The sequence below is a fragment of the Lepidochelys olivacea genome, assembly GCF_965140295.1.
Source record: "Lepidochelys olivacea isolate rLepOli2 genome assembly, chromosome: 3".
NCBI lineage: Eukaryota > Metazoa > Chordata > Testudines > Cheloniidae > Lepidochelys > Lepidochelys olivacea.
This window is the reverse complement of record NC_140413.1, coordinates 176,869,527-176,940,736: the sequence shown is the minus strand read 5'-3', so window position 1 is coordinate 176,940,736 and position 71,210 is coordinate 176,869,527.

Below are 71,210 nucleotides of genomic sequence, written 5' to 3'. Positions count from 1 at the left end.
AGGTGTCCTATAACTTTTATTCAGATCAGATTATGACACAATAGAATAGCTGAAATATTCTATTTTATTTGTTTTTGATTATTTTGAAATTGTTAAGAGCAGGAACTCCTTAGCTCAGACTGAGGCATCTTGTCTAATTTTCGAGATCAAAGTGTCTCCTCTTTGTGTGTGACGAGACAATTTAACACACTGTGACAAACAGGAGATGCTTTTGTTTTGCAACAAAATATTTTTGCAAAGAATTTTCATCCCACTTGTTATGATTTCAACAAACAAACCGATTTAGTCTGAATGGGATTTTCTGACCAAAACGGTTTCAATGAAATTTCCCCACCATCTCGATTCCTGGGCTCTCTCCCTGCCTCTGGGGGGTTTGTTGTCTGTTAGGAGTCAGGATTGGTGGCATCTTTTTCTGGCTCTGCCACCGCGTTGCTGTGTAGGCCCTTGGGTAGGTCACTTCCCTTTTCTGTACCTCAGACTCCCCTTCTGTCCAGTGGGAACAGGGACAATTTGCGAACTCTGCGCAGTCGTGAGCCTGAATGAGATAAGGGGCGTTAAAGCCCTTTGTGCAGAAGAAAGGGGAGGTTCACGGTGTTGAGCACCAAGGAATTCTAAACTTTGCTAAAATGTCTAGGCTGCGGAAACAAGAAATGGTCGGGGCCAAATTTTAACCATTGTCTTTTTTTAAAGCCCATTCAGGGATGTGAGTCCCACTCTTTTAGGTACGTGGGGTTCTTTGCCAGCAGGAGAGAAGAGGTTCCTGCCTCCATTTTTGTGGCCTTAACAAACCAGGTGCTGTGCCCCAGTTCTCATCTGAGATCCCCGAAAAGAACCTCTCCCCATCCGTTAACAAGACAGTAGCTATCTTTAAAAGGGGAACAAAGAGAACCCCGGGACTTGCAGATTAGCCAGCCTCATTCCATACCTGGGAAGATACTGGAACACATTATTAAACAATCAGTTTGTCAGCACCTACAGGATCATTTGGTTCTTAGTACTAGTGAGCATGGATTTGTCAAGAACAAATCATTCCAAACCAATCCTGTTTCCTTCTTTGACAGGGTTACAGGCCTAGTGGAGGTGGGCAGACAGTAGATGTGATCTATCTTGGTGTTAATCAGGCTTTTGACAGAGTCCCATAGGACATTCTCACAAGCAAACTAGGGAAATGTGGTCCAGATGCAATTAGTATAATGTAGGTGCACAGTTGGTTGAAAACCCATCCTCCAAGAATCGTTCTCCATATTTGGCTGCCTAGCTGAAAGGGTGTACCTAGTGGGTCCAGCACGGATCAGTCCGGGGTGTGGTACTATTCCATATTTTCATTAATGATTTGGAAAATGGAGTGGAGAGTGTGCTTCTGATCTGTGCAGATGACACCAAGCACTTTGGAGCACACGACTGGAATTCAAAACGCCCTTTACAATTTGGAGACATTGGTCTTCTTGAGCCAAAGTCCACGGCTGGGCCCCTCTCTATAGACTGGGTGAAAGTGAAACTCCACAACCAAACACTCCTCCTCCTGAGCAGTGCCTTCCAACCTTTAATGGCAGGGGGACCGGACATGAGGCCCTGGTTGTAATTGCCAGCTGTGGAAGGGAGTGTGTAGCAGTGGTTAGTGAAGGGGCCTGGAAATAAGGACTGCTGCGTCCTATCCATGGCTCTGAGACTTCGTGTGACCTGAGCAAGTAGCTTCCCCTCACTTGGCCTGTTTTTCATCAGTAGGTTTGTGATCGCTTTCCCTACAGCCCAGGGGGGTTGGGAGGCTCCAGGAAGGTGTGTAAAGTGGGAGCTGGGAGGTGCTGTCACCCCCACACTAAGGCAGTGTTTTGCACCCCCTGCTGCTGGATGAGTTTCTCCGTCCCTTGGCAATAATGCAGACCCTTCTTTTCACAATCAGTTGATCGCCCAGTGTCATCACCCTGCCTGCTGGCTGGGCGTGTAACTCCTCAGGTCACCACCCTCTCCAGCCTGCCTTGGGCTTGGCAAATGAGGAGGAGGGCGAGAAACAGCAGGTGACACTGAACATCCACCATCCATCGCTCCATCACCTAGAGCAAGTGAGTGACATTAGGGTTCCTCTGTGGCATCCCCTGTCTGTCTGGGGAGAGGCAGAAAGAGGGGAAGAGAATCTCTCCCAAAGGAGATTGGATTTGCAAACGGCCTCCAGGAGCCCCTTGCTCTCAGACCGGAGAGGGGCTTCTCCAGAGCCTTCTCCAGTGTGTTTGGAAAGGTCCCAGCAATGCAGCTCCCAGCCCTTCCCTTGTGGGAGACTGTTCCCCTGGCTGAGAGTGTCTGAGCTGGGCCAGACCCTGTGAGCTGCTGAGCATGGAAATCAATGAGAAATGAGGGAGCCCTGGGCTTCCTATACATAGGGACTTTGATGTGGGGAACGGTTTCTCCGGAGAAGTCCGGACTCCTGGATATTGTTCTGTTCTCTAGTCTGGGGGGTAGCTAGGGACAGCAGGAGGGAGCTGCTTGTCCGATGGTCTTTGTAACTGACCCCAGTAACTCCCCGGGTGTTGCAGCACCAGGGATGATGAGGGGAATCGTTGGGAACAGACCATGCAATGAAGTCCTGCCAGTGTGTGGAGATTGCACTCCCTGCACCCCTGTGAGGGCAGGAGGAGCTGCTGTGGCTGGGGCAGGGATGGGGAGGGATGAAAAAGGCTGTTTGGTGAGAGGCTGCCCGGACCCCAGACTCATGCTTGCTCCCCGCGCGGTTCCAGGATGGCCGGGCTCCTGAGGATGTTCAGGAAGAAGGCTCAGCAGGTGGCCCCAGAGCCTGAGGGAAGCAGCTGCCATATTCCCCAGGAGCAGAGCGGCCCCTCTGTCCCCGCTGGCAGGGAAGGAGCTCCCGGATGGACCAGGAGGTGGAAGTGCCCAGCCTTCTGGCGGAGGAAACCCACTCCCGGCACAGGCGCTGAGGTTGGAGAGGCACCGGCCAGGCTGAAATGGAGCTGGCCCAGGATGCAGCTCGGCAGGCAGGACCCACCCCAGGAAGGGAGCCGGGAGGGTGGCTCTGGGGCTTGTTGTGTGGGAAGCACCGGCCCCAGGAGCCCAGCCCTGATTCCCAGCAGGAGGCATTGTCCTGCCCAGTCACTGAGGACCCTCCAATCTCCCTGGGGCAGGAGGTGGAGGATCCCTGTCCCAGCACCAGCAGCTCAGCCCGCTCCCCATGGGACAGCAGCAGTGCCTGGGATTAGGTTAGCTGTGAGGTCAACGGGTGCCGCTGCTTTGTTCCAGGTGAGGAGCCAGTCTGGGCTCAGGGAGGGGTGAGGAGGGGGCTGTGAACACTCTGAGCTCAGGCCCTCAAGCAGTGTTGTGGGGGCTGGTCCCCAGCCAAGATGTGTGGCCTGAGTCACATGAACCTCTGACACTAGATGCTGCCACTTTGGTCCCTGGTGCTCTGGTTGGCGGAATGGGTGCAGGAAGGGCGGGCAGGCACCTCCCACGGAGTCCAGGACAGTGTGTGAGGCGGTTCGCTTTGCTATGGACTCCTGAATTACTTGGAGGCTGAAGGTATCACTGAGAGCGGGGGATGTGGGGAGCAATCTGCTCTGGGTCCCGGAGGTGGAGGTGCCCCTGTCCTTCTCCCAAGTGGCAGCAGGTATCATCTGAGATTGGCCACTAGTGGGCAGGAATCGGAGGAGCTGGAGACAGGTGGGGGGATCCTGCTGGTTGTGTGGGGTGCTGGCTGTGTAATCTCCTCACTGGGAAGTTTCAATGAGGCACGAATCTCCCACGCTCCTTTGTCTCTTTTGGGTCTCAGAGGAGCTCATTGAGGAGCTGCCTGATAACTCTCCTCCGGGTGCTGTCCTTGCTAACTCCCTGATTGCTGTGGGCAACCTCGCATACCGAGACCCTCCAGCTCTATTCCCCTAACCCCAGTGCTGCTCAGGCCCAGGGCTGGGAGTCACTGCCCCTCCCACCACCAGGTCACCTCCCAAAGGTGTCTCCTCTGGCAGAAGTGGTGGGAAGGTTCACTCTCTCTGGGTTGAGCTTTTCTCTCCAGTAACATTGCAATGGCTGTGGGGAGAGGCTCACTCCTAGGAACAGATACAGGAGGGTCAGCGGGGTCCAGGGAACAGGCGCTATTCCTGCCCTGCCACTGTTGGTGCCAGTCCCACCCCCGCACTGCACAGTCTAATACCGGCTCCTCTCTCTTGCCAGCACCATGACACCTGGCCTGGAGCCAGAGGTGGAGAGCCACCTCCTTCGACCTGCCCTGCATGTCATCTTCACCCTGGGCACGTAGAAGGACACCACCCAAGTCTAGGTAGATCATACTAAAGTCATGGATTGAAGAGCCAGGTGTCATCCTGCCATGAATCCTTGCTAATTGCCTGCAGTGGGATATGAATGAGCAAGGCCAGGATATGGATTTAGGTGTCTCACAAGTGCTTCCCAGAGACCCCTCTTCCCATGTAGTGGCAGGTGTAGCCCCAGTTTTCCAAACACTGACCCATGGCTCTCCCTTGCTTTGCAGGATCTGCAAAGGGTCCTACCAGACCTCCTGGATGCCATGCTGGGGAGCCTGCTGGCAGAGTCCCCAGACACCAACAGGCTCCAATACATCTTGAAGGTGAGCCCGATGAGAGGGGCGGGGGCAATTTTATCTTTACTCTTAGACCCATTTTCAAGTTTGTCATCCTAGCTGGGCCCCCAGTGGGCCGTCCTTGCTCAGGGCAGTCAGTGCAATGCAGTGTCAGGCCCTTTCTCCTTGAAGGACAGAGGAAGGAGCTGGGACTTCTAGCCTGAGCTCTGCCTGGTTCTGTTGCACAACAATACCCTTCTAAAGGTCTGTGATAAATGAATCAGATGTTCCACCCCGTGCAAAATGTCTCAGCCCCCTGGGGATGAGGAGGGTCTCATTAGCACAACACATGCACCGGCCCATTGATCCTGAGCTGCCTCCTTGTCCCCTAGCACATTAACTATTGGATCGTGCCCAGGGTGTTGCAAGAGAGAGCCAGGGCCACTGAGAGTACCGCCCTGTTCAGATCCACCATCACCCTCCCTGAGTTTGACGTAAGTGACCTGTCAGCCCAGCTTCCTGACTCCAGGCGTCGGTGGGCTGGCTCGAATGGGCTGTAGGATGTGCTGCTGCAGGGGCTGGGGGTTAGGCGTGTTCCTCTTGGGGAGGCAGAGTCAGAGCAGAAAATGAACTTGGCTTGAGTCAAGTTCTTCTTGTCCTGGTTAAGTGGTGACTCTGGACTTTTAAGGGGACCATGCTCCAGATTTATGCCTTCCTATCATCCTGGAGCAGCTGGGGAAGTAAGTCCTCATGGAGGGCCCTGCCCACATCCCTGTGCTCCAGGCTCCTTTTGGGGGCAGAGGAAATTAAGGGTCTAAGCTCTACCTCCTATCCTCTAGCATCTCCTGCTCAGGGGAAGGAGAGTCCTGGGCCCAGGGGAGGACTGGAAACTGACAAGAAAATGCTGATGGAGTCCCCTCTCCCTTCCATTAGAACTCAGCAGAATTCCCCAGGATGAGTCACTTTGTGGCACAGCTGGCTCTGTCCATCAGTGACCCAGCCAAGGACCTGAGCCGGCAGGCCAGGGAGGGAGTGTACTGGCTCTACCAGCTGCTGCTGCACCAGAGGGGTAAGGAACCCAGCTGGGAAATGGCCCCCGATAGGAGACTGAGAATGGGAGTGGGGAAATTGGAATCATGTTTTGCTAAAGGGGGAAATGGGAACAGGGAATGGGGCTGGGGAAGTTGGAATCATGTTTGGCTAAGGGCAGGAATGGGAACAGGGACACAGGTGTAAGGCTCTGTGGTGTCAGAGCTGGGAAGGAGGATACTAAGGAAGGAAACTGGAATCATGCTTGCTGGAAGTTCACCCCAATAAACATCGAATTGTTTGCACCTTTGGACTTCGGGTATTGTTGCTCTCTGTTCATGCGAGAAGGGCCAGGGAAGGAAGTGGGTGAAGGAATAAGCCCCCTAACAACAGGTTCTCGTTCCCTTGCAGCAGGAGGACGTCCCAGCCAATGTGATGTGCAAGCTCCCCATCATCCAGCACTTGCACGAGGTGCCTGAGGCACTGCAGGGCTGTGGCTCTGAGGCCACCAGCAACTCCCGCTCCCTGCTGCAGGTACTGCTCTGGCTCACTGTAAATGGGGAGCTAGTGGAAGGGGAAATGGAGCCCCCTTGGCACTCACAGAAACTCTCTCCCCTCTCTCTGTGGAGCAGGGTCCTTCCCTCTGCCCCCCAAATTCTGGCACAGTCTCCCAGACGAGCGCAGTCTGCAGCTGAGCCACCTCCGGGAGCAGTGGGAACAGGTCACTTCATCCCATCAAAGCAAACAGTGCTGGCTCTCAAAGAGGCTGAGATGGAAGACCTCACTATCCCTCATGAAGGTAAGAGCCATTTACTCCTTGGGGCGTCTGGGTCTCTTGGGGGAGAAATGGGATCCCCGATGCATAGCCTGGCTGGGAGCTTCCCCTGTCCTTGGCTCCCAGCTCTGGGACAGACATGTTTCCATAATCATACCACCCTGGTTTTGTTCCTAGGAAGGAGCTCCCCAGAGATGTCCTCTAACCTGCACTGCATAGGACTTCGCCAAGCTGATTACAGAATGAGCCCTACCTGAGAGGCACCATGTACTTCTCCCTACAGAGCCAGACTTCAGTGGTGATACGGCCCAGCTGGGGTGTCAACAGGAATGAGAATGAGGTAGGAAGTTCAGAGCAGCAAGGAAAGACTAGAGGGAAATTTGAGAAGAGAGGTAGGAAGTGCCCAGGGAAAACTGCAGCAAAGAGAAAGCAGTAGACCTTGCTGTTGGGTACAGAACCCTGGGCTGCTGCCAATGTCAGGGTGGGACTGGATTCCCCTACTGGCCCCAAAAAAGGGGGCGTACACGCACCTGGAGAGGGTTACCAAGCCCAGCAAGGGGGCTGCAGGATGAGGAAGAGCCCCAGTGATGGCAGAAGATCTTCTTTCTGTGAAAAGACCTGTTTGGACTTTTAGTGTGAGACAAGCTGGGCCCTAGAAGGGTGGACTAAAGGTGGTGACCTGGCCGGAGGGTTGAATTACCAGGCAGAGAAACTGTCATGGTGGTGGAGCGACCACGGATGGTGGAGGCTAGCCCAGCGAGAAGGCTGTGATGTCTTGTCTGGCCACCATGGGGGCATGTAACAATGTGTAAATTTGTTTCTAATTGGCATCGTCAGGAGGATTGAATACCCCCTGTGGTCCGTGAGGGCTGACTGAAGTCTTGGTTGCTGAAGGCAGGTCTGTCCTCCCAAGCGGGTGTCTCGAGGGACCGAGCTGGTCACTGGATTTCTCAGTTCAGTTCCAGGGACTGGTTAAAGCAGGTCTAGGGGTTTCTCACGCAGCTCCTAGAACACCAACAGAGGAAGAAGGAAGTGCAGGCGGAGCTACGGACGCAGCAGCAGAAATACCTGTGAGAGATCCTGCCAAGGGAAATCAACCCAGGGTCTGCTATGCCCATGGACAAAAAGAGCAGACAAGAAGAACAGGCCTGGGCTGTACTGAGAAGGTTAGCCCAGGAGATCAGGGAGGTGCAGTGGGCAGAGATGGGGACCGGCCAGAGGATTAATCCAGTGTCGGGGGAGAATCCTCCCCCTTGTGGGAGATGATGATGTCCCTCTGTGGGGAAGTTCTTACTTGCAGATGCTGTGCTTTTGGTTCCTGGACTCTGCCAGGAAGCCCAGCTCCCATCCCGAGCAGCTTGGCTGTTCCCTACCTTGCTCGGCACCAGACCCTCTGCAGAGAGCTGCACTGGGCCAGGACTGCAGAGCCAGCTGTCATCCTGGCAGGTGTAGCCCCAGGTTCCATAACCCTGACCCATGGTCTCCCTCCCCTGACAGGCTCTGAAGAAGGCCTGTCATCCCAGGGACGTGGATGCCAAGTTAAAGAGCCTGCTGTCAGCAACCCCCAGCACAGATAAACTCCCGCACATCTTGGAGGTGAGCAGAATGGGCAGGGGCAGCAGGAATTTTATCTTAGCCCTGGGGAGGCCTGGAAATGAGAGAGGATGATCCACGTCTCCATTGTGTCCTGCTACCTGAGAGCCATTGGGCCACCCGTGGTCAGGGCAGTCAGTCCAGAGCAGTGGTGGGGCCCTTCCTCCTTCAGGGACAGAGGGAAGGTGCTGGTGCTCAACAACAGGGCTCTGCCTGGTTCTGCTGAGCACTAACTCCAAGACCCCAAGCAGGCTTGCGGAGTGAGAGCATCAGAGCCCTGTGAGGTCCAGGAGAAGTTCCTCCGAGAAGAGCACTGGCTCCTTCCGAGGAAGCTGCTGAGATTGGTCTTCACAACATCTTCTGGCAAGGAGTTCCACGCGTTGACTGTGCATTGTGTAAAAAAAAAAAAAAACTACTTCCTTTTTTTAGTTTTAAAGCTGTTGTCTATTAATTTCATTTGGTGACCCCATATCAGTGTACAACAGAAATGGTTTATCAAAGTCATGTTCAATAACATGATTGAATCCTTTTACAAACTCAATGTAAAAGTTTCTTAGAACAATAGTGGACTGGATTTGCCCTTGCAGCATGATTCCTGTATGTCTCATGTGATCTTGCCAAGAGCTAATGAAAATAGCTACTTTATCCAAAGAAGCTTTGGCATATGTCTGGAACCCAATTAATAGCAAGACAATGAAGATTTTTGTTGTCAAGGTTCCTTCCCCACTCTGAACTCTAGGGTACAGATGTGGGGACCTGCATGAAAACCTCCTAAGTTTACTTTCACCAGCTTAAGTTGTAACTTCCCCAAGGTACAAATTAATTTTACCCTTTGCCGTCGGAATTTCCACTGCCAACACCAACTTTAAGTGGGTTTACTGGGAAACGTAGTTTGGACACATCTTTCCCCCCAAAATCTTCCCAACCCTTGCACCCCCCTTCCCGGGAAAGGTTTGGTAAAAATCCTCACCAATTTGCATAGGTTACCACAGACCCAAACCCTTGGATCTTAGAACAATGAAAAAGCATTCAGTTTTCTTACAAGAAGACTATTAATAGAAGTAAAAGAATCACCTCTGTAAAATCAGGATGGTAGATACCTTACAGTGTAATTAGATTCAAAACATACAGAATCCCTCTTGGCAAAACCTTAAGTTACAAAAAAGACACACAGACAGGAATAGTCATTCTATTCAGCACAGTCCTTCTCAGCCATTTTAAAGAAATGATAATCTAACGCATACCTAGCGAGATTATTTACTAAGTTCTAAGACTCCGTTCCTGTTCTGTCCCCGGCAAAAGCATCATACAGACAGACACAGACCCTTTGTTTTTCTCCCTCCTCCCAGCTTTTGAAAGTAACTTCTCTCCTCATTGGTCATTTTGGTCAGGTGCCAGTGAGGTTACCTTTAGCTTCTTAACCTTTTACAGGTAAGAGGATTTTTCCTCTGGCCAGGAGGGATTTCAAAGGGGTTTACCCTTCCCTTTATATTTATGACATTAGTGTTGTCCATAGTATAGGAATCTTGGCATTTAGCCATGAAAGCAATATGGTCGTGTGCCTTGGTTTCCCTTTTACTACAGCATAACAGGTCGGGAATGTCTTTTCTCCTGAGAAAAGTTTCAAGACTGTTTACAATTATCAGGGAGTTGCCATGTTAGTCTGTATCCACAAAAACAACAAGGAGTCCGGTGACACCTGAAAGACTAACAGATTTATTTGCGCATAAGCTTTTATGGGTAAAAAACACATATTTCGTGGGTGAAACATCTGCATCACATTTTTTTTTTAACATAAAGTATATTCTTCTGTATCACTCTTAACATGTTCAAGGGTTTTCTCCAAAGATTAGGCACATTGTACACTTTTACAGTTTTTGGTAATAGCAAAAAAATAGATTAAAAAAATCACCATTAGCAATAAGAAGAAATCCATTGGAAGTGTCCATCTACAATCATTTTTGTCATGCCACACCTTTGGCTCAATACCATTGGGGTTTGGGCCTTTCAGGGTTACCCTGTGGCTTCCCTTTGCAAAATTCAGTTCTCACTTTCCTCCTTGTCCTGAAGTAAAAGAAAAAGGTTCTCCTGAACCCAAAGGACCAAGCCCCAGACCCAGGTCAATAGACAAGTCAGATCTTACCCACAAATCACGCAAATCCTTTAGGGGCAAGGAGGAACAAGGAGCACCTTGCTTCTAAAAGAGCCAAGGAGGAGAGGGACACGGTCCATGAAGAGAGACTGCTGCAGGGGTTCCTGGGGGAAGAGAGGAAGAGCAGGGAGCAGGACCAATTGCTCAGGGAGGTGTTAGCCGACGGCCAAGGATGTTTGGTGAGGTGCCAGCTATGCCCGTTTATACCATCCGTGACTTTAACCGCTAGGACGCACTGTCCCTTCGCAGCGGGCAGCCCGGGCTAGGCTGACGGATGCCCCAAGGTCCTAACCACCTGTGACTTTAACTGCTAGAGCTCAGAGCTCCTTCGCAGCGGGCAGTCAATACTGACTGACAGGTGCCCCAATGGCAGCACTAAGAGCCTCTCCACACCCGTGACTTTAACTGCTAGAGCTCAGAGGTCCTTCGCAGCGGGCAGCCAGGATTGACTGACAGGTGCCCCAAGAGTTTGCCCCGTGGAGGCGGCACAACTCAACGCTAGGCTCTTAGTACTCTCACCTAATGACCAGGCTTTAGAGCCAAAACGGCTGAGGTTCTTTAATTGTGTTGGCTGCTTTACAGTAAACCAGAGAAAACAAGTCAGGCTTATGCATAAATGGTTACCAAAATTTATTAAGCTAGATTCTAATCATGTGGTTACAAAATTGCTAGTGCCTACTTATTTAAATGTAGAGATGTTACACACACAAACAAGTTACAAAACTGAAGCCACAATCCCAAAGAAAGAAAACAAAGTATAGAGCTCTATTTCAAAATATGTGTACACTAAAGATAGGAGATCAGGTGTGGGTGCTTCTTACCCTCCTTGCATCTCTCGATTCCAGCGGTGCCAAGCCAGGATCGGTCACTCAATTCCGCGGAAAGACGAATAAGGGACAAGGCGTAGGGACCCTCTTAGCTGCAGAAGCCTTGGGAGGCTGTCACTTATCTGACCAGCAGATAGATAGTGAAAAGCACTCAAAAATCATGGTGCTGTAGGTCCCCTACTTATACCTCTGTACTCCTTTATTCTCTTTCTCCTTTCTTATGCCAAATTGAGGCTGGTCTGTCGGGGTGACGCCAGCTTTCGCAAGAGTAGTTTACACTTGCAAAGGAGAGAAACAATAAGTTTCGACTACTGGACATTTCTTTTATCAGGGTAAATATTTTCCCACCTAGGATGTTGGTGTGTGTGCATCACGCTATTTAGTAGGGGCTAAGAGCCATGTCTGTCACAGGGCCTCTGCCTGCTGTGAGCTTAATCCTCGTATCTGTTCCCAGAGGCACATTGTAGCAGCACACCTGTGCTTTCACAGCTTCAAAGGCTGTGCTGGAATATATGTTAAGTGCCCTGTTCCTGCTTCCTCCTGTGTTTCCAACAATGCTGGTCTGAGGGGGGGAGGGGGCTGGCTGTCTGGCTACAGGAGGGAATGCTGGATATGGGGCCAGCAGGGTGGTTCATCCAGCTCATGTCACAGCACCAGCCCCAGGGCGTGTGCCGGCTGCAGTGTCTGCAGGTGCACAGGTCCATGTACCTGTGACAGTGGAATGGTGTTCCGGGGCCTGGCTCACAATGGTTGGAGGGTGGAGTTTGCGGCAGGGCCTGTGAGCAAAATTGCAGCTGGGGTTTCTGTTCCCAACAATGACAGCTGTGTGTCTCGGAGAAAGATCCTCGAACCCCTCTCTCCAAGAGACGTACCCTTGTCTCCAAAACCAGTCAGGTGGCAGAGCGCATACTGGTTTATGCCATAACCGACACGTTTTCTGGCCAGCCTTGAACTCTCCAATTCCCTGATGAATGTTCTTCTGACCCTTAATGGCTTTTATATTTTTGCTCTCGCGATTATTCAGACACTCAGCCCATTCTGCCTGGTCCCACTTCCATGTCGTGCCTCACTTTCCCCCTCTCTGAAGTGGGGATAATCCTAAGTGACAATTAGACAGTATTCGATCCTCAGGCCTTGCTTCCCAAATCCCTGCCCTCCTTGCCCAACACCAGCCTCTCCCCCTTTTCCCCAGACTTCCATGCCTATCTTAGTGCCTGTCTCCTCCCGCAACTGCAAGGTCTCAGACACAGTCTCCTCCGAGCGAGCTGAAGTTGCTCCTTGCTCTGAAGCAGGAATCGCATGTCCAGAGTCCTTCCCTTGCCTGGTGTCTTGACTGTGGGCATTAGAAAGGACAACACCCATATGCAGGTTGAACATCAACCTCCACTTCCGGCCCAGCAGTAGGATGGCCTTGAAACCGGAAACATGTGGAATAACAGTAGCACTCTCAAAAGTGCTGAAGGCACAATGGAAGAGGAAATCCTTTGGTCTGGATTTAAATTATTCCAACTGAAAGTGAATGAGAGAAAATAGGTCCAGAGTTATCTTCCTAGCAGCAGAAAATGTAAAGATTGATACATGTTAAGGACAGAAAGGACCATTATGTGTACCTAGTCACATCTCCTGTATAACTTGAGCCCTAGAATGTCACCAAGTGGTTCCTTCAGCCAAGCATAACGTGGGACTGAGCCAGAGCACGTCTTTTGGAAGGACATCCACATGCATTAGAGCAGGGGTTCTCAAACTGGGGGTCGAGCCCCGTCAGGGGGTCATGAGGTTATTACATGGGGGGTCACGAGCTATCAGCCTCCACCCCCAATCCTGCTTTACTTCCAGCATTTATAATGGTGTTACATATCTAAAAAACTGTTTTTAATTTATAAGGAGGGGTGACACTCAGTGGCTTGCTGTGTGAAAGTGGTCAACAGCGCTAAAGTTTGAGAACCACTGCATTAGAGCCAGTTCGCTAACAGAAAATCTTTCTTCTGCAATGACGTGGGGTTAAGGGACATGGAGGAAAAGATGTGGAGGCCGTGATTAAAGTTAGAGGATCGAGGCCAGGATAACAGGGGCGAGGTCCCAGGACTGGCTATCAGAAGACCTGCCGTTTTCTATTCCTGGCTTTGGGACCATGAGTGAGTCTCTTCAACACTGGATGCCTCAGTTTCCCCACTATCAAATAGAGCTAATCAAGGTTTTGTTTGTTCTCCCCATTTTACAGGGTAGGAAACTGAGACACAGTTGGGACCTGTCTACACTACAGCTCTCTAGAGCATTTCTAAGCTGCTGACCCCCACGTGTTGTTCAGAGCCTATAGACAACACCGCTCCTCAAGGTGTGTTTGTTCTGTTCTTATCCCCTATGTACCAGCAGGGCTGGACGGCCTTTTCTCACTGTGCTGTGGGAAGCAGGTCCTGGGTACTAGGGGTCTGAAGAAGCTCTCAAGGACTAATTTTTAAAAATATTTTTATCAATGAATTGGGAGAAAACCTACAATCCCTGCTGATAAGCTTGGTGGGTGACATAATACTGGCAGAGTGGTAACTACTGATGAGGAGAGGGCAGTGATACAAAGCCATCTGGCTCATTCGGCAAGCTGGGCCCATTCAAAGAAAGCAAGTTTGACCAGAGCCAAATGCAAGGTCCTACACCTAGCAACAAGGCATGCCGGCCACACCTCCAGAATGGGGAATTGTATCCAGGAAAGCAGTGACTCTGAAAAGGATTGAGGGGCCATAGTGGAGAAGTCACTCAACAGAAGCTCCCAGCATGATGCTGTGGTGACCAGGGCTAAAGCCATCCTTAGACATAGGAGCAGAGCCGAGAGGAGGCTAGGGAGGTGACACAGCATCAGTGAGACTGTTATTGGAATACTGCCTCCAGTTTTGGTGTCCTCATTTGAAAAAGATGTTGAGAAATTGGAGCTGGGGCAGCAAGGAGCCACCAAATGTTCTGCGGGCTGGAGAAAAATGCCTTCTAGGGAGCGATTGAAAGAGCTCAACCTGTTTAGCTGATGAAAAGCAAATTGAAAGGTGACTTCACTGAAGGGTTGAAATGCCTTAATGGAGAGAAAATACTGGGGATTAAAAGGCTCGTTAATCTAGCAGAGAAAGCAAAACAAGACCCAATGGCTGGAAGGTGAAAAGAGACCAATTCATATCACAAATAAAGCACAAATATTCAACAGCGAAGAAGATTCACCACAGGAACAAGCTACCAAGGAAAGTGGTGGATTCTCCATCTCTTGATGTCATTTAATGAAGACTAGATGCCTTTCTGGAATGTGTTTGCCAAACGGTAGCGACTGTGGTATACAGGAGGCCTGTGATATGCAGGGAGTCAGATTAGATGCTCTAATGGTCTCTTCTGGCCATCCAGTTGACTCATTTCTGAAAAACTGAGCGTAGCATCGGGCGTAGCCTCTCATGTTTTGCTGTCTAGCCGGCTTGCTTCCTAGAATGAACACTCATTGAGTGAGGTAATCCAGAGAGTAGCTCAAACCTCCAAAGTGTCTGGCCAGCGGCAGGACATTAGCACTGCAGGGGAGGGGTGGGTAGGCTGAAGGGACAGCAAGTGTGAAAAAGGGGAAAGGGAGGGGGGTAATAGGAACCGATATAAGAAAAAGCCCCAGATAGCGGGACTGTCCCTATAAAATCGGGACATCTGGTCACCCCAGGGGTGGGTGTGGCAGTGACAACACAAAGGCCTTTTGCAGGACCTCAGCCTATTGGTCAAAGGTAGTGGGGAGGTGGTGACCTCACAGAGAGATGGTGACATCAGCCAGGCAGGACAGGGGCGCAGGGCAAGGGAAACCTCGCAGACGCCTGTAGCTCTGCTTCAGCAAGTCCCCTTCTCGAGGTCCCTCTTTGAGGACTGAGAGAGTATCAGGGTTTACGTACGTGAGCGCGAGGAGGAACCTCTTTCGAGTTTTCTCCTTTCCTTTTCCTGATTTTACTAGAAAACAGACATCCCTGTGTGGAAGATAAGAGCCTCCGAGAGGTTTGGAACCTGTTCAGTCTGATCCATTTGGTGCCAGGTGAATTCTAGGCCTGGAAAACGCTAGGTTCAGGTGGCAGAATTTTATTCCCCACCTAGGATTTTGTCCCTTAGAATCACTGGGGACATTAGGGTTTGTCCTTTTTGTTTTACCTTTTCCTCCATCCCTCCTTCCCTTCCCTTCTTCTCTCACTTCTTTTGTCCTTTCCCTTGTTCTCCTCCCACCACCAGGAGGAATGTGTGGGGGGAGTCACTAGGGGTGCTCTAAAGCTTCCATTGTGGAAGGTCCACCCAAAAATGTTGGGCTGAAATAGTGCTCGGGCAGTGATCCCCACCGGTGACCTGGGCCATCCTTTGGGCTCTCTGGTGAGAACCCTCAGCCTCCTGCCCCTCTGTCTCTACCCTGATTGGCCGAGCGGGTGGTTATTGACAGGGAGGAGACTCGGGTCCTTGTTCTCTTTTAAAACCAAGTAAATAAGTCATAACCAGTTATATGTCTGACGAATTTTGCTGCTTCTGTGCATTCATTGTCTCTGAGCAGTTCATGATTCTCTCTAACATTCCAGTTCTCCTGAAACGCTTGCTGAATAATCACTATGAACTGTTTTTGGTCTGGAGCTCATTTGACAGCACTTTATTCAGGTTGTTCAACATATGAAACTCAAGATCCAATAGTTAGTTTGCAAGTCAGGGCTCTTGGGTCCTATTCCCAACTCTGCCACGGCCTGGCTGTGTGACCTCAGACAAGTCAATTCTCCTTTCTCAGCCTTAGCTTCTCCCTCTTTCAAGTAGGCATAACAATCCGCTCCTACGTACTTCACGGCGGGTGGAGGATGGGGATCCATTGGAGAGTGTCACTGGGAGCAGTGAATAATATCACTTTTACTCAATCTGATTATGACATAATAGAGTAGCTGAAATATTCTATTTTATTTGTTTTTGATCATTTTGAAATCAAGAGCAGCAACTCCTTCGCTCAGACTATTCCCCAGGTTGAGAGTGACTGAGCTGGGCCAGACCCTGTGAGCTGCTGAGCATGGAAATCAATGAGAAATGAGGGGGCCCTGGGTTTCCTATGCCTAGGGACTTTCATGTGGGGAATGGTTTCCCCGGAGAAGTCCGGACTCCTGGGTTCTGTTCCTGCTCTAGCCTGGGGGGTGAAGGGGGTGGCCAGGGATGGCAGGAGGGAGCTGCTTGTATAAAGTGAGCAATGGTCTTTGTGACTGACCCCAGTGCCTCCCCAGGTATTGCAGCAACAGGGCTGAAGAGGGGGAACGTTGGGAGCAGATCATGCAATGAACTCCTGCCAGTGTGTGGAGATTGCACTCCCTGCACCCCTGTGGGGGGTGGCGGAGCTGCTATGGCTGGGGCAGGGATGGGGAGGGATGAAAAAGGCTGTTTAGTGAGAGGCTGCCTTGACCCCAGACTCACGCCTGCTCCCCGCTTGGTTCCAGGATGGCCGGGCTCCTGAGGATCTTCAGGAAGAATGCCGTGCAAGTGGCCACAGAGCCTGAGGGAAGCAGCTGCCATCTTCCCCAGGAGCAGGGCGGCCCCTCCGTCCCCACTAGCGGGGAAGGCGCTCGCGGATGGACCAGGAGGTGGAAGTGCCCAGCCTTCTGGCAGAGGAAACCCACTCCCGGCGCAGGCGTCGATGTGGGAGAGGCACCGGCCAGGCTGAAATGGAGCTGGCCCAGGATGCAGCTGGGCAGGCAGGACCCAGCCCAGGAAGGGAGCCAGGCAGGGTGGCTTTGGGGCTTGTTGTGTGGGAAGCACCGGCCCCAGGAGCCCAGCCCTGATTCCCAGCAGGAGGCATCACCCTGCCCGGTCACTGAGGACCCTCCAGTCTCCCCGGGGCAGGAGGTGGAGGATCCCTGTCCCAGCACCAGCAGCTTGGCCCACTCCCCATGGGCCAACAGCAGCGCCTGGAACTCGGACAGGAGTGAGGCCAACGGATGCTGCTGCTTTGTTCCAGGTGAGGAGCTCGGCTGGGCTCATGGAGGGGTGAGGAGGGGGCTATGAACACCCTGGGCCCAGGCCCTCGACCAGTGCTAAGGGGGTGGGTCCCCAGCCCAGGTGTCTGGCCTGAGCCACGTGAACCTCTGACACAAGATACTGCCACTTTGGTCCTTGGTACTGTAGCTGGTGCTGTGGCGGGGAGGGGAGGCAGGCACTGCCCTAGGAGTCCAGGACAGTGTGTGTGTGGAGGGTCTCTTTGCTGTGGGCTCCTGAAGGAGTTGGGGGCTGAAGGTATGTCAAGATTCCTTCCCCACTCTGAATTCTAGGGTACAGATGTGGAGACCTGCATGAAAACCTCCTAAGGTTACTTTCACCAGCCTAGGTTAAAACTTCCCCAAGGTACAAATTAATTTTATCCTTTGCCCTTGGAATTTCCACTGCCACCACCAAACTTTAACTGGGTTTACTGGGAAACGTAGCTTGGACACGTCTTTCCCCCCCCCAAAATCCTCCCAACCCTTGCACCCCACTTCCTGGGAAAGGTTTGGAAAAAATCCTCACCAATTTGCATAGGTGACCATAGACCCAAACCCTTGAATCTTAGAACAATGAAAAAGCATTCAGTTTTCTTACAAGAAGACTTTTAATAGAAGTAAAAAAAAAAAGAATAACCTCTGTAAAATCAGGATGGAGATACTTTACAGTGTAATTAGATTCAAAACATACAGAATCCCTCTAGGCAAAACCTTAAGTTACAAAAAAGAAACACAGACAGGAATAGTCATTCTATTCAGCACAGTTCTTTTCTCAGCCATTTGAAGAAATCATAATCTAACACATACCTAGCTAGATTACTTACTAAAAGTTCTAAGAGTCCATTCCTGTTCTGTCCCCGGCAAAAGCAGCGTACAGACAGACCCAGACCCTTTGTTTCTCTCCCTCCTCCCAGCTTTTGAAAGTATCTTGTCTCCTCATTGGTCATATTGGTCAGGTGCCAGTGAGGTTACCTTTAGCTTTTTAACCCTTTACAGGTGAGAGGATTTTTCCTCTGGCCAGGAGGGATTTTAAAGGGGTTTACCCTTACCTTGTCATAAATATAAAGGGATCATTGAGAGGGGGGAATGTGGGGCCCTATCTGCCCTGGTCCCGGAGGTGGGAAGGGGGCACATTGCCCCACCATGCTCCTGTCCTTCTCCTGAGTGTCAGCCAGTGTCTACCTGTCCCCTTCTCTCCCTGGTGCAGGGACCCCCAGGGACTCAGGATGAGGAGGAGGAATGGGTGGGTGTGGCCACAGAGGAGGCTGTTCTCAAGAACATCCAGGAGCAGCTCGAGGGCCGAGAAAAGGTACAAACGTTCCCCAGCTGTGCTGGAACCGAGGGTCTTTTCTCTGATGATCCACCAGCCCTAATGGGGACCTTTCTCCTCCATTATCTGGGACGCCTAAGATGGGGGTGTTTGTCACACACAAGCCGGGGTCTCCTTCCCTCACAGGCACTGTCCCAGATCTGGACCCTGCTTATGTAGGAGTTGTGGGTGATTTGGAAAATGGGCGGCCCCCGCTATACCCATTCAGGCCTGAGTCCTGCAGCTGGTGTGGGTGGGGCAGGGAGGTTCCTAGCTAACTGGCTCTCTCCCCCCCAACCCCACTCCTGGTAGGTGCAGAATGAGGCCCAACACCTCATGTTCCTGCACGCCATCCGCCCAGCGTATCTCGCTGCACAGCAGAGAGGGTAGGACACATTGGAGCCACACTGCTGCAAGGCGGCTGTCCTGGAAAGAATTGTGGTGTGCGAGACACGGCGCCAAGCAGCTGGAGAGAGGACAGAGACATGGGAGGGACAGGGGTCTTCCTGGGCCATTGGATGGGGGATGGCTGGTGCTGGAGGGGCAGCTGAGTCCAAGGATTGCTGGGGCTGAAGATTGGGGACAAGAGACAGGAAAAATTCTGAGATTGGCCACTAGTGGGCAGGAATCGGAGGAGCTGGAGGCAGGTGGGGGGATTCTGCTGGCTTTGTGGGGCGCTGGCTGTGTAATCTCCTCACTGGGAAGTGTCAATGAGGCCCGAATCTCTCTCTCTCTCTCTCCTTTGTCTCCTTTGGGTCTCACAGGAGCTCATGGAGGAGCTGCCTGGTAACTCTCCACTGGGCACCATCCTCGCTAACTCCCTGATTGCTGTGGGCATTCTCAGGTACCAAGACCCTCCTGCCTGGTTCCCCTAACCCCGGTGCTGCTCAGATGCAGGTCTGGGAGTCACTGTCCCTCCCACTACCAGGTCACCTCCCAAAGTGTCTCCTCTGGCAGAGGTGGTGGGAAGGTTCACTCTCTCTGGGTTGGGCTGTTCTTTTCACTCCAGTAACATTGCAATGGCTTTGGGGAGAGGCTCACTCCCAGGATCAGATACAGCAGGGTACAGGGAACAGGCGCTATTCCTGCCCTGCCACTGTCTGTCTGGGAAACCTTGGGCTTGTCATTCCCTGGCTCGGTGCCTCAGTTTCCATTCTCGCCAGCCTCTGCCTATTTCCCTGCAGTTTCATGTCCCTGTTGGTGCCAGTCCCACCCCCACACTGCACAGTCTAATACCAGCTCCTCTCTCTTGCCAGCACCAAGACACCTGGCCTGGAGCCAGAGCTGGAAACCCACCTCCTTAGAGCTGCCCTGCATGCCGGCTTCACCCTGGGCATGGAGAAGGAGACCACCCAAGTCCAGGTAGATCATGCTAAAGTCATGGATTGAAGAGCCAGCTGTCCTCCTGCCATGAATCCTTGCTAATTGCCTGCAGTGGAATGTGAATGAGTGAGTCCAGGATATGTGTTTGGGGGTCTCACAAGTGCTTCCCAGAGACCCCTCTTCCCATCTTATGGCAGGTGTAGTGCCAGTTTCCCTAACTCTGACCTATTGCTCTCCCTTGCTTTGCAGGATCTGCATAGTGTCCTGCCAGACCTCCTGGATGCCATGCTGGGGAACCTGCTGGCAGAGTACCCAGAAACCGACAGACTCCATTACATCTTTGAGGTGAGCCCGATAAGAGGTGTGGGGCAATTTTGCCTTAACTCTTAGATCCATTTTCAAGTCTGTCCTTCTAGCTGGGCCCCCAGTGGATCATCCTTGGTCAGAGCAGTCAGTGCAATGCAGTGTCAGGACTTTCCTCCTTGAAGGACAGAGGAAGGAGCTGGGACTTCAAGCCAGAGCTTTGCCTGGGGACTGGCTTAGGGAGTGAGAGTCTGAACCCCTCCTGTGAGATCCAGAAGATGGTCCTCAGAGAAGAGACACAGGCTCCTTCCAAGAGAAACAGGAGCACCCCAGAGATTCAGCCCTTCTCTCCGATGGGCCCTGAGATTCCTGGGGAGATTGTGCTCACACTCAGTTCCTTCACCCAACCAAGGACTTGAAAGCCAAGGAGGGGTGAGGGGTCTGTCTCCTTCCTGGTAGGCTGTTCAGGAATCAGGAGTTCAGGGAGGATGGGACAAGCCCCAACATTGAACGTTGTCCCAGTCTAGAGAGACAATGACAAGTTGTGACCTGCAGGATACAGGCATTGTCCTGGAGGCAACAATCCCCTTCTAAAGCTCTGCGATCAATGAATCAGATATTTCACCCCGTGCACAATGTCTCAGCCCCCTGGAGATGGGGAGAGTCTCATTAGCACAACACATGCATCGGCCTGTTGATCCTGAGCTGTTTCCTTTCCCCCTAGCACATGAACTATTGGATCGTGCCCAGGGTGTTGCAAGAGAGAGCCAGGGCCATTAAGAGCAGCACCGCCCTGCTCAGATCCACCATCATCCTCCCTGAGTTTGACGTAATTGACCTCTCAGCCCAGCTTCCTGACTCCAGGCGTCGGTGGGCTGACTCGAACGGGCTGTAGGATGTGCTGCTGCAGGGGCTGGGGGTTAGGCGTGTTCCTCTTGGGGAGGCAGAGTCAGAGCAGAAAATGAGCTTGGCTTGAGTCAAGTTCTCCTTGTCCTGGTTAAGTGGTGACTCTGGGCTTTTAAGGGGACCATGCTGCAGGTTCATGCCTTTCTGTCATCCTGGAGCAGCTGGGGAAGTAAGTCCTCATGGAGGGCCCTGCCCACATCCCTGTGCTCCAGGCTCCTTTTGGGGGCAGAGGAAATTAAGAGTCTAGCTCGAGCTCCTATTCTCTAGCATCTCCTGTAGAGAGGCTATGGGGACGGAGAGTCCTGGCCCAGGGAGGGACTGGGAGCTGACAGGAAAATGCTGATGGAGTCCCCTCTCCCTCTTCCTCCCGAAAGAACTCAGCTGAATTCCCCAGGATGGGTCACCATGTGGCACAGCTGGCTCTGTCCATCAGTGACGCAGCCAAGGACCTGAGCCGGCAGGCCAGGGAGGGAGTGTACCGGCTCTACCAGCTGCTGCTGCACCAGAGGGGTAAGGAACCCAGCTGGGAAATGGCACCCAATGGAGTGAGAGTGGGACCCCAACCAATTTCTCTCAGACTGACCCCGGCTGGAGGCTGAGTCTCTGTCGATCTCTTTCTCTGTTCTACAGCAGCCCCTGAAATTCTGTTGGGCCAGGCAAGCAGTGAGGACTCTGCCCACTGTGCAACCACCAATGGGATTGGAAGGACACAAGCACTGCAACCAGAATGACAAGTGTGTGTGTGTGTGTGTCTGTTTCCCAGGGCTGACCATCCATGAGGCCGAAGCCCTGTGGTGTTGGGACTGGCACCAGGACAGCAGGCTCCTGGGCTACAGGAATACAGCCAGGGTTGGGGAGGTAAGGACACTCTGCCAGGGCATGACACAGCTCAGGGAGTGGGGGTGGCTGGGTCCCCTGCAGTGGCTGCCTCCTGGGGCCACTAAACAGGATACCGTTCTAGCCCCAGGATTTGGAGCCTGGTTCTGGTCAATCTGCTAATGCCTCACGTCCTGTTGGTTTTAGGTCTTAGGAAAGTTCTTCTGGGAGGGGCAGAGAAGATCCTTATCTGGACGACAGTGGTGGCCATCCACAACCCTTACTGCGTGTCAGCCAGGTTGGGCTGTTCCTCACCTGCTCCCTCCTAGGGGAAGCCCAGCAGCTGATGGGGGACAAGGTAAGCAGCTGCATTAGAGTCAGGAGATTGGGGTGGGGCCCAGGACTCATTCCCATCCAATGGCCATTCGCTGGCCTGGCAGCAAGAAGCCTGGTGTGGAATGAGAGTGAGAACAGGTGCTACTGGTAAGGGAGGTGAATTCACCTCCATGAGCAGGAGGGAGCCAGCTTGTCCCCAGAGCAGCTCCAACCGATCCTTTTAGCAAGGCTAAGTAATGACAAGCATTACCTCGTCATGGACTTATGTTCTTAGGACACGTTGCTTTCGCTCTTGCGGGTCTCTCCTATCCCACAGGGCTGCACCAGTTTCCAGTGGACTAGAGTCTGTGCCACCTGAGCCACCACCCAGAGTTGCTCCCATCACTGGCAGCCTGGGAAGCCAAGGACTGATGAGTGATGGCGACTCACCAGGCAGGACTGATGCACATGGGCAGGGGAAGCTTGTCCTGCTGCTGGCAGGGCTGGACCCGCTCTAGAGAGAATGGGAGGATTCAGTTAGCAGGGGCTGCTGATCTGCCCCATTCACCAGGGCTGCCATCCTGCATCTTCAGCATTAGTGTCTGGGATGACTTGGGGAAAGGTCTCAACCTCCCGACATCCTACTTCACTGCTGCCAGAATCCGTCCTTCCCCCACACTCCCCTGCTAGAGCCCTGTCCCTGCCCAACTTGGTTGGGGGTGGAGGAGAGGGTTCTGAGAACTTGAGCTGTGGAATAGAGGTGGAACAGCTGTCAGGGACACTGAGGGGGAGGTGGCAGGAGCTGACCCTACAAGGAGGGGGGTTGGCACTGGAGGTCACTAGAAAGGACAAGACTCCATTCTAGGGGTCAGGAGGGTGAATCCAGCCCTCAGAGACAGGCAGGTGGTGGGAGGAAATGCTGCCGGTTCCAGGTGCCCTTAATCCCCCCCAATTCCTTGGGGGCGTCTGAGTCTCTGACAGGTTCTCATTCCCTTGCAGAAGGAGGACGTCACGGCCAATGTGATGCGCCAGGTCCGCATCATCCGGCACTTGCACCAGGTGCCTGAGGCACTGCAGTGCTGTGCCTCTGAGGCCACCAGCAACTCCCGCTCCCTGCTGCAGGTACTGCTCCGGCTCACTGTAAAAGGGGAGATAGTGGAAGGGGAAATGGAGCCCCTTGGCACTCACAGAAACCCTCTCCCCTCTCTGTGGAGCAGGGTCCTTCCTGCTGCACCCCAAATGCCCTCACAGCCTCTGAGATGGGCGCAGCCTTCAGCTGAGCCACCTCCTGGAGCAGTGCAGACAGGTCACCTCGTCCCATCAAACCAAGCAGTGCTGGCTCTCAAAGAGGCTTAGATGGAAGACCCCACTCCCTCATGGAGGTAAGAGTCATTTACTCCTTGGAGTGTGTGGGTCTCCTGGGGGAGAAACGGGATCCCCGATGCATAGCCTGCCTGGGAGCTTCCCCTGTCCCTGGCTCCCAGCTCTGGGACAGAGACGTCTCAATCATTGTACCACCCTGGTTTTGTTCATAGGAAGGGGCTCCCTAGACATGTCCTCTAAACTGGACTCCTGAGAGGGTTTCCGGCAGGAGGCTCCAGCCCCTCAGGCATGAAGAGGACATCAGGTAATCTCGTTCACATGGCATCTCCGGTCTCCAGCTCCACTTCCCGCAGCAGGGCCAACGAACCCATCAGCTCCCAGAATCCCAACTCTTTCGCCTCCTTCCGCTCAGCAGTGGGATTTCTTCAGCCCCCTCACCACACCTGTCAGCCTCTGAATGATGAAGGGCCCGAATGTCAGAGTCACCAGAACAAGCAAACTCCAGTTGCAGGCAGTGGGGCCCGTGTGTACTGAGCCCCACTGGAAACCAGGTCTGAAATGGGAACAAGGACCCCAGCCCAGGAACAGTAGGAGTGGGCACAGCAGGCCTGTAACAGGTTGTTCTCCACTGGGCTGCACAGCCTGGGGCTTAGCCAAGCTGATTACAGAATGAGCCCTACCTGAGAGGCACCATGTACCTCCTCCTACAGAGCCAGACTTCAGTGGTGATACAGCCCAGCTGGGGTATCAACAGGAATGAGAATGAGTTAGGAAGTTCAGAGCAGCAAGGAAAGTCTAGAGGGAAACTTGAGAAGAGAGGTGGGAAGTGCCCAGGGAAAACTGCAGCAAAGAGAAAGGAGTACACCTTCCTGTTGGGTACAGGACCCTGGGCTGCTGCCAATGTCAGGGTGGGACTCGATTCCCCTACTGGCCCCAAAGAAGGGGGCGTCCACCCACCTGGAGAGGGTTACCAAGCCCAGCAAGGGGGCTGCAGGATGAGGAAGAGCCCCAGTGTTGGCAGAAGGGTGGACTAACGGTGGCGACCTGGCCGAAGGGTTGAGTTACCAGGCAGAGAAATTGTCATGGTGCTGGAGCAACCACAGATGGGGGACGCTAGCCTAGCGAGAGGGCTGTGATGCCATGCCTGGCTGCCACGGGGGCACGGAAAGATGAGTAGATTATTTTCTTATTGGTACAGTCAGGAGGATTGAATTCCATCAGCCCTCATGGATCACAGGGGGAAGTCTTGGGTGCTGAAGGACGGTCTGACCTGCCAAGTGGGTGTCTCAAGGGACCAAGCTGGTCAATGGATTTTTCACTTCAGTTCCCAGGACTGGTTAAGCAGCCAAAGCAGGTCTAGGAGTTTCTCATGCAGCTCCTAGAACACCAACAGAGGCAGAAGGAAGTGCAGACGGAGCTACAGACGTGGCAGCAGAAATACCTGTGAGAGATCCTGCCAAGGGAAATCAACCCAGGGTCTGCTATGCCCATGGACAACAAGAGCAGACAAGGAGAGCACGCCTGGGCTGTGCTGTGAAGATTAGCCCAGGAGAGCAGGGCATGAGGAAGTGTACAAGCGTGGCCTAATGCCAAGATGGGGACAAGAGTTCTTTGTTTTGAGTGCAGAGAAGCAAGCCATATCAAAAGACACGGCCTGCTTAGGAAATTGCTGAATGGCAAATCGAGGGGCCAGGGCCCCAAGAAGGTAGAAAGAAAGGAGAAGGTGTCCTCTGACACAAACCCACATGAGGCGGGCAACGTGGAGGTGGAAGGGATGGCCGTGGACCTTGCAGACCCTCCACCAACATGCCCTGTTGGGTGCTGCAGGGAGGTGAAGCACGAAATGGTTGGCCCAGAGATGAAGCAGACTGAAGTAGGGAGAAACACCAGGGTGGAGAAGTCCATGGTGGGTTCTCAGACCCTGACGGAAAAGGTTTTGGTGAATGCAGTGCCAGTAGCAAAAAGGGGTAGAGAAGAAGCTAAAGGCTTCGGAACAGGCTCCGCAAGCAGTTGCGAATGAGAAGGAGTGGCTGCAGGAAGAGCGCTGGGATACTGCGTAAGGGAAGGATTGCCTCTTAATTCTGGTGAGCGGCTGGCAGTGGAGCTGGGGACACTGTGCGCAGGCTGTACAAGCGCGCAGCCGGTGACAGAGATGAGATGATGAGGGATGAAGCTTGGACAAGAATCGAACTTGCCCCCCCAGGTGGGCGATGCTCTAAGGAGGAGGGAATATAACAGAGAGTGGCCTGTGGGCTGTAAAGTCTGGACCTAGGCCAAACTGATTACAGAGTGAGCTTCACCTGAGGGAAAAACCAGGGAAAAACGCAGCAAAGGTACAAGAACAGGCCTAGCTATTCAGTACAGGCCTTGGGGCAGAACCTAGAATTGAGGGTAGGACTGGTTCTCTCATGGTCTCTAAGGAAGGGGACGTAGAAGGCCATAGAAAGGAATAGCAAGGGCAAGCCGAGCCAAAGTCAGGCTGAGGTAGAGCTCCCAAAGGAACGGAAGACCTTGTTTCTATTAGACATTTTTGGACTTTTTGTTTGGGATGAGCACGACCCAGGAAGGAGTGGACTAAAAGACGGTCACCTGGCTGAAGGGCTGAGTTCCCAGCCAAAGAACTCCCAGAGGGCCCTAGCAACTATTGGCTTTGGTGCTAGCCCAGCAAGAAAGCTGTAACACCAGGCCTTGCCAGGAAGGGGCAGCCTGGTTTTGGAGAGCGGTGGGGATGGCCTATGGGAGAGGGTGGCTGGAGGGGTCGTACAGGAGGGGCAACAGGGTCCAGTGATGAGAGCAGGGAACTGGTTGGACTGCAGCCCTGCCCCTGAGTGGTAACGAGATCCTGGCCAGGTCACTCTCCTACCTGATGCCTCACTTTCTGTATCTTTGAAATGGGGATCATCCTGACCCACATTAAGTGAGTGTTTGATCCTCTGTTTTTCCTTCCAAAATCTCTGCCGTCCTTGCCCCGCACAGGCCTCTGCCCTGTTCCTCAAACTTCCGTGCCCATGTTAGTGCCTGTGTAGCCCCCCAATGGCAAGGTCTCATGTACAGCCTCCTGCCAGCAAACTGAAGCCGCCCCTAGATCCAGAACAGGAATCGCAGTTCCTGTGCGCGGCCTGAATGGAGGACAGACCATGGGCATGGGGACGGCCAACACTCACATCCAGGTAGATCATCAACGTACTCCTCTGTCCCAGGAGCAGGAAGGTCTCTGGTTCTTGCTTTCTTCGATGGCTGGAGCTGCTGATCTGGGGGTGCGGTGGACAGAGATGGGAACAGGTATAGGATTAATCCAGTGTCAGGGGGAGACTCCCCCCCTCCCCTCACCCGTGGGAGATGATGTTGCCCCTCTATGGGAAAGTCCTTCCTTGCAGATGCTGTGCTTTGGTTCCTGGACTCTGCCAGGAAGCCCAGCTCCCATCCCTAGCAGCTTGGCTGTTCCCTACCTTACTCGGCACCAGACCCTCTGCAGAGAGCTGCTCTGGGTCAGGAGTGCAGAGCCAGCTCTCATCCTGGAAGGTGTAGCCCCAGTTTCCATAACCCTGACCCATGGTCTCCCTCCCATGACAGGCTCTGAAGAAGGCCTGCCCAGAGACGTGGATGCCATGTTAAAGAGCCTACTGACAGCAACCCCCAACACAGACAAACTCCCGCACATCTTGGAGGTGAGCAGAATGGGCAAAGGCAGCAGGAATTTTACCTTAGCCCTGGGGAGGCCTGGAAATGAGAGACTGGATGATCCATGTTTCCATTGTGTCCTGCTACCTGAGAGCCATTGGGCCACCCATGGTCAGGGCAGTCAATACAGAGCAGTGTTGGGGCCCTTCCTCCTTCAGGGACAGAGGGAAGGCGCTGATGCTCGGCAACCAGGCTCTGCCTGGTTCTGTTGAGCACTAACTCCAAGACCCCAGGCAGGCTTGCGGAGTGAGATCATCAGAGCCCTGTGAAGTCCAGGAGAAGATCCTCTAAGAAGAGCACTGGCTCCTTCCGAGGAAGCTGCTGAGATGGGTCTTCACAACATCCTCTGGCAAGGAGTTCCACACGTTGACTGTGCGTTTGTTTAAAAAAATACTTCCTTTTTTTAGTTTTAAACCTGCTGTCTATTAATTTCATTTGGTGAGCCCATATCAGTGTACAACAGAAATGGTTTCTCAAAGTCATGTTCAATAACATGATTGGATCCTTTTACAAACTCAATGTAAAACTTGCTTAGAACAATGGTGGATTTGGATCTGCTCTTGCAGCATGGTTCCTGTATGTCTCATGTGATCTTCCCAAGAGCTAATGAAAATAGCTACTTTATCCATAGAAGCTTTGGCATGTGTCTGGAACCCAATTAATATCAAGACAATGTAGATATTAGTGTTGTCCATAGTATAGGAATCTTGGTATTTAGCCATGAAAGCAATATGGTAGTGTGCCTCGGTTTCCCTTTTCCTACATCATATCAGGTCTCGAATGTCTTTTCTCCTGTGAAAAGTTTCAAAACTGTTTACAAGTATCAGGGGGTAGCCGTCTTAGTCTATATCCACAGAAACAAGGAGTCCAGTGGTACCTGAAAGACTAACAAATTTATTTGGGCATAAGCTTTCATGGGTGAAACATCTGTATCACAGGGTCTTTTAACATAGTGTGGGTTTTTTTGTATCACTCTTAACATGTTCAAGGGTTTTCCCAAAAGATTTGGCACCGTGATACAGTATGGCCAGAGGGCAGCAGGAGAGTGTTTAAAGGGAGCCTTATCCCCTGTAGAAGGAAGAAAGTTTGCTATAGATTAATTAGAGCACCTGAAGCCAGTCACCTGATAACACCCCCCCCCCCACCCCGCTTCAATCGGACAAGGGAAGGAGTTGAAGCAGAGTGGATTGGTCAATAGACAAGTCAGATCTTACCCAGAAATCACGCTGTTGCCAATCCTTCAGGAGCAAGGAGGAACAAGGAGAAACTTGCTTTCAAAAGAGCCAAGGAGGAGAGGGACACGGTCCATGAAGAGAGCCTGCTCCGGGGTTCCTGAGGGAGAGAGGAAGAGCAGGGAGCAGGACCCATTGCTCAGGGGGGGAATGCTGGATATGGGGCCAGCAGGGTGGTTCATCCAGCTCATGTCACAGCACCAGCCCCAGTGCGTGTGCCGGCTGCAGTGTCTGCAGGTGCACAGGTCCATGTACCTGTGACAGTGGAATGGTGTTCCCGGGCCTGGCTCACAATGGTTGGAGGGTGGAGTTTGCGGCAGGGCCAGTGAGCAAAATTGCAGATGGGGTTTCTGTTCCCAGCAATGACAGCTGTGTGTCTCAGAGAAAGATCCTCTTACCCCTCTCTCCAAGAGACGTACCCTTGTCTCCAAAACCAGTCAGGTGGCAGAGCGCAAACTGGCTTATGCCGTAGCCGACACGTTTTCTGGCCAGCCTTGAATGCTCCAATTCCCTGATGAATGTTCTTCTGACCCTTAATGGCTTTTATATTTTTGCTTTAGCCATTATTCAGACCCTCAGCCCAGTCAGCCTGGTCCCACTTACATGTGGTGCCTCACTTTCCCCCTCTCTGAAGTGGGGATAATCCTAACTGACAATTAGACAGTGTTTGATCCTCAGATCTTGATTCCCAAATCCCTTCCCTCCTTGCCCAACACCAGCCTCCCCCCATTTCCCCAAACTTCCATGCCTATCTTAGTGCCTGTCTCCGCCCCCAAATGCAAGGTCTCAGACACAGTCTCCTTCCAGCAAGCTGAAGCTGCCCCTGGCTCTGGAGCTGGAATCGCATGTCCTGAGAGCTTTCCTTGCCTAGTGTATTCACCGTGGGCATGAGAAAGGACAACACCCGTATGCAGGTCTAACATCAGCCTCCACCTCTGTCCCAGCAGCAGGATGGCTCTGCTTCCTGCTCTGTTAGGGGGCTTATTCCTTCACCCACTTACTTCCCTGGTCCTTCTCGCATGAACGGAGAGCAACAATACCCGAAGTCCAAAGGTGCAAACAATTCAATGTTTATTGGGGTGAACTTCTAGCAATCATGATTCCAGTTTCCTTCCTTAGTGTCCCCCTTCTCAGCTTTGACACCCCAGAGCCTTACCTGTGTCCCTGTTCCCATTTCCCCCCCTTAGCAAAACATGATTCCAATTTCCCCGCCCCCATTCTCTGTTCCCATTCCCCCCGTTAGCAAAACATGATTCCAGTTTCCCCACCTCCATTCCCTGTTCCCATTCCCCCTCCTTACTTCCTGAGCTGCTCTGGGCAAGGACTGCAGAGCCAGCTGTCATCCTGGCAGGTGTAGCCCCAGGTTCCATAACCCTGACCCATGGTCTCTCTCCGCTGGCAGGCTCGGAGCAAAGGCCTGTCCAGAGAACATGGATGACGAGCTCTAGATCCTGCTGACAGCATCCCCCAGCACAGACAAACTCCAGCACATCTCGGAGGTGAGCAGAATGGGAAGGGGAAGCAGGGGTTTTAACTTGGCCCTGGGGACTCCTGGAAAGAAGAGACTGGAAAATCCATGTTTCTTCTCTTGGATCCTTCGAGTATGCATTTGTGATATAAACTCAGTGGGTGACCTTGGGGTTAACTCACTTCCCCCTTCCGGCATCAGTCTTCTCCACTATCAAATCTACCCTGGGGAAGAAGGACATAAGCCCCGACAATCACCTTCACCTGTTGGTGTCTGGCCCTGGGACCCTAAACCAACTGGACTATCTGCCCCATCACCTAAACTGCCCTGACTTTTCCTCCTAGGGCCTTGTCCTAAGTGCTCAGCCTAGCCCCTTCCTGGCTTATCCCTGACCTTTCAAGGACTCTCCAAGCCCCTCCCACACCTGCTCCCCTTGGGGTGTCTCTGGTGGCTGAGCACAGGCTGCCCTTCTGTCTGTCAGCAGGCCTGAGTCCTAGTCACATGCTGCTTCTTGTCACCTGACCCCCACATTTATTCCCTTCACCCTACGGAGCTGCATAACCTGGGCTAAGTACAGTTGAGCTCCAACCCCTGTCCTGGCCATCTCACCCTGGGACAGGTTGAAAGTGGAAACCTGTGGGCTAACAGTAACTGTTTGCTCTCAAAGGTGCTGAAGACACAATGGAAGAGGAAATCCTTTGGTCTGGATTTAAATTATTGCAACTGAAAGTGAATGAGAGAAAATTGGTCCAGAGTTATCTTCCTAGCAGCAGAAAATCTGTAGATTGATAGATGTTAAGGTCAGAAAGGACCATTATGTGTATCTAGTCGCACCTCCTGTACAACTGGAGCCCTTGAATGTCACCAAGTGATTCCTTCAGCCAACCATAACATGGGACTGAGCCAGAGCACGTCTTTTGGAATGACATCCACATGCATTGGAGCCAGCAGGCTAACAGAAAATCCTTCTGTAGTGACATGGGGTTAAGGGACATGAAGGAAAAGACACGGAGGCTGTGATTAAAGTTAGAGCACTGAGACCAGGATAACCGGGGCTAGGTCGCAGGATTGGCTAGCAGAAGACCTGCCATTTTCTATTCCTGGCTTTGAGACCATGAGCAAGTCTCTTCACTGCTGGGTGCCTCGGTTTCCCCAACTATCAAATAGAGCTAATCAAGCTTTTGTTTGTTCTCCCCATTTTACAGGGTGGGAAACCGAGACACAGTTGGGACCTGTCTACACTACAGCTCTCTAGAGCATTTCTAAGCTGCTGACCCCCACATGTTGTTCAGAGCCTATGGACAACACAGCTCCTAAGGGTGTGTTTATTCTGTTCTTATCCCCTATGTACCAGCAGGTCTGGGCGGCCTTTTCTCACTGTGCTGTGGGGAGCAGGTCCTGAGTACAAAGGGTCTGAAGAAGCTCTCAAGGACTAATTTTTAAAAATAATTTTTATCAATGAATTGGGAGAAAACATACAATCCCTGCTGATAAGCTTGGTGGGTGACAAAATACTGGCAGAGTCGTTATTACTGATGAGAAGAGAGCAGTGATACAAAGCGATGTGGCTCATTTGGCAAGCTGGACCCATTCAAAGAAAACAAGTTTGACCAGAGCCAAATGCAAGGTCCTATACCTCCCAACAAGGCATGCCAGCCACACCTCCAGAATGGAGAAGTGTATCCAGGAAAGCAGTGACTCTGAAAAGGATTTAGGGGCTATAGTGGAGAAGCTACTCAACACGAGCTCCCAGTGGGATGCTGTGGTGAACAGAGCTAAAGCCATCATTACATGTAGGAGCAGAGCCGTGAGTAGCATAGGGAGGTGTGACATTATGAGTGTAATATAATATCTCATTGATAGGTCACAGGGCCAGAAAGAGTTAATTAACTCATAGGCTGACCTGATCCATGGCTGAACTTTAAAGACTGGTGAGGAAGATATGTAAAGGAATAGAGCTTTGAAATGCAAGCCTGCATTGTTAGAGATAGAAGGGTAGATGTTTGCTCAGGTCTTGTGATATAAGCAAACGAGTCTTGTCTATTGCTATAGCTTTGATTCAAAGATCAAAAGAGGAATATTAACATTTAGGAAGACACTTGAGTGAAACAGTATTATTGTTCATATGTCTCTTTGAAGGTTGTGGTAACCTGTATCTAAACTGTTTAATGGATAAATTATCCTGTGATAATTGCCAGGATGTTTAGGAGAAGGAAAGTTAAGCCTATTGTTTTCTCAGGCCAAAAGGCTGCTGGAAATGTATAAAAACCCTGGGACACAATCCTTCTTCATCTCAGATCTGCTTTGGGTTTCAAGAAGGGGAAACCCGAAGCCATAAGGACTGAGATCCCCAGTCACTGACTGGAGTCACCCTGAATATGGACATTGGACTATAACCTATGGACTATTTCTAAAAGGACTTTGGGCAACTACAAGCTCATCTCTGCTCTGTACCTGTACCTCAGGAGTTGAACTCAAGTCTGTAACTTTATTGATCTTTTAACCAACATGCTCCTCCTTTTCCTTTTTAATAAATTTTAGTTTTGTTAATAAGGATTGACTGTAAGCGTGTATTTTGGGTAAGATCTGAGTTATCATTTGACCTGGGTCTGGGGCTTGGTCCTTTGGGATCAGGAGAACCTTTTCTTTTATATGATGAAATAAGATTTTCAGAATTTATCATCATATGTTTGACCTGTGTGTCTGGAAGGAGTCCTGAGGCTGGGTACTTTAAGGGAACTGCATTATTTGGACTTCTGAGTAACCAGGGAGGTGAAAAAGAAGCTGTTTTGTGCTGGCTTGGTAAATCTAAGTATTGGAATATCCACCAGCCTTTGGGGTTTGTTTACCCTGTTTGTTTGCAGTCCACCCTGACTGAGTGACCTCAGCTGGCTCCCACGGGCAGCACTGTCACAGGAGGTGACACAGCATCAGTGAGACTGCTATTGGAATACTGCCTCCAGTTTTGGTGTCCTCATTTGAAAAAGATGTTGAGAAATTGGAGCTGGGGCAGCAAAGAGCCACCAAATGTTCTGCGGGCTGGAGAAAAATGCCTTCTAGGGAGCGATTGAAAGAGCTCAACCTGTTTAGCTGATGAAAAGCAGATTGAAAGGTGACTTCACTGAAGGGTTGAAATGCCTTAATGGAGAGAAAATACTGGGGATTAAAAGGCTCGTTAATCTAGCAGAGAAAGTCAAAACAAGACCCAATGGCTGGAAGGTGAAAAGAGACCAATTCATATGACAAATAAAGCACAAATATTCAACAGCGAGGATGATTCACCACAGGAACAAGCTACCAAGGAAAGTGGTGGATTCTCCATCTCTTGATGTGATTTAATGAAGACTAGATGCCTTTCTGGAATGTGCTTGCCAAACGTTAGCGACTGTGGTATACAGGAGGCCTGTGATATGCAGGGGGTCAGATGAGATGCTCTAATGGTCTCTTCTGGCCATCAAGTCGACTCATTTCTGAAAAACTGAGTGTAGCATTGGGAGTAGCCTCTGATGTTTTGCTGTCCAGCCGGCTTGCTAGAATGAACACTCCTTGAGTGGAGTGATCCACAGGGAGTAGCTCAAACCTCCAAAGTGTCTGGCCAGTGGCAGGACATTAGCACTGCAGGGGAGGGGTGGGTAGGTTGACGGGATAGCAAGTGTGAAAAAGGGGACAGGGAGTGGGGGGTAATAGGAACCTATATAAGAAAAAGCCCCAGATAGCGGGACTGTCCCTATAAAATCAGGACATCTGGTCATCCCAGGGGTGTGTGTGGCAGTGACATCACAAAGGCCCTTTGCAGGACCTCATCCTATTGGTCAAAGATAGTGGGGAGGTGGTGACCTCACAGAGAGATGCTGACATCAGCCAGGCAGGACAGGGGTGCAGGGCAAGGGAAACCTCGCAGACCCCTGTAGCTTCGCTTCAGCAACTCTCCCTCTAGAGGTCCCTCTTTCAGGACTGAGAGAGTATTAGGGTTTACGTACGTGAGCGCGAGGAGGAACCTCTTTCGAGTTTTCTCCTTTCCTTTTCCTGATTTTACTAGAAAACACACATCCCTCTTTGGAAGGTAAGAGCCTCTGAGAGGTTTGGAACCTGTTCAGTCTGATCCATTTGGTGCCAGGTGAATTCTAGGCGTGGAAAACGCTAGCTTAATGTGGCAGAATTTTATTCCCCACCTAGGATTTTGTCCCTTAGAATCACTGGGAACATTAGGGTTTGTCCTTTCTGTTTTACCTTTTCCTCCATCCCTCCCTCTTTTCTCTTCTTCTCTTACTTCTTTTGTCCTTTCCCCTGTTCCCCTCCCGCCACGAGAAGGCGTGGGGGGGGGAGTCACTAGGGGTGCTCTGCAGCTCCCATTGTGGAAGGTCCACCCAAAAATGTTGGGCTGAAATAGTGCTCGGACAGTGATCCCCACCGGTGACCTGGGCCATCCTTTGAGCTCTCTGGTGAGAACCCTCAGCCCCCCGCCCCTCAGTCTCTACCCTGATTGCCTGAGCGGGGGGTTACTGACAGGGAGGAGACTCTGGTCCTTGTTGTTCTCTTTTAAGACCAAGTAAATACGTCATAACCAGTTATATGTCTGACGAATTTTGCTGCTTCTCTGCATTCATTGTCTCTGAGCAGTTCATGATTCTCTCTAACATTCCAATTCTCCTGAAACGCTTGCTGAATAATTACTATGAAATGTTTGTTGGTCTGGAGCTCATGTGAGAGGACTTTATTCAGGTCATTCAGTGTATGAAATTCAAGATCTGATGGTTAGTTTGAAAGTCCGGGCTCTTGGGTCCTATTCCCAACTCTACCACTGCCTGGCTGTGTGACCTCAGACAAGTCAGTTCTCCTCCTTTCTCAGCCTTAGCTTCTCCCTCTTTCAAGTAGGCATAACAATCGGCTCCTACCTACCTCACAGTGGGAGGAGGATGGGGATCCATTGGAGAGTGTCTCGAGGAGCAGTGCATAATATGAGGGGTCCTATCTCGTTTACTCAGATCAGATTTTGACATAATAGAGTAGCTGAAATATTCTATTTTATTTGTTTTTGATTATTTTAAAATTGTTAAGAGCAGCAACTCCTTAGCTCAGACTGAAGCATCTTCTCTAGTTTTCGAGATCTAAGTGTCTCCTCTTTGTGCGTGACGAGACAATTTAACACACTGTGACAAACAGGAGATGCTTTTGTTTTGCAACGAAATATTTTTGCAAAGAATTTTCATCCCACTTGATATGATTTCAAGAAACAAACGGGTTTAGTCTGAATGGGATTTTCTGACAGAAATGGTTTCAGTGAAATTTCCCCACCATCTCGATTCCTGGTCTCTCTCTTTGCCTCTGCAGGGTTTCTTGTCTGTTTGGAGTCAGGATTTGTGGCTTCTCTTTCTGGCTCTACCACCGTGTTGCTGTGTAGGCCCTTGGGTAGGTCACTTCCCTTCTCTGTACCTCAGGCTCCCCATCTGCCTCATGGGAACAGGGACAGTTTGTGAACTCTGGGCAGTCATGAGCCTGAGTGAGATAAGGGGCGTAGTTAAAGCCCTTTGTGAAAGAGAAAGGGGAGTTTCACGGTGTTGAGCACCAAGGAATTCTAAACTTGGCTAAAATGTCTAGGCTGCGGAAACAAGAAATGGTCGGGGCCAAATTTTAACCACTGTCTTTTTTAAAGCCCATTCAGGGATTTGAGTCCCACTCTTTTAGGTATCTGGGGTTCTTTGCCAGCAGGAGAGAAGAGGTTCCTGCCTCCATTTTTGTGGCCTTAACAAACCAGGTGCTGTGCCCCAGTTCTCATCTGAGATCCCCGAAAAGAACCTCTCCCCATCCGTTAACAAGACAGTAGCTATCTTTAAAAGGGAAACAAAGAGAACCCCGGGACTTACAGACTAGTGAGCCTCATTCCATACCTGGAAAGATACTGGAACACATTATTAAACAATCAGTTTGTCAGCACCTACAGGATCATTTGGTTCTTAGTACTAGTGAGCATGGATTTGTCAAGAACAAATCATTCCAAACCAATCCTGTTTCCTTCTTTGACAGGGTTACGGGCCTAGTGGAGGTGGGTAGACAGTAGATATGATCTATCTTGGTGTTAATCAGGCTTTTGACACAGTCCCATAGGACATTCTCACAAGCAAACTAGGGAAATGTGGTCTTGATGCAATTAGTATAATGTGGGTACACAGCTGGTTGAAAACCCATCCTCCAAGAGTCGTTCTCCATGTTTTGCTGTCCAGCTAAAAGGGAGTACCTAGTGGGTCCGGCACAGATCAGTCTGGGTGTGGTACTATTCCATATTTTCATTAATGATTTGGAAAATGGAGTGGAGAGTATGCTTCTAAACTGTGCAGATGACACCAAGCACTTTGGAGCACAGGACTGGAATTCAAAACCCCCTTTACAATTTGGAGACTTTGGTCTTCTTGAGCCAAAGTCCACGGCTGGGCCCCTCTCTATAGACTGGGCAGAAGTGAAACCCCAGAGCCAAACACTCCTCCTCCTGGGCAGTGTACGCCGACCTTTAATGGTCAGATGCTGCTTAGCTCTGTCAGAGCAGCTTCTGCTGCGGGATTCTCCCAGCACTTTCCAAGAGTGGGAAAGTATGAAATCCCCATTTGACTGCTGGGGACAGAGCCATAGAGCGGGGAGCAACTTGCCCAAAGTCAAAATAGGAAAACCAGCAATGGAACCCAGGAGTCCTGACTGTCAATCCCCTCTTTTCACAGGCAGTCGATCGCCCAGTGTCATCACCCTGCCTGCTGTCTGGGCAGGGTAACTCCTCAGGTCACCACCCTCTCCAGCCTACCTTGGGCTTGGAGAGTGAGGAGGAGAGCGAGGGACAGCAGATGACCCTGAACATCCACCATCCATCGCTCCTCCATCCGCCATCCATGGAGCCGTCTCCAGTGTGTTTGGAAAGGTCCCAACAATGCGGCTCCCAGCCCTTGCCTTGTGGGCTACTGTTTGACAGGCTGAGAGTTTCTGAGCTGGGCGAGACCCTGTGAGCTGCTGAGCATGGATTGTCATAAATATAAAGGGAAGGGTAAACCCCTTTAAAATCCCTCCTGGCCAGAGGAAAAATCCTCTCACCTGTAAAGGATTAAGAAGCTAAAGGTAACCTTGCTGGCACCTGACCAAAATGACCAATGAGGAGACAAGATACTTTCAAAAGCTGGGAGGAGGGAGAAAACAAAAGGGTCTGTGTCTGTCTGTATGATGCTTTTGCTGGGGTCAGAACAGGAATGGAGTCTTAGAACTTAGTAAGTAATCTAGCTAGGTATGTGTTAGATTATGATTTCTTTAAATGGCTGAGAAAAGAACTGTGCTGAATAGAATGACTATTCCTGTTGTGTGTCTTTTTTATAACTTAAGGTTTTGCCAAGAGGGATTCTCTAGGTTTGAATCTAATTACCCTGTAAGGTATCTACCATCCTGATTTTACAGAGGTGATTCCTTTACTTCTATTAAAGGTCTTCTTGTAAGAAAACGGAATGCTTTTTCATTGTTCTAAGATCCAAGGATTTGGGTCTGTGGTCACCTATGCAAATTGGTGAGGATTTTTACCAAACCTTCCCCAGGAAGTGGGGTGCAAGGGTTGGGAGGATTTTGGGGGGAAAGACGTGTCCAAACTCCGTTTTTTCAGGAACCAAGATAAAGTTTGTTGCTGGCAGTGGAAGTCCTAGGGCAAAGGGTAAAATAGTTTGTACCTTGGGGAAGTTTTAACCTAAGCTGGTAAAAGTAAGCTTAGGAGGTTTTCATGCAGGTCCCCACATCTATACCCTAGGGTTCAGAGTGGGGAAGGAACCTTGACAGAAATCATTGAGAAATGTGGGGGCCCTGGGCTTCCTATGCCTAGGGACTTTGATGTGGGGAATGGTTTCTCTGGAGAAGTCCGGACTCCTGGGTAGTGTTCTGTTTTCTAGCCTGTGAGGTAGCCAGGGATGGCAGGAGGGAGCTGCTTGTCCGATGATCTTTGTAACTGACTCCAGTGCCTCCCTGGGTGTTGCAGATCATGCAATGAACTCCTTCCAGTGTGTGGCGAATGCACTCCCTGCACTCCTGTGAGGGGAGGAGGAGCTGCTGTGGCTGGGGCAGGGATGGAGAAGGATGAAAAAGGCTGTTTGGTGAGAGGCTGCCTTGACCCCAAACTCACGCTTGCTCCCCGCTCGGTTCCAGGATAGCCGGGCTCCTGAGGATGTTCAGGAACAAGGCTCTGCAGGTGGCCCCAGAGCCTGAGGGAAGCAGCTGCCATCTTCCCCAGGAGCAGAGCGGCCCCTCTGTCCCTGCTGGTGGGGAAGGAGCTCTTGGCCAGGCCAGGAGGTGGAAGTGCCCAGACTTCTGGCAGAGGAAACCCACTCCCGGCGCAGGCGTCGAGGTGGGAGAGGCACTGGCCAGGCTGAAATGGAGCTGGCCAGGATGCAGCTGGGCAGGCAGGACCCAGCCCAGGACGGGTCTCCTCCCCCAACAGGCACTGTCCCGGATCTAGACCCTGCTTGTGTAGGAGTCGTGGGTAATTTGGACAATGGGCGGGTCCCCACTGTCCCGCATTCAGTCCTGAGTGCTGCAACCAGTGTAGGTGGGGCAGGGAGGTCCCTGGTTAACTGGCTGTCTCTCTTGTAACCCCACTCCTGGTGGGTGCAGGACGAGAACCAGCAGCTCATGTTCCTGCACGCCATCCACCCCTGTGTCTCGCTGCACATCAGAGAGGGCAGGACACATTGGAGCCACACTGCTGCAAGGTGGCTATGCTGGAGAGGATTGTGGTGACGGAGGACAGAGACATGGGAGGGGCAAGGGTCTTCCCGGGCCAATGGATGCGGGATGGCTGATGCTGGAGGGGCAGCTTAGGCCAGGGATTACTGGGATCGATGACTGGGGAGAAGAGAAAGATGAAATTCTGAGATTGGCCACTAGTGGGCAGGAATCAGAGGAGCTTGAGGCAGGTAGCGGGATCCTGCTGGCTGTGTGGGGCGCTGGCTGTGTAATCGCCTCACTGGGAAGTATCAATGAGGCACGAATCTCTCACGCTCCTTTGTCTCCTTTGGGTCTCACAGGAGCTTATTGAGGAGCTGCCTGATAACTCTCCGCCTGGCGCCATCCTCGCTAACTCCCTGATTGCTGTGGGCAACCTCGGGTACCGAGAGGTGGTGGGAAGGTTCACTCTCTCTGGGTTGGGCTGTTCTTTTCTCTCCAGTAACATTGCAATGGCTTTGGGGAAAGGCTCACTCCCAGGAACAGATAGGAGTGGCAGCGGGGTCCAGGGAACAGGCGCTATTCCTGCCCTGCCACTGTCTGTCTGGGAAACCTTGCACTTGTCATTCCCTGGCACGGTGCCTCTGTTTTCATTCTCGCCAGCCTCTGCCTATTTCCCTGCATTTTCACGTCCCTGTTGGTGCCAGTCCCACCCCCACGGTGCACAGTCTAATACCAGCCATGGTATTACCACCATGACACCTGCCCTGGAGCCAGAGGGGGAGAGCCACCTCCTTCGAGCTGCCCTGCATGCCAGCTTCACCCTGGACACATAGAAAGACACCACCCTAGTCCAGGTAGATCATGTTAAGTCATGGAATGAAGAGCCAGCTGTCATCCTGCCATGAATCCTTGCTAATTGCCTGCAGTGGAATGTGAATGAGTGAGTCCAGGATATGTGTTTGGGGGTCTCACAAGTGCTTCCCAGAGACCCCTCTTCCCATCTACAGGCAGGTGTAGCCCCAGTTTCCCTAACTCTGACCTATGGCTCTCCCTTGCTTTGCAGGAACTGCATAGGGATCTGCCAGACCTCCTGGATGCCTTGCTGGGGAACCTGCTGGCAGAGGCCTCAGACACCAACAGGCTCCACTACATCTTGGAGGTGAGCCCGATAAGAGGGGTGGGGCAATTTTGCCTGAACTGTTAGATCCATTTTCAAGTCTGTCCTCCTAGCTGGGCCCTCAGTGGGGCGTCCTTGGTCAGGGCAGTGAGTGTAATGCAGTGTCAGGCCCTTCCTCCTTGAAGGACAGAGGAAGTAGCTGGGAGTTCAAGCCAGAGCTTTGCCTGGGGACTGGCTTAGGGAGTGAGAGTCTGAACTGCTCCTGTGAGATTCAGAAGATGGTCCTCAGAGAAGAGTCACTGGCTCCTTCCAAGAGAAACAGGAGGATCCCAGAGAATCAGCCCTTCTCTCCGGGCCCTGAGATTCCTGGGCGGATTGTGCTCACACTCAATCCCTTCACCCAACCAAGGACTTGAGAGCCAAGGAGGGGTGAGGGGTCTGTCTCCTCCTTGGTGAGCTGTTCAGGAATCAGGAGTTCAGGGAGTATGGGACCAGCCCCGACATTGGACATTGTCCCAATCTAGAGAGACAATGAGAAGTCGTGACCTGCAGGATACAGGCATTGTCCTGGGGCAACAATCCCCTTCTAAAGCTCTGCGATCAGTGAATCAGATATTCCACCCTGTGGACAATGTCTCAGCCCCCTGGGGATGGGGAGGGTCTCATTAGCACAACACATGCACCTGCCCATTGATCCTGAGCTGCCTCCTCTCCCCCTCGCACATTAACTATTGGATCATGTCCAGGGTGTCGCAAGAGAGAGCCAGGGCCATTAGGAGCAGCACCGCCCTGCTCAGATCCACCATCACCCTCCTTGAGTTTGACGTAAGTGACCTCTCAGCCCAGCTTCCTGACTCCAGGCGTTGGTGGGCTGGCTCAAACGGGCTGCAGGATGTGCTGCTGCAGGAGCTGGGGGTTAGGAGTGTTCCTCTTGGGGAGACAGAGTCAGAGCAGACAATGAGCTTGGCTTGAGTCAAGTTCTTCTTGTCCTGGTTAAGTGGTGACTCTGGGCTTTTAAGGGGACCATGCTGCAGGTTCATGCCTTTTTGTCATCCTGGAGCAGCTGGGGAAGTAAGTCCTCATGGAGGGCCCTGCCCACATCCCTGTGCTCCAGGCTCCTTTTGGGGGCAGAGGAAATTAAGGGTCTAGCTCAAGCTCCTATTCTCTAGCATCTCCTGTAGAGGGGCTACCGGGACGGAGAGTCCTGGCCAGGTGGGGACTGGGAGCTGACAGGAAAATGCTGATGGAGTCCCCTCTCCCTCTCCCTTCCGTAAGAACTCAGCAGAATTCCCCAGGATGGGTCACTGTGTTTAACTTAAATCTGGTTTAACTTGGATTTAAACTTGGAGAGTGGTCAGTTTGGATGAGCTATTACCAGCAGGAGAGTGAGTTTGTGTGTGTGGTTTTCAGGAGGGGGGTGAGGGGGTGAGAGAACCTGGATTTGTGCAGGAAATGGCCCAACTTGATTATCATGCACATAGAATCATAGAATATCAGGGTTGGAAGGGACCCCAGAAGGTCATCTAGTCCAACCCCCTGCTCAAAGCAGGACCAATTCCCAGTTAAATCATCCCAGCCAGGGCTTTGTCAAGCCTGACCTTAAAAACCTCTAAGGAAGGAGATTCTACCACCTCCCTAGGTAACGCATTCCAGTGTTTCACCACCCTCTTAGTGAAAAAGTTTTTCCTAATATCCAATCTAAACCTCCCCCACTGCAACTTGAGACCATTACTCCTCGTTCTGTCATCTGCTACCATTGAGAACAGTCTAGAGCCATCCTCTTTGGAACCCCCTTTCAGGTAGTTGAAAGCAGCTATCCAATCCCCCCTCATTCTTCTCTTCTGCAGGCTAAACAATCCCAGCTCCCTCAGCCTCTCCTCATAAGTCATGTGTTCCAGACCCCTAATCATTTTTGTTGCCCTTCGCTGGACTCTCTCCAATTTATCCACATCCTTCTTGTAGTGTGGGGCCCAAAACTGGACACAGTACTCCAGATGAGGCCTCACCAATGTCGAATAGAGGGGAACGATCACGTCCCTCGATCTGCTCGCTATGCCCCTACTTATACATCCCAAAATGCCATTGGCCTTCTTGGCAACAAGGGCACACTGCTGACTCATATCCAGCTTCTCGTCCACTGTCACCCCTAGGTCCTTTTCCGCAGAACTGCTGCCTAGCCATTCGGTCCCTAGTCTGTAGCGGTGCATTGGGTTCTTCCGTCCTAAGTGCAGGACCCTGCACTTATCCTTATTGAACCTCATCAGATTTCTTTTGGCCCAATCCTCCAATTGTGTAAAGAGTTGTCACTTTGGATGGGCTATCACCAGCAGGAGAGTGAATTTGTGTGGGGGGGTAGAGGGTGAGAAAACCTGGATTTGTGCTGCAAATGGCCCAACCTGATGATCACTTTAGATAAGCTATTACCAGCAGGACAGTGGGGTGGGAGGAGGTATTGTTTCATATTCTCTGTGTGTATATAAAGTCTGCTGCAGTTTCCACGGTATGCATCCGATGAAGTGAGCTGTAGCTCACGAAAGCTCATGCTCAAATAAATTGGTTAGTCTCTAAGGTGCCACAAGTACTCCTTTTCTTTTTGCGAATACAGACTAACACGGCTGTTACTCTGAAACCAATCTGATCTGAGTAAATGTTAAAGGCACCCCATATTATGCACTGCTCCCAGTGATACTCTCCAATGGATCCCCATCCTCCACCCACTGTGAGGTAGGTAGGAGCTGATTGTTATGCCTACTTGAAAGAGGGAGAAGCTAAGGGTGAGAAAGGAGAACTGACTTGTCTGAGGTCACACAGCCAGTCAGTGGCAGAGTTGGGAATAGGACCCAAGAGCCCGGACTTTCAAATAACATTGGATCTTGAGTTTCATACGTTGAACGACCTGAATAAAGTGCTCTCAGATGAGCTCCAGACCAACAACAGTTCATAGTAATTATTCAGCAAGTGTTTCAGGAGAACTGGAATGTTAGAGAGAATCATGAACTGCTCAGAGACAATGAATGCAGAGAAGCAGCAAAATTTGTCAAACATATGACTGGTTATGACTTATTTACTTGGTCTTAAAAGAGAACAACAAGGACCCGACTCTCCTCCCTGTCAGTAACCCCCCGCTCAGGCAATCAGGGTAGAGATTGAGGGGCGGGGGCTGAGGGTTCTCACCAGAGAGCTCAAAGGATGGCCCAGGTCACCGGTGAAGCACTATTTCAGCCCCACATTTTTGGGTGGACCTTCCACAATGGGAGCTGCAGAGCACCCCCAGTGACTCCCCCCCACACACCCCTCCTGGTGGTGGGAGGGGAACAGGGAAAGGACAAAAGAAGTAAGAGAAGAAGAGAAAGGAGGGAGGGATGGAGGAAAAGGTAAAACAAAAAGGACAAACCCTAACGTCCCCAGTGATTCTAAGGGACAAAATCCTAGGTGGGGAATAAAATTCTGCCACCTTAAGCTAGCGTTTTCCACGCCTAGAATTCACCTGGCACCAAATGGATCAGACTGAACAGGTTCCAAACCTCTCAGAGGCTCTTACCTTCCAAAGAGGGATGTGTGTTTTCTAGTAAAATCAGGAAAAGGAAAGGAGAAAACTCGAAAGAGGTTCCTCCTCGTGCTCATGTACGTAAACCCTAATATTCTCTCAGTCCTCAAAGAGGGACGTCGAGAGGGAGACTTGCTGAAGCAAAGCTACAGGGGTCTGCAAGGTTTCCCTTGCCCTGCGCCCCTGTCCTGCCTGGCTGATGTCAGCATCTCTCTGTGAGGTCACCACCTCCCCACTACCTTTGACCAATAGGCTGAGGTCCTGCAAAGAGCCTTTGTGATGTCACTGCCACACCCACCCCTGGGGTGACCAGATGTCCCGATTTTATAGGGACAGTCCCGCTATCTAGGGCTCTTTCTTACATAGGCTCCTCTCACACCCCTGTCCCCTTTTTCACACTTGCTATCCTGTCAGCCTACCCACCCTTCTCCTGCAGTGCTAATGTCCTGCCGCTGGCCAGACATTTTGGAGGTTTGAGCTACTCCCTGTGGATCAGCCCACTCAAGGAGTGTTCATTCTAGGAAGCAAGCCGGCTAGACAGCAAAACATCAGAGGCTACTCCCAATGCTACACTCAGTTTTTCAGAAATGAGTCGACTTGATGGCCAGAAGAGACCATTAGAGCATCTCATCTGACCCCTGCATATCACAGGCCTCCTGTATACCACAGTCGCTACCGTTTGGGAAGCACATCCCAGAAAGACATCTAGTCTTCATTAAATGACATCAAGAGATGGAGAATCCACCACTTCCTTGGTAGCTTGTTCCTGTGGTGAACCATCCTCACTGTTGAATATTTGTGCCTTGTTTGTAATATGAATTGGTCTCTTTTCACCTTCCAGCCATTGGGTCTTCTTTTGCCTTTCTCTGCTAGATTAACGAGCCTTTTAATCCCCAGTATTTTCTCTCCATTAAGCTATTTCAACACTTTAGTTGATGAAAAGCAGATTGAAAGGTGACTTCACTGAACAGGTTGAGCTCTTTCAATCGCTCCCTAGAAGGCATTTATCTCCAGCCTGCAGAACATTTGGTGACTCTTTGCTGCCCCAGCTCCAATTTCTCAACATCTTTTTCAAATGAGGACACCAAAACTGGAGGCAGTATTCCAATAGCAGTCTCACTAATGCTGTGTCACCTCCCTAGCCTCCTCATGGCTCTGCTTCTACGTCTAAGGATGGCTTTAGCCCTAGTCACCACAGCATCATGCTGGGAGCTCGTTTTGAGTGGCTTCTCCACTATGGCCCCTAAATCCTTTTCAGAGTCACTGCTTTCCTGGATACACTTCCCCTTTCTGGAGGTGAGGCCGGCATGCCTTGTTGCTAGGTGTAGGACCTTGCATTTGGCTCTGGTCAAACTTGCTTTCTTTGAATGGGCCCAGCTTGCCAAACGAGCCAGATGGCTCTGTATCACTGCCCTTTCCTCATCAGTAGTTACCACTCCGCCAGTATATTGTCACCCACCAATCTTATCAGCAGGAATTGTAGGTTTTCTCCCAATTCATTGATAAAAATTATTTTTAAAAATTAGTCCTTGAGAGCTTCTTCAGACCCTTAGTACCCAGGACCTGCTCCCCACAGCACAGTGAGAAAAGGCCGTCCTGCTGGTACATAGGGGATAAGAACAGAACAAACATACCTTTAGTCGCTGTGTTATCCATAGGCTCTGAACAACATGTGGGGGTCAGCAGCTTAGAAATGCTCTAGAGAGCTGTAGTGTAGACAGGTCCCAACTGTGTCTCGGTTTCACACCCTGTAAAATGGGGAGAACAAACAAAACCGTGATTTGGTCTATTTGATAGTGGGGAAACCGAGGCACCCAGCGTTGAAGAGACTCGCTCATGGTCCCAAAGCCAGGAATAGAAAACGGCAGGTCTTCTGATAGCCAGTCGTGAGACCTTGCCCCTCTTATCCTGGCCTCTCTCCTCTAACTTTAATCACAGCCTCCACATCTTTTCCTCCATGTCCCTTAACCCCACGTCACTGCCGAAGAAAGATTTTCTGTTAGCCAGCTGGCTCTAATGCAGTGGTTCTCAAACTTTAGCACTAGTGACCACTTTCACAGACAAAGCCACTGAGTGTCACCCCTCCTTATAAATTAAAAACACTTTTTTATATATGTAACACCATTATAAATGCTGGAAGCAAAGCAGGGTTGGGGGTGGAGGCTGACAGCTCACGACCCCCCATATAATAACCTCACGACCCCCTGAGGGGGCTCGTCCCCCAGTTTGAGAACCCCTGCTCTAATGCATGTGGATGTCCTTCCAAAAGATGTGCTCTGGCTCAGTCCCATGTTATGGTTGGCTGAAGGAACAACTTGGTAACATTTTAGGGCCCGAGTTATACAGGAGGCGTGACTAGATACACATAATGGTCCTTTCCGACCTGAACATCTATCAATCTTTACATTTTCTGCTGCTAGGAAGATAACTCTGGACCTATTTTCTCTCATTCACTTTCAGTTGGAATAATTTAAATCCAGAACAAAGGATTTCCTCTTCCATTGTGTCTTCAGCACCTTTGAGAGCAAACAGCTATTGTTTGCCCACAGGTTTCCGGTTTCAACCTGTCCCAGGGTGAGATGGCCAGGAAAGGGGTTGGAGCTCAACTGCACCTAGCCCAGGTTATGCAGCTCCCTAGGGTGAAGGGAATAAGTGTGGGGATCAGGTGACAAGTAGTAGCATGTGACTAGGACCCAGACCTGCTGAGAGACGGAAGGGCAGCCTTGCTGAGCCAGGAGAGAGACCCCCAAGGGGAGCAGGTGTGGGAGGAGCTTGGAGAGTCCTTGAAAGGTCAGGGACAAGCCAGGAAGGGGCGAGGCTGAGCACTTAGGACAAGGCCCTAGGAGGAAAAGACAGGGCAGTTTAGGTGATGGGGCAGATAGTCCAGTTGGTTTAGGGTCCCAGGGCCAGACACCAACAGGTGAAGGTGATTGTCGGGGCTTATGTCCTTCTTCCCCAGGGTAGATCTGACAGTCGAGAAGAATGATGCCGGAAGGGGGAAGTGAGTTAACCCCAAGGTCACCCACTGAGTTTATATCACAAATGCTTACTCGGAAGTATCCAAGAGAAGAAACATGGATTTTCCAGTCTCTTCTTTCTTGGAGTCCCCAGGGCCAAGGTAAAACCCGTGCTGGCCCTTCCCATTCTGCTCACCCCCAAGATGTGCTGGAATTTGTCTGTGCTGGGGGATGCTGTCAGCAGGATCTAGAGCTCGTCATCCATGTTCTATGGGCAGGCCTTGCTCTGAGCCTGCCAGCGGAGAGAGACCATGGGTCAGGGTTATGGAACCTGGGGCTACACCTGCCAGGATGACAGCTGGCTCTGCAGTCCTTGCCCAGAGCAGCTCTTGGTAGAGGGCCTGGTGCACAGCAGGGTAGGAAACATCCAAGCTGCTAGGGATGGAAGCTGGAATTCTGGACAGAATCCAGGATCCAAATCCCAGCCTGCGGAAAGAAAGGACTGCCCACGGAGGGACAACGTAATGTCCCATTGAGGGAAGAGCCTCTCCCCACCATTTCTGAACCTCATAGGCTGTTCTCATGCTCTGCCAACCACACCTCTCAGTAGCTCCAGCTGTCTGAGGGAGAAGGGACCAGAGGCCATCCTGCTGCTGGGACAGAGGTGGAGGTTGATGTTCAACCTGCAGATGGGTGTTGTCCTTTCTCATGCCCACAGTCAAGACACCATGCAAGGGAAGGACTCTGGACATGCGATTCCTGCTCCAGAGCCAGGAGCAGCTTCAGCTTGCTGGGAGGAGACCAGGCGGAATGGGCTGAGTGTGTTAATAACGGCTAGAGCAAAAATATAAAAGCCATTAAGGGTCAGAAGAACATTCATCAGGGAATTGGAGAGTTCAAGGCTGGCCAGAAAACGTGTCGTCTACGGCATAAACCAGTATGCGCTCTGCCACCTGACTGGTTTTGGAGACAAGGGTACGTCTCTTGGAGAGAGGGGTTCGAGGATCTTTCTCTGAGACACACAGCTGTCATTGCTGGGAACAGAAACCCCATCTGCAATTTTGCTCACAGGCCCTGCCGCAAACTCCACCCTCCAACCATTGTGAGCCAGGCCCGGGAACACCATTCCACTGTCACAGGTACATGGACCTGTGCACCTGCAGACACTGCAGCCGGCACACGCACTGGGGCTGGTGCTGTGACATGAGCTGGATGAACCACCCTGCTGGCCCCATATCCAGCATTCCCCCCCTGAGCAATCGGTCCTGCTCCCTGCTCTTCCTCTCTTCCCCCAGGAACCCCGGAGCAGGCTCTCTTCATGGACCGTGTCCCTCTACTCCTTGGCTCTTTTAGAATCAAGGTGCTCCTTGTTCCTCCTTGCCCCTAAAGGATTTGCGTGATTTGTGGGTAAGATCTGACTTGTCTATTGACCTGGGTCTGGGGCTTGGTCCTTTGGGTTCAGGAGAACCTTTTTCTTTTACTTCAGGACAAGGAGGAAAGTGAGAACTGAATTTTGCAAAGGGAAGCCACAGGGTAACCCTAAAAGGCCCAAACCGCAATGGTATTGAGCCAAAGGTGTGGCATGACAAAAATGATTGTAGATGGACACTTCCAATGGATTTCTTGTTATTGCTAATGCTGATTTGTTTTAGCTATTTTTTTGCTATTACCAAAAACTGTAAAAGTGTACCATGTGCCTAATCTTTGGAGAAAACCCTTGAACATGTTAAGAGTGATACAGAAGAACATATTTTATGTTAAAAAAGCTTGTGATACAGATGTTTCACCTGCAAAATATCTGTATTTTTTACCCATGGAAACTTATGCGCAAATAAATCTGTTAGTCTTTCAGGTGTCACCGGACTCCTTGTTGTTTTTGTGGATACAGACTAACATGGCTACCCCCTGATACTTGTAAACAGTATTGAAACTTTTCACAGGAGAAAAGACATTCCCGACCTGTTATGCTGTAGGAGAAGGGAAACCGAGGCACACTACCATATTGCTTTCAAGGCTAAATGCCAAGATTCCTATACTATGGACAACACTAATATCTACATTGTCTTGATATTAATTGGGTTCCAGACACATGCCAAAGCTTCTATGGATAAAGTAGCTATTTTCATTAGCTCTTGGCAAGATCACATGAGACATACAGGAACCATGCTGCAAGGGCAAATCCAATTCACTATTTTTCTAAGAAACTTTTACATTGAATTTGTAAAAGGATTCAATCATGTTATTGAACATGCCTTTGAGAAACCATTTCTGTTGTACACTGATATGGGCTCACCAAATGAAATTAATAGACAGCAGGTTTCAAACTAAAAAAAGGAAGTATTTTTTTAACACAAACGCACAGTCAACGTGTGGAACTCCTTGCCAGAGAATGTTGTGAAGACCAATCTCAACAGCTTCCTCGGAAGGAGCCAGTGCTCTTCTTAGAGGACCTTCTCCTGGACCTCACAGGGCTCTGATGCTCTCACTCCGCAAGCCTGCCTGGGGTCTTGGAGTTAGTGCTCAACAGAACCAGGCAGAGCCCTGTTGTCGAGCACCAGCGCCTTCCCTCTGTCCCTGAAGGAGGAAGGGCCCCACCACTGCTCTGGACTGACTGCCCTGACCACGGGTGGCCCAATGGCTCTCAGGTAGCAGGACACAATGGAAATGTGGATCATCCAGTCTCTCATTTCCAGGCCTCCCCAGGGCTAAGGTAAAATTCCTGCTGCCCCTGCCCCTTCTGCTCACCTCCAAGATGTGCGGGAGTTTGTCTGTGCTGGGGGTTGCTGTCAGCAGGCTCTTTAACATGGCATCCACGTCTCTGGGCAGGCCTTCTTCAGAGCCTGTCAGGGGAGGGAGACCATGGGTCAGGGTTATAGAATCTGGGGCTACACCTGTCAGGATGACAGCTGGCTCTGCAGTCCTGGCCCAGAGCAGCTCTCTGCAGAGGGTCTGGTGCCGAGCAAGGTAGGGAACAGCCAAGCTGTTAGGGATGGGAGCTGGGCTTCCTGGCAGAGTCCAGGAACCAAAGCACAGCATCTGCAAGGAAGGACTTCCCCATAGAGGGGCAACATCATCTCCCACAGGGTGGGATTCTCTCCCTGACAGTGGATTAATGCTCTGGCCTGTTCCCATCTCTGCCCCCCCGCACCCCCAACTCAGCAGCTCCTGCCACCGAAGAGAGCAAGAACCAGAGACCTTCCTGCTCCTGGGACAGAGGAGTACGTTGATGATCTACCTGGATGTGAGTGTTGGCCGTCCCCATGCCCATGGTCTGTCCTCCATTCAGGCCGCGCACAGGAACTGCGATTCTTGTTCTGGATCTAGGGGCGGCTTCAGTTTGCTGGCAGGAGACTGTACATGAGACCTTGCCATGGGGGGGCTACACAGGCAATAACATGGGCACGGAAGTTTGAGGAACAGGGCAGAGGCCTGTGTGGGGCAAGGACGGCGGGGATTTGAGAAGGAAAAACAGAGGATCAAACACTCACTTAATGTGGGTCAGGATGATCCCCATTTCAAAGATAGAGAAAGTGAGGTATCAGGTGGGAGAGTGACCTGGCCAGGATCACGTTACCACTCAGTGGCAGGGCTGCAGTCCAACCAGTTCCCTGCTCTCATCACTGGACCCTGTTGCCCCTCCTGTACGACCCCTCCAGCCATCCTCTCCCATAGGCCATCCCCACCGCTCTCCAAAACCAGGCTGCCCCTTCCTGGCAAGGCCTGGTGTTACAGCTTTCTTGCTGGGCTAGCACCCCTGCCAATAGTTGCTAGGGCCCTCTGGGAGTTCTTTGGCTGGGAACTCAGCCCTTCAGCCAGGTGACCGTCTTTTAGTCCACTCCTTCCTGGGTCGTGCTCATCCCAAACAAAAAGTCCAAAAATGTCTAACAGAAACAAGGTCTTCCGTTCCTTTGGGGGCTCTTCCTCAGCCTGACTTTGGCTCGGCCTGCCCTTGGTAGCCCTTTCTATGACCTTCTACGCCCCCTTCCTTAGAGACCATGGGAAAACCAGTCCTACCCTGAATTCTAGGTTCTGCCCCAAGGCCCTCTACTGAACAGCTTGGCCTGCTCCTGTACCTTTGCTGCCCTTTGTTTTTCCCTGGTTTTTCCCTCAGGTGAAGCTCACTCTGTAATCAGTTTGGCCTAGGTCCAGACTTTACAGCCCACAGGCCACTCTCTGTTATATTCCCTCCTCCTTAGAACCTCGCCCACCCGGGGGGCAAGTTCTATTCTTATCCAAGCTTCATCCCTCATCATCTCATCGCTGTCACCGGCTGCGCGCTTGTACAGCCTACGCACACTGTCTCCAGCTCCACCGCCAGCTCGCTCACCAGAATTAAGAGGCAATCCTTCTCTTACGCAGTATCCCAGCGCTCTTCCTGCAGCCACTCCTTCTCATTAACCACTGCTTGCGGAGCCTGTTCCGAAGCCTTTAGCTTCTTCTCTACCCCTTTTTGCTACTGGCACTGCATACGCCAAAACCCTTTCCGTCAGGGTCTGAGAACACACCACGGACTGCTCCACCCTGCTGTTTGTCCCTCCTTCAGTCTGCTTCATCTCTGGGCCAACCATTTCGTCCTTCACCTCCCTGCAGCACCCAACAGGGTGTGTTGGTGGAGGGTCTGCAAGGTCCACGGCCATCCCTGCCACCTCCACGTAGCCTGCCTCACGTGGGTTTGTGTCAGAGGACACCTTCTCCTTTCTTTCTACCTTCTTGGGGCCCTGGCCCCTCATTTTCCCACTCAGCAATTTCCTAAGCAGGCCGTGTCTTTTGATTTGGCCTGCTTCTCTGCACCCAAAACAAAGAACTCTTATCCCCATCTTGGCATTAGACCACGCTTGTACACTTTCTCATTGCCTGCCCTCCTGGGCTAACCTTCTCAGCACAGCCCAAGCATGCTCTCCATATCTGCTCTTTTTGTCCATGGGCATAGCAGACCCTGGGTTGATTTCCCTTTGCAGGATCTCTCACAGGTATTTCTGCTGCTGCGTCTGTAGTTCCGCCTGCACTTCCTGCTGCCTCTGTTGGTGTTCTAGGAGCTGCGTGAGAAACTCCTAGACCTGCTTTGGCTGCTTAACCAGTCCTGGGAACTGAAGTGAGAAATCCAGGGACCAGCTCAGTCCCTCCAGACACCCGCTTGGCGGGACAGACCTTCCCTCAGCACCCAAGACTTCCCCCTGTGATCCATGAGGGCTGATGGAATTCAATCCTCCTGACTGTACCAATTAGAAACGAATCTACTCATCGTTCCGTGCCCCCGTGGCGGCCAGGCATCGCATCACAGCCCTCTCGCTAGACTAGCGTCCCCCATCTGTGGTTGCTCCAGCACCGTGACAGTTTCTCTGCCTGGTAACTCAACCCTTCGGCCAGATCGCCACCTTTAGTCCACCCTTCTGGGGCCCAGCTTGTCTCACATTAAAAGTCCAAACACGTTTTTCCACAGAAAGAAGTCCTTCTGCTATCACTGGGGCTCTTCCTCATCCTGCAGCCCCCTTGCTGGGCTTGGTAACCCTCTCCAGGTGGGTGTACGATCCCTTCTTTGGGGCCAGTAGGGGAATCCAGTCCCACCCTGACATTTGCAGCAGCCCAGGGTTCTGTACCCAACAGCAAGGTCTACTCCTTTCTCTTTGCTGCACTTTTCCCTGGGCACTTCCCACCTCTCTTCTCAAGTTTCCCTCTAGACTTTCCTTGCTGCTCTGAACTTCCTACCTCATTCTCTTTCCCGTTGATACCCCAGCTGGGCTGTATCACCACTGAGGTCTGGCTCTGTAGCGGGAGGTACATGGTGCCTCTCAGGTCGGGCTCATTCTGTAATCAGCTTGGCTAAGCCCCAGGCTGTGCAGCCCAGTGGAGAACAACCTGTTACAGGCCTGCTCTGCCCACTCCTACTGTTCCTGGGCTGGGGTCCTTGTTCCCATTTCAGACCTGGTTTCCAGTGGGGCTCAGTACACACGGGCCCCACTGCCTGCAACTGGAGTTTGCTTGTTCTGGTGACTCTGACATTCGGGCCCTTCATCATTCAGAGGCTGACAGGTGTGGTGAGGGGGCTGGAGAAATCCCACTGCTGAGCGGAAGGAAGCCAAAGAGTTGGGATTCTGATAGCTGATGGGTTCGTTTGCCCTGCTGCGGGAAGTGGAGCTGGAGACTGGAGATGCCATGTGAACGAGATTACCATATGTCCTCTTCATGCCCGAGGGGCTGGAGCCTCCTGCCGGAAACCCTCTTAGGAGTACAGCTTAGAGGAAATGTCTAGGGAGCCCCTTCCCACGAACAAAACCAGGGTGGTACAATGATCGAGACGTCTCTGTCCCAGAGCGGGGAACCAGGGATAGGGGAAGTTCCCAGGCAGGCTATGCATCGGGGATCCCGTTTCTCCCCCAAGAGACCCACACACCCCAAAGGAGTAAATGGCTCTTACCTCCATGAGGGAGTGGGGTCTTCCATCTAAGCGTCTTTGAGAGCCAGCACTGCTTGCTTTGATGGGACAAGGTGACCCATCTTCACAGCTCCAGGAGGTGCCTCAGCTGCAGGCTGCACCCATCTTGGAGGCTCTGAGGGCATTTGGGGCGCAGCAGGTAGGACCCTGCTCCACAGAGAGGGGAGAGGGTTTCTGTGAGGCCAAGGAGCTCCATTTCCCCTTCCACTAGCTCCCCATTTACAGTGAGCCAGAGCAGTACCTGCAGCAGGGAGCGGGAGTTGCTGGTGGCCTCAGAGGCACAGCCCTGCAGTGCCTCAGGCACCTGGCGCAAGTGCTGGATGATGCGGACCTGGCGCATCACATTGGCCGTGACGTCCTCCTTCTGCAAGGGAACGAGAACCTGTCAGAGACTCAGACGCCCCCGAGGAATTGGGGGGGATTAAGGGCACCTGGAACCAGCAGCATTTCCACCCACCACCTTCCTACCTCTGAGGGATCAATTCACCCTCCTGACCCCTAGAATGGAGTCTTCTTGTCCTTTCTAGTGACCTCCACTGTCAACCCCCCCTCCTTGTAGGGTCAGCTCCTGCCACCTCCCCCTCAGTGTCCCTGACAGCTGTTCCACCTCTATTCCACAGCTCAAGTTCTCAGAACCGTCTCCTCCACCCCCACCCAGGTTGGGCAGGGACAGGGCTCTAGCAAGGGAGTGTGGGGGAAGGACGGATTCTGGCAGCAGTGAAGTAGGATGTGGGGAGGTTGAGACCTTTCCCCAAGTCAACCCAGACACTAATGCTGAAGACGCAGGATGGCAGCCCTGGTGAATGGGGCAGATCAGAAGCCCCTGCTAACTGAATCCTCCCGTTCTCTCTAGAGCGGGTCCAGCCCTGCCAGCAGTGGCACAAGCTTCCCCCGCCCATGTGCCTCAGCCCTGCCTGGTGAATCCCCATCACTAGTCAGTCCTTGGCTTCCCAGGCTGCCAGTGATGGGAGCAACTCTGGGTGGTGGCTTGGGCAACAATCCCCTTCTAAAGCTCTGTGATCAATGAATCAGATATTTCACCCCATGAACAATGTCTCAGCCCCCTGGGGATGGGGAGGATCTCATTATTGGAGCGTGCCCAGGATCGCAAGAGACAGCCAGGGCCATTCGGAGCAGCACCGCCCTGCTTAGATCCACCATTACCCTCCGTGAGTTTGACGTAAGTGACCGTCTGGAACCCAATTAATATCAAGACAATGTAGATATTAGTGTTGTCCATAGTATAGGAATCTTGGCATTTAGCCTTGAAAGCAATATGGTAGTGTGCCTCGGTTTCCCTTTTCCTACAGCATAACAGGTCGGGAATGTCTTTTTTCCTGTGAAAACTTTCAAGACTGTTTACAAGTATCAGGGGGTAGCCATGTTAGTCTGTATCCACAAAAACAACAAGGAGTCCGGTGACACCTGAAAGACTAACAGATTTATTTGGGCATAAGCTTTGGTGGGTGAAACATCTGTATCACAGGGTCTTTTAACATAGTGTGGGTTTTTTTGTATCACTTTTAACATGTTCAAGGGTTTTCTCAAAAGATTAGGCACCGAGATACAGCATGGCCAGAGGGCAGAAGGAGAGTGTTTAAAGGGAGCCTTATTCCTTGTAGAAGGAAGAAAGTTTGCTATAGATTAATTAGAGCACCTGAAGCCAGTCACCTGATAACCCCCCCCCCCCCCGCTTCAATCGAACAAGGGAAGGAGTTGAAGCAGAGTGGATTGGTCAATAGACAAGTCAGATCTTACCCAGAAATCACGCTGTTGCCAATCCTTCAGGAGCAAGGAGGAACAAGGAGAAACTTGCTTTCAAAAGAGCCAAGGAGGAGAGGGACACGGTCCATGAAGAGAGCCTGCTCCGGGGTTCCTGGGGGAAGAGAGGAAGAGCAGGGAGCAGGACCGATTGCTCAGGGGGGGAATGCTGGATATGGGGCCAGCAGGGTGGTTCATCCACCTCATGTCACAGCACCAGCCCCAGGGCGTGTGCCGGCTGCAGTGTCTGCAGGTGTACAGGTCCATGTACCTGTGACAGTGGAATGGTGTTCCCGGGCCTGGCTCACAATGGTTGGAGGGTGGAGTTTGTGGCAGGACCAGTGACCAAAATTGCAGATGGGGTTTCTGTTCCCAACAATGACAGTTGTGTGTCTCAGAGAAAGATCCTCTTACTGGTTTTGGAGACAAGGGTACGTCTCTTGGAGTGAGGGGTGAGGTGGCAGAGCGCATACTGGTGTATGCCGTAGACGACCCGTGTTCTGGTCAGCCTTGAATTCTTCAATTCCCTCATGAATGTTCTTCTGACCCTTAATGGCTTTTTTATTTTTGCTCTAGCCATTATTCAGACGCTCAGCCCAGTCAGCCTGGTCCCACTTCCATGTGGTGCCTCACTCTCCCCCTCTCTGAAGTGGGGATAATCCTAACTGACAATTACACAGTGTTTGATCCTCAGATCTTCCTTCCCAAATCCCTGTCCTCCTTGCCCAACACTGCCCTCTCCCCCAGTTCCCCAAACTTCCATGCCTATCTTTGTGCCTGTCTCATCCCCCAACTACAAGGTCTCAGACACCGTCTCCTTCCAGCAAGCTGAAGCTGTCCCTGGCTCTGGAGCTGGAATCGCCTGTCCAGAGAGCTTTGCTTGCCTGGTGTATTGACCGTGGGCATGAGAAAGGACAACACCCATCTGCAGGTTGAACATCAACCTCCACCTCTGTCCCAGCAGCAGGATGGCCTCTGGTCCCTGCTCCCTCAGACAACTGGAGCTACTGAGAGGTGTGGTTGGCAGAGCATGAGAACAACCCATGAGGTTAAGAAATGGTGGGGAGAGCCTCTTCCCTCTATGGGATATTACGCTGTCCCTCCGTGGGCAGTCCTTTCTTTCCGCAGGCTGGGATTTGGGTCCTGGATTCTGCCTGGAAGCCCATCTTCCATCCCTAGCAGCTTGACTGTTCCCTACTCTGGTGTGCACCAGGCTCTCTGCAGAGAGCTGCTCTGGGCAAGGACTGCCCATAGAACATGGATGACGAGCTCTAGATCCTGCTGACAGCAACCCCCAGCACAGACAAACTCCAGCACATCTTGGAGGTGAGCAGAATGGGAAGGAGCAGCAGGGGTTTTAACTTGGCCCTGGGGACTCCTGGAAAGAAGAGACTGGAAAATCCATGTTTCTTCTCTTGGATTCTTCTGAGTATGCATTTGTTATATAAACTCAGTGGGTGACCTTGGGGTTAACTCACTTCCCCCTTCCGGCATCAGTCTTCTCCACTATCAAATCTACCCTGGGGAAGAAGGACATAAGCCCCGACAATCACCTTCACCTGTTGGTGTCTGGCCCTGGGACCCTAAACGAACTGGACTATCTGCCCCATGACCCTAAACTGCCCTGTCTTTTCCGCCTAGGGCCTTGTCCTAAGTGCACAGCCTAGTCCCTTCCTGGCTTGTCCCTGACCTTTCAAGGACTCTCCAAGCTCCTCCCACACCTGCTCCCCTTGGGGGTCTCTCTCCTGGCTGAGCGCAGGCTGCCCTTCTATCTCTCAGCAGGCCTGGGTCCTAGTCACATGCTGCTGCTTGTCACCTGATCCCCACACTTATTCCCTTCCCCCTAGGGAGCTGCATAACCTGGGCTAGGTGCTGCTGAGCTCCAACCCCTTTCCTGGCCATCTCACCGTGGGACAGGTTGAAAGTGGAAACCTGTGGGCTAACAGTAACTGTTAGTAACTGTTAGTAACTAATTAGTTAGTCTCTAAGGTGCCACAAGAACTCCTTTTCTTTTTGCAAATACAGACTAACACGGCTGTTACTCTGAAACCAGTAACTGTTTGCTCTCAAAGGTGCCGAAGACACAATGGAAGAGGAAATCCTTTGGCCTGGATTTAAATTATTGCAACTGAAAGTGAATGAGAGAAAATAGGTCCAGAGTTATCTTCCTGTATCTTCTGTACAGCAGAAAATGTACAGATTAATAGATGTTAAGGTCAGAAAGGACCATTATGTGTTTCCGGTCGCACCTCCTGAAAAACTCAGGCCCTAAAATGTCACCAAGTGGTTCCTTTAGCCAAGCATAACATGGGACTGAGCCAGAGCATGTCTTTTGGAAGGACATCCACATGCATTAGAACAGAGGTTCTCCAACTGGGGAGTCAGGGCCCCTCAGGGGGTCGTGAGGTTATTCCTTGGGGGGTCGTGAGCTGTCAGCCTCCACCCCTGCTTTGCCTCCAGCATTTATAATGGTGCTAAATATATAAAAAAATGTTTTTAATTTATAAGGAGGATTCACACTCAGATGCTTGCTTTTCTGTTCCTGGTTTTGGGACCATGAGCGAGTCTCTTCAACGCTGGGTGCCTCGATTTCCCCAACTAACAAATAGATCTAATCATGTTGGGTTTTTTTGTTCTCCCCATTTTACAGGGTGGGAAACCGAGACACAGTTGGGACCTGTCTACACTGCAAGTCTCTTGTGCATTTCGAAGCTGCTAACCCCCACATGTTTTTCAGATCCTATGGACAACACCGCTCCTAAAGGTGTGTTTGGTTTGTGCTTATCCCCTATGTAAACCAGCAGGGCTGGGCGGACTTTTCTCACTGTGCTGTGGGGAGCAGGTTCTGGGTACTAATGCTCTGAAGAAGCTCTCAAGGACTACTTTTTACAAATATTTCTATCAATGAATTGGGAGAAAATATACAATCCCTGCTGATAAGATTGGTGGGTGACAAAATATTGGCAGAGTGGTAATTACTGATGAGGAGAGGGCAGTGATACAGAACCATGTGGCTCATTCAGCAAGCTGGGCCCACTCAAAGAAAGCAAGTTTGACCAGAGCCAAATGCAAGGTCCTACACCTAGCAACAAGGCATGCTGGCCACACCTCCAGAATGGGGAAGTGTATCCAGGAAAGCAGTGACTCTGAAAAGGATTTAGGGGCCATAGTGAAGAAGCCACTCAAAACGAGCTCCCAGCATGATGCTGTGGTGACCAGGGCTAAAGCCATCCTTAGACGTAGGAGCAGAGCCGTGAGGAGGCTAGGGAGGTGACACAGCATCAGTGAGACTGCTATTGGAATACTGCCTCCAGTTTTGGTGTCCTCATTTGAAAAAGATGTTGAGAAATTGGAGCTGGGGCAGCAAAGAGCCACCAAATGTTCTGCGGGCTGGAGAAAAATGCCTTCTAGGGAGCGATTGAAAGAGCTCAACCTGTTTAGCTGATGAAAAGCAGATTGAAAGGTGACTTCACTGAAGTGTTGAAATAGCTTAATGGAGAGAAAATACTGGGGATTAAAAGGCTCGTTGATCTAGCAGAGAAAGGCAAAACAAGACCCAATGGCTGGAAGGTGAAAAGAGACCAATTCATATGACAAATAAAGCACAAATATTCAACAGCGAGGATGATTCACCACAGGAACAAGCTACCAAGGAAAACGGTGGATTCTCCATCTCTTGATGTCATTTAATGAAGACTAGATGCCTTTCTGGAATGTCTTTGCCAAATGTTAGCGACTGTGGTAAACAGGAGGCCTGTGATATGCAGGGGGTCAGATGAGATGCTGTAATGGTCTCTTCTGGCCATCAAGTCGACTCATTTCTGAAAAACTGAGTGTAGCATTGGGAGTAGCCTCTGATGTTTTGCTGTCTAGCCGGCATGCTTCCTAGAATGAACACTCCTTGAGTGGAGTGATCCACAGGGAGTAGCTCAAACCTCCAAAGTGTCTGGCCAGCGGCAGGACATTAGCACTGCAGGGAAGGGGTGGGTAGGCTGACGGGATAGCAAGTGTGAAAAAGGGGACAGGGGTGTGAGAGGAGCCTATGTAAGAAAGAGCCCTAGATAGCGGGACTGTCCCTATAAAATCGGGACATCTGGTCACCCCAGGGGTGGGTGTGGCAGTGACATCACAAAGGCTCTTTGCAGGACCTCAGCCTATTGGTCAAAGGTAGTGGGGAGGTGGTGACCTCACAGAGAGATGCTGACATCAGCCAGGCAGGACAGGCGTGCAGGGCCAGGGAAACCTCGCAGACCCCTGTAGCTTTGCTTCAGCAAGTCTCCTTCTTCAGGTCTCTCTTTCAGGACCGAGAGAGTATTAGGGTTTATGTACGTGAGCGCAAGGAGGAACCTCTTTCGAGTTTTCTCCTTTCCTTTTCCTGATTTTACTAGAAAACAGACATCCCTGTTTGGAAGGTAAGAGTCTCTGAGAGGTTTGGAACCTGTTCAGTCTGATCCATTTGGTGCCAGGTGAATTCTAGGCGTGGAAAACGCTAGCTTCAGGTGGCAGAATTTTATTCCCCACCTAGGATTTTGTCCCTTAGAATCACTGGGGATATTAGGGTTTGTCCTTTTTGTTTTATCTTTTCCTCCATCCCTCCCTCTTTTCTCTTCTTCTCTTACTTCTTTTGTCCTTTCCCCTGTTCCCCTTCCGCCACCAGGAGGGGTGTGTGTGGGGGAGTCACTGGGGGTGCTCTGCAGCTCCCATTGCGGAAGGTCCACCCATCAATGTGGGGATGAAATAGTGCTCGGACAGTGATCCCCACCGGTGACCTGGGCCATCCTTTGAGCTCTCTGGTGAGAACCCTCAGCCCCCCGCCCCTCAGTCTCTACCCTGATTGCCTGAGAGGGGGTTTACTGACAGGGAGGAGACTCGGGTCATTGTTGTTCTCTTTTAAGACCAAGTAAATAAGTCATAACCAGTCATATGTTTGACGAATTTTGCTGCTTCTCTGCATTCATTGTCTCTGAGCAGTTCATGATTCTCTCTAACATTCCAGTTCTCCTGAAACACTTGCTGAATAATTACAATGAACTGTTTGTTGGTCTGGAGCTCATGTGAGAGGACTTTATTCTGGTCATTCAGTGTATGAAATTCAAGATCTGATGGTTAGTTTGAAAGTCCGGGCTCTTGGGTCCTATTCCCAACTCTACCACTGACTGGCTGTGTGACCTCAGACAAGTCAGTTCTCCTCCTTTCTCAGCCTTAGCTTCTCCCTCTTTCAAGTAGGCATAACAATCAGCTCGTACCTACCTCACGGTGGGAGGAGGATGGGGATCCATTGGAGAGTGTCTCGAGGAGCAGTGCATAATATGAGGGGTCCTATCTCGTTTACTCAGATCAGGTTATGACATAATAGAGTAGCTGAAATATTCTATTTTATTTGTTTTTGATTATTTTGAAAATGTTAAGAGCAGCAACTCCTTAGCTCAGACTGAAGCATCTTCTCTAATTTTCGAGATCTAAGCGTCTCCTCTTTGTGCGTGACGAGACAGTTTAACACACTGTGACAAACAGGAGATGCTTTTGTTTTGCAACAAAATATTTTTGCAAAGAATTTTCATCCCACTTGTTATGATTTCAAGAAACAAACCGGTTTAGACTGAATGGGATTTTCCGACAGATGTTAGGGGGCTTATTCCTTCACCCGCTTCCTTCCCTGGTCCTTCTCGCATGAACAGAGAGCAACAATACCCGAAGTTCAAGGATCCAAACAATTCGATGTTTAATGGGGTGAACTTCCAGCAAGCATGATTCCAGTTTCCTTCCTTAGTATCCTCCTTCCCAGCTTTGACACCACAGAGCCTTACCCCTGTGTCCCTGTTCCCATTCCTGCCCTTAGCCAAACATGATCCCAATTTTCCCAGCCCCATTCCCTGTTCCCATTTCCCCTTTTAGCAGAACCTGATTCCAATTTCCTTACTCCCATTCCCTGTTCCCATTTCCCACACCCAAATGTCCACCCCCACACACACCCACACCCACTCCCTTCCTCATTGACTACAGATTATATAGTAAAACTTGAGTTCTGCTTAGCTATACCTTAACCAATCATTTTCCTGAAATTTAACTAACCAATCCTAACATATTGTAGCATGATTATGTAACCAGTTATATCCCACCACCTTAATTAGTTAACACCCAGCAAAATTAATTGTACAGCAGACAGGAACAATCACAGAACAGACGGAGATTATACAGACAAACAATAGCAAAGTGGGAAGTATAATGACAAGACAATACAGAAGTGAGGATTTCACATGCCAGCTATTGATAAGTGAGTTCTTGCCAGACAGGATGCTATCAAACTAAGTTTCCGTTTACATTTTCTAGGCACTTCCCTTTCTCTGGAGGTGATAGGCACTATCAGGACAGGATTGTATTCCTAACAGCCCAATAGCACCTTCTTTCAATGTGACTAGTTTGGAATGTGAGGATGTGACCCTTCGCTTCCCAGCTTATGGCTGCCTCTGTTGCTTAGCCAAAGGCCTTAGCCTAAGAACAGGGCCTCAGACTGTCACAGTAAGAGAAGGCCCTTACACTGGCAGACAGTGATTTTGATTCTTTCTTTTATACCTCTGTAACTAGCCAAGTGAAAAGAATACATCTAAATTCTTAGAGTATAGGCCTTTACAGACAGACCTGAATATGTATATCCTAACAAGAAATGGTTTCAATGAAATTTCCCCACCATCTCGATTCCTGGTCTCTCTCTTTGCCTCTGCGGGGTTTCTTGTCTGTTAGGATTCAGGATTTGTGGCTTCTCTTTCTGGCTCTGCCACCGCGTTGCTGTGTAGGCCATTAGGTAGGTCACTTCCCTTCTCTGTACCTCAGGCTCCCCATCTGTCTAATGGGAACAGGGACAATTTGTGAACTCTGGGCAGTCATGAGCCTGAGTGAGATAAGGGGCGTAGTTAAAACCCTTTGTGAAAGAGAAAGGGGAGTTTCACGGTGTTGAGCACCAAGGAATTCTAAACTTTGCTAAAATGTCTAGCCTGCGGAAACCAGAAATGGTCGGGGCCAAATTTTAACCATTGTCTTTTTTAAAGCCCATTCAGGGATGTGAGTCCCACTCTTTTAGGTATCTGGGGTTCTTTGCCAGCAGGAGAGAAGAGGTTCCTGCCTCCATTTTTATGGCCTTAACAAACCAGGTGCTGTGCCCCAGTTCTCATCTGAGATCCCTGAAAAAGAACCTCTCCCCGTCCGTTAACAAGACAGTAGCTATCTTTGAAAGGGGAACAAAGAGAACCCTGGGACTTGCAGACTAGCCAGCCTCATTCCATACCTGGAAAAATACTGGAACACATTATTAAACAATCAGTTTGTCAGCACCGACAGGATCATTTGGTTCTTAGTACTAGTGAGCATGGATTTGTCAAGAACAAATCATTCCAAACCAATCCTGTTTCCTTCTTTGACAGGGTTACAGGCCTAGAGGAGGTGGGCAGACAGTAGATGTGATCTATATCGGTGTTAATCAGGCTTTTGACACAGTCCCATAGGACATTCTCAGAAGCAAACTAGGGAAATGTGGTCTAGATGCAATTAGTATAATGTGGGTGCACAGGTGGTTGAAAACCCATCCTCCAAGAGTTGTTCTCCATGTTTGGCTACCCAGCTAAGAGGGTGTACCTACTGGGTCCGGCAGGGATCAGTCTGGGGTGTGGTACTATTCCATATTTTCATTACTGATTTGGAAAATGGAGTGCAGAGCATGCTTCTACACTGTGCAGATCACACCAAGCACTTTGGAGCACAGGACTGGAATTCAAAACACCCTCTACAAATTGGAGAATTGGTCTTCTTGAGCCAAAGTCCACGGCTGGGCCCCTCTCTATAGACTGGGTGAAAGTGAAACTCCAGAACCAAACACTCCTCCTCCTGGACAGTGCATTCCAACCTTTAATGGCAGGGGGACCGGACATGAGGGCCTGGTTGTAATTGCCAGCTGTGGAAGGGAGTGTGTAGCAGTGGTTAGTGAAGGGGCCTGGAAATAAGACTGCTGCGTCCCATCCGTGGCTCTGAGACTTGGTGTGACCCTGAGCAAGTAGCTTCAGCAAGTGGGAGCTGGGAGGTGCTGTCACCCCCACACTAAGGCAGTGTTTTGCACCCCCTGCTGCTGGCTGAGTTTGTCTGTCCCTTGGCAATAAGACAGACTCTTCTTTTCACAGTCGGTTGATCACCCAGTGTCATCACCCTGCCTGCTGGCTGGGCGTGTAACTCCTCAGGTCACCACCCTCTCCAGCCTACCTTGGGCTTGGAAAGTGAGGAGGAGGGTGAGCGACAGCAGGTGACCCTGAACATCCACCATCCATCGCTCCATCACCTAGAGCAAGTGAGTGACATTAGGGTTCCTCTGTGGCATCCCCTGTCTGTCTGGGGAGAGGCAGAAAGAGGGGGAGAGAATTTCTCCCAAAGGAGATTGGATTTGCAAATGGCCTCCTGGAGCCCCTCGCTCTCAGACGAGGGAGGGGCTTCTCCAGTGCCTTCTCCAGCGTGTTTGGAAAGGTCCCAGCAATGCAGCTCCCAGCCCTTCCCTTGTGGGAGACTGTTCCCCTGGCTGAGAGTGTCTGAGCTGGGCCAGACCCTGTGAGCTGCTGAGCATGGAAATCAATGAGAAATGAGGAGGCCCTGGGCTTCTTATACCTAGGGACTTTGATGTGGGGAATGGTTTCCCTGGAGAAGTCCGGAGTCCTGGGTAGTGTTCTGTTCTCTAGCCTGTGAGGTAGCCAGGGACGGCAGGAGGGAGCTGCTTGTCCGATGGTCTTTGTAATTGACCCCAGTGCCTCCCCGGGTGTTGCAGCACCAGGGATGATGAGGGGAAACATTGGGAGCAGATCATGCAATGAACTCCTGCCAGTGTGTGGAGATTGCACTCCCTGCACCCCTGTGAGGGGAGGAAGAGCTACTGTGGCTGGGGCAGGGATGGGGAGGGATGAAAAAGGCTGTCTGGTGAGAGGCTGCCCAGACCCCAGACTCACGCCTGCTGCCCGCTCGGTTCCAGGATGGCCGGGCTCCTGAGGATGTTCAGGAACAAGGCTCTGCAGGTGGCCCCAGAGCCTGAGGGAAGCAGCTGCCATCTTCCCCAGGAGCAGAGCAGCCCCTCTGTCCCCGCTGGCAGGGAAGGAGCTCCCGGATGGACCAGGAGGTGGAAGTGCCCAGCCTTCTGGCAGAGGAAACCCACTCCTGGCGCAGGCGCCGAGGTGGGAGAGGCACCGGCCAGGCTGAAATGGAGCTGGCCCAGGATGCAGCTGGGCAGGCAGGACCCAGCCCAGGACGGGAGCCAGGCAGGGTGGCTCTGGGGCTTGTTGTGTGGGAAGCACCGGCCCCAGGAGCCCAGCCCTGAGTCCCAGCAGGAGGCATCGCCCTGCCCAGTCACTGAGGACCTTCCATCTTCCCCAGGGCAGGAGGTGGAGGATCCCTGTCCCAGCACCAGCAGCTCGGCCCGCTCCCCATGGGACAGCAGCAGTGCCTGGGATTTGGGTAGTAGTGAGGCCAACGGGCGCCGCTGCTTTGTTCCAGTTGAGGAGCCAGGCTGGGCTCAGGGAGGGGTGAGGAGGGGGCTGTGAACACCCAGAGCCCAGGCCCTCAACCAGCGCTATGGGGGCAGGTCTCCAGCCCAGGTGTCTGGCCTGAGCCACGTGAACCTCTGACACTAGATGCTGCCACTTTGGTCCTTGGTGTTCTGGTTGGCAGGGTGCGTGCGGGGAGAGGGAGCAGGCACTTCCCATGGAGTCCAGGACAGTGTGTGGGGGGGATCTCTTTGCTGTGGGCTCCTGAATTATTTGGGGGCTGAAGGTATCACTGAGAGCGGGGGATGTGGGGAGCGATCTGCCCTGGGTCCCGGAGGTGGGAAGGGAGCACATTGCCCCACCATGCCCCTGTCCTTCTCCCTAGTGGCAGCAGGTATCATCCTGTCCCCTTTTCTCCCTGGTGCAGGGACCCCCAGGGACTCAGAGGACGAGGAGGAGGAATGGGTGGACGTGGCCACAGAGGAGGCTGCTCTCAAGAACATTTGAGAGCAGCTCCAGGGCCGAGAAAAGGTACAAACGTTCCTCAGCTGTGCTGGAACCGAGATTCTCCCGCCTCTTCCCAGCACCCTGACCCCCTGCAGAGAGTCTTGTCTCTGATGATCCACCAGCCCTAATGGGGACCTTTCTTCTCCATGATCTGGGACGGGTGGGTCCCCACTATCCCCCATTCAGGCCTGAGTGCTGCAGCTGGTGTGGGTGGGGCAGGGAGGTCCCTGGCTAACTGGCTCTCTCTCCTGTAATTCCACTCCTGGTGGGTTCAGGACGAGGCCCAGCACCTCATGTTCCTGCACGCCATCCACCCCCGTGTCTCGCTGCACAGCAGAGAGGGCAGGACACATTGGAGCCACACTGCTGCAAGGCGGCTGTGCTGGAGAGGATTGTGGTGAGGGAGGACAGAGAGATGGGAGGGGCAGGGGTCTCCCTGGGCCAATGGATGGGGGATGGCTGGTGCTGGAGGGGCAGCTGAGGCCAGGGATTGCTGGGGCTGAAGATTGGGGAGAAGAGACAGGAGAAATTCTGAGATTGGCCACTAGTGGGCAGGAATCGGAGGAGCGGGAGGCAGGTGGGGGGGATCTTGCTCACTGTGTGGGGTGCTGGCTGTGTAATCGCCTCACTGGGAAGTGTCAGTGAGGCCCGAATCTATCTTGCTCCTTTGGCTCTCACAGGAGCTTATGGAGGAGCTGCCTGATAACTCTCCACCTGGCACCGTCCTCGCTAACTCCCTGATTGCTGTGGGCAACCTCGGGTACTGAGACCCTCCAGGCCTGTTCCCCTAACCCTGGTGCTGCTCAGGCCCAGGGCTGGGAGTCACTGCCCCTTCCACCACCAGGTCACCTCCCAAGGGTGGCTCCTCTGACCGAGATGGTGGGAAGGTTCACTCTCTCTTGGTTGGGCTGTTCTTTTCACTCAAGTAACATTGCAATGGCTTTGGGGAGAGGCTCACTCCCAGGAACAGATAGAGGAGGGGCAGCAGGGTCCAAGGAACAGGCGCTATTCCTGCCCTGCCACTGTCTGTCTGGGAAACCTTGCACTTGTCATTCCCTGGCTCGGTGCCTCAGTTTCCATTCTCACCAGCCTCTGTCTATTTCTCTGCAGTTTCACATCCCTGTTGGTGCCATTCCAATCCCCACAGTGCACAGTCTAATATCGCCTCCTCTCTCTTGCCAGCACCATGACACCTGGCCTGGAGCCAGACGTGGAGAGCCACCACCTTCAAGCTGCCCTGCATGCCGTCTTCATCGTGGGCACGTAGAAAGACACCACCCAAGTCCAGATAGATCATGCTAAAGTCATGAATTGAAGAGCCAGCTGTCATCCTGCCATGAATTCTTGCTAATTGCCTTCAGTGGAATGTGAATGAGGGAGGCCAGGATATGTATTTGGGTGTCTCACAAGTGCTTCGCAGAGACCCCTCTTCCCGTCCTGTGGCAGGTATAGCCCCAGTTTCCCAAACACTGACCCATGGCTCTCCCTTGCTTTGCAGGATCTGCATAGGGTCTTGCCAGAGCTCCTGGATGCCATGCTGGGGAGCCTGCTGGCAGAGTCCCCAGACACTGACAGGCTCCACTACATCTTGGAGGTGAGCCCAATGAGAGGAGTGGGGGCAATTTTATCTTAACTCTTAAACCCATTTTCAAGTTTGTCTTCCTAGCTGGGCCCCCAGTCGGCCGTCCTTCATCAGGGCAGTCAGTGCAATGCAGTGTCAGGCCCTTTCTCCTTGAAGGACAGAGGAAGGAGCTGGGACTTCAAGCCAGAGCTTTGCCTGGGGACTGGCTTAGGGAGTGAGTGTCTGAACCCCTCCTGTGAGATCCAGAAGATGGTCCTCAGAGAAGAGTCACAGGCTCCTAACGAGAGAAACAGGAGGACCCCAGAGAATCAGCCCTTCTCTCCGACTGGCCCTGAGATTCCTAGGGGGATTGTGCTCACACTCAGTCCCTTCACCCAACCAAGGACTTGAGAGCCAAGGAGGGCTGAGGGGTCTGTCTCCTTCCTGGTGAGCTGTTCAGGAATCATAAGTTCAGGGAGTATGGGACCAGCCCCCACATCGAACGTTGTCCCAATCTAGAGTTATAATGACAAGTTGTGATGTGCAGGATACAGGCATTGTCCTGGGGGCAACAATCCCCTTCTAAATCTCTGAGATAAATGAATCGGATATTCCATCCTGTGCACAATGTCTCAGCCCCCTGGGGATGGGGAGGGTCTCATTAGCGCAACACATGCACCTGCCCATGGATCCTGAGCTGCCTCCTTTCCCCCCAGCACATGAACTATTGGATCATGTCCAGGGTGTCGCAAGAGAGAGCCAGGGCCATTAGGAGCAGCACTGCCCTGCTCAGATCCACCATCACCCTCCCTGAGTTTCACGTAAGTGACCTCTCACCCCAGCTTATTGACTCCAGGCATCAGTGGGCTGGCTCGAATGGGCTGTAGGATGTGCTGCTGCAGGGGCTGGGGGTTAGGCGTGTTCCTCTTGGGGAGGCAGAGTCAGAGCAGAGAATGAACTCGGCTTGAGTCAAGTTCTTCTTGTCCTGGTTAAGTGGTGACTCTGGGCATTTTAAGGGGACCATACTGCAAGTTCATGCCTTTCTATCATCCTGGAGCAGCTGGGGAAGTAAGTCCTCATGGAGGGCCCTGCCCACATCCCTGTGCTCCAGGCTCCTTTTGGGGGCAGAGGAAATGAAGGGTCTAGCTCAAGCTCCTATTCTCTAGCATCTCCTGTAGAGGGGCTACGGGGACGGAGAGTCCTGGCCAGGCGGGGACTGGGAGCTGACAGGAAAATGCTGAAGGAGTCCCCTCTCCCTCTCTCTTCCGCAAGAACTCAGCAGGATTCCCCAGGATGGGTCACCATGTGGCACAGCTGGCTCTGTCCATCAGTGACGCAGCCAAGGACCTGAGCCAGCAGGCCAGGGTGGGAGTGTACAGGCTGTACCAGCTGCTGCTGCACCAGAGGGGTAAGGAACCCAGGTTTGAAATAGCACCCGATAGAGTGAGAGTGGGACCCCAACCAATTTCTCTCAGACTGACCCCGGCTGGAGACTGAGTCTCTATCGATCTGTTTCTCTGTTCTACAGCACCCCCTGCAATTCTGTTGGCAAGGAATCTGTCCACTGTGCAACCACCAATGGGATTGCAAGGACACAAGCGCTGCAACCAAAACCAACAAGTGTGTGTGTGTGTGTGTGTGTGTGTCTGTTTCCCAGGGCTGACCATCTATGAGGCCGAAGCCCTGTGGTGTTGGGACTGGCATCGGGACAGCAGGCTCCTGGACTACAGGAACAGAGCCAGGGCTGGGGAGGTAAGGACACTCTGCCAGGGAGTGGGGGTGGCTGGTCGCCTGCAGTGACTGCTTCCTGGGGCCGCGAGACAGAGATACCGTTCTAGCCCCAGGATTCGGAGCCTCACTCTGGGCAGTCTGCTAATGCCTCACGTCCTGTTGGGTTTAGGTCTTCGTAAAATTCTTCTGGGCGGGGCAGAGAAGATCCTTCCTCTGGACAGCAGTGCTGGCCATCCATGACCCCCTGCTGCGTGTCAGCCATCCTGAGCTTGTCCACACCTACTCCCTCCTGCGGGATGCCCAGCGCTGATGGGGGACAAGGTAAGCAGCTGCATTAGAGTCAGGAGATTGGGGTGGGGCCCAGGCCTCCTTCCCATCCGATGTCCATTCTCTGGGCTGGCAGCAAGGAGCCTGGTGTGGAATGAGAGTGAGAACAGGTGCTACTGGGAAGGGAGATGAATTCAACTTCATGAGCAGGAGGGAGCCAGCTTGTCCCCGGAGTAGCTCCAACCCAGCTCTTTGCAAGGCTAATTAATGACAAGCATTGCCTCATCATGGACTTATGTTCTTAGGACATGGTGCTACCGCTCTTGGGAAGTGCCCTCTGCGAGTCTCTCCTGTCCCACAGGGCCACTCCAGTTTCCAGTGGACTAGTGTCCGTGTCACCCGAGCCACCACCCAGAGTTGCTCCCATCACTGGTAGCCTGGGAGGCCAAGGACTGACAAATGATGGCGATTCAGCAGGCAGGCCTGAGGCACATTGGTGGGGGAAGCTTGTCCTGCTGCTGGCAGGGCTGGACTTGCTCTAGAGAGAACGGGAGGATTCAGTCAGCAGGGGCTGCTGATCTGCCCCATTCACCAGGGCTGCTATCCTGCGTCTTCAGCATTAGTGTCTGGGATGACTTGGAGAAAGGTCTCAACCTCCCGACATCCCACTTCACTTCTGCCAGAATCCCTCCTTCCCCCCACCTCCCTGCTAGAGCCCCGTCCCTGCCCAACCTGGGTTGGGGTGGAGGAGAGGGTTTTGAGAACTTGCGCTGTGGATTGGAGGTGGAACAGCTGTCAGGGGCACTGAGCGGGAGGTGGCAGGAGCTGACGCTCCAAGGACAGGGGTTGGCACTGGAGGTCTCTAGAAAGGACAAGAAGACTCGATTCTGGGGGTAAGGAGGGTGAATCCATCCCTCAGAGGTAGGCAGGTGCTGGGGGGAAATGCTGGTTTCAGGTGCCCTTAATCCCCCCAATTCCTCGGGGGCGTCTGAGTCTCTGACAGGTTCTCGTTCCCTTGCAGCAGGAGGACATCATGGCCAATGTGATGTGCCAGGTCCGCATCATCCAGCACTTGCGCCAGATGCCTGAGGCACTGCAGGGCTGTGCCTCTGAGGCCACCAACAACTCCCACTCCCTGCCTCTGGTACTGCTCTGGGTCAGTGTAAATGGGGAGATAGTGGAAGGGGAAATGGAGCCCCCTGGCACTCACAGAAACTCTCTCCCCTCTCTGTGGAGCAGGGTCCTTCCTTCTGCCCCCCAAATTACAGCAGAGTTTTCCAGATGGGCGCAGCCTGCAGCTCAGCCACCTCTGGGAACAGTGGGGACAGGTCACCACATCCCATCAAAGCAAGCAGTGCTGGCTCTCAAAGAGGCTTAGATGGAAGACCCCACTCCGTCATGGAGGTAAGAGCCATTTATTCCTTGGGGCGTGTGGGCCTCTTGGGGGAGAAATGGGATCATAGAATCATAGGGTTGAAAGGGACCTCGGGAGGTCATCTAGTCCAATCCCCTGCGCAAAGCAGGACCAATCCCCAATTTTTGCCCGGGATCCCTAAATGGTCCCCTCAAGGATTGAACTCACAACCCTGGGTTTAGCAGGCCAAAGCTCAAACCACTGACCCTCCCCCGCTAATGCGTAGCCTCCCTGGGAGCTTCCTGCCTGGGAGCTTCCCCCATCCCTGTCACCCAGCTCTGGAACAGAGACGTCTCCATCATTGTACCACCCTGGTTTTGTTCGTAGGAAGGTGCTCCCCAGAGATGTCCTCTAACCTGGACTCCTGAGAGGGTTTCCAGCAGGAGGCTCCAGCCCCTCGGGCATGAAGAGGACATCAGGTAGTCTCGTTCACATGGCATCTCCGGTCTCCAGCTCCACTTCCCGCAGCAGGGCAAACGAACCGATTAGCTCCCAGAATCCCAACTCTTTGGCCTCCTTCCACTCAGCAGTGGGATTTCTCCAGCCCCTCACCACACCTGTCAGCCTCTGAATGATGAAGGGCCTGAATGTCAGAGTCACCACAACAAGCAAACTCCAGTTGCAGGCAGTGGGGCCTGTGTGTACTGAGCCCCTCTGGAAACCAGGTCTGAAATGGGAGCAAGGACCCCAGCCCAGGAACAGTAGGAGTGGGCAGAGCAGGCCTGTAACAAGGTGCTCTCCCCTGGGCTGCACAGCCTGGGGCTTAGCCAAGCTGATTACAGACTGAGCCCTACCTGAGAGGCACCATGTAACCCCTCCTACAGAGCCAGATTTCAGTGGTGATATAGCCCAGCTGGGGTATCAACAGGAATGAGAACGAGTTAGGAAGTTCAGAGCAGCAAGGAAAGTCTAGAGGGAAACTTGAGAAGAGAGGTGGGAAGTGCCCAGGGAAAACTGCAGCAAAGAGAAAGGAGTAGACCTTGCTGTTGGGTACAGGACCCTGGGCTGCTCCCAGTGTCAGAGTGGAAGTGGGTTCTCCTACTGGCCCCAAAGAAGGGGGCGTCGACGCACCCGGAGAGGGTTACCGAGCCCAGGAAGGGGGCTGCAGGATGAGGAAGAGCCCCAGTGATGGCAGAAGGACTTATTTCTGTGGAAAGACGTGTTTGGACTTTTAGTGTGAGACAAGCTGGGCCCCAGGAGGATTGACGAAAGATGGCGACCTGGCTGAAGTGTTGACTTACCAGGCAGAGAAACTGTCACGGTGCTGGAGTGACCACTGATGGGGGACGCTAGCCTAGCGAGAGGTCTGTGATCATGCCTGGCCGCCATGGGTGCAAGGAACTATGAGTAGCTTCCTTTCTGATTGGCATAGTCAGGAGGATTGAATTCCCCCTGTTATCCGTGAGGGCTGATGGAAGTCTTGGTTGCTGAAGGACGGTCTGTCCTGCCAAGCGGGTGTCTCAAGGGACCAAGCTGGTCACTGGATTTCTCACTTCAGTTTCTGAGACTGGTTAAGCAGCCAAAGCAGGTCTAGGGGTTTCTCACGCAGCTCCTAGAACACCAACAGAGGCAGAAGGAAGTGCAGGCGGAGCTACGGACGCAGCAGGAGAAATACCTGTGAGAGACCCTGCAAAGGGAAATCAACCCAGGGTCTGCTATGCCCATGGACAAAAAGAGCAGATATGGAGAGTATTCCTGAGCTGTGATGTGAAGATTAGCCCAGGAGAGCAGGGCATGAGGAAGTGTACAAGCATGGCCTAATGCCAAGATGGGGACAAGAGTTCTTTGTTTTGGGTGCAGAGAAGCAGGCCATATCAAAAGACACGGCCTCCTTAGGAAATTGCTGAGTGGCAAAACAAGGGGCCAGGGCCCCACGAAGGTAGAAAGAAATGAGAAGGTGTCCTCTGACACAAACCCACGTGAGGCAGGCTACGTGGAGGTGGCAGGGATGGCCGTGGACCTTGCAGACCCTCCACCAACATGCCCTGTTGGGTGCTGCAGGGAGGTGAAGGACGAAATGGTTGGCCCAGAGATGAAGCAGACTGAAGAAGGGAGAAACACCAGGGTGGAGCAGTCCATGGTGGGTTCTCAGACCCTGACGGAAAGGGTTTTGGCGTATGCAGTGCCAGTAGCAAAAAGGGGTAGAGAAGA